The sequence below is a fragment of the Lolium perenne genome, chromosome 4 (genome assembly GCF_019359855.2).
Source record: "Lolium perenne isolate Kyuss_39 chromosome 4, Kyuss_2.0, whole genome shotgun sequence".
NCBI lineage: Eukaryota > Viridiplantae > Streptophyta > Magnoliopsida > Poales > Poaceae > Lolium > Lolium perenne.
The window spans coordinates 266,690,719-266,762,807 of record NC_067247.2 but is presented as its reverse complement, the minus strand read 5'-3'; the positions used below and the strand labels follow the sequence as shown (position 1 = coordinate 266,762,807).

General features: G+C 42.3%; 2 protein-coding genes and 1 long non-coding RNA gene across 3 annotated transcripts; 2 read left to right on the top strand and 1 right to left on the bottom strand.

Annotated features, from left to right (window-relative positions):
- The first annotated feature begins 28,799 nt into the window (after nucleotides 1-28,799).
- LOC127331571 (protein DETOXIFICATION 56) lies at nucleotides 28,800-30,637 on the top strand. Its single transcript, XM_051357743.2, has one exon. The coding sequence runs from the start codon at nucleotides 28,949-28,951 to the stop codon at nucleotides 30,491-30,493; it is 1,545 nt and encodes a 514-aa protein (XP_051213703.1). The 5' UTR covers nucleotides 28,800-28,948; the 3' UTR covers nucleotides 30,494-30,637.
- Nucleotides 30,638-45,949: 15,312 nt separating this feature from the next.
- LOC127331572 (uncharacterized) lies at nucleotides 45,950-51,604 on the bottom strand. The gene is made up of 6 exons (XR_007869888.2): nucleotides 50,594-51,604; nucleotides 49,008-49,279; nucleotides 48,830-48,937; nucleotides 47,714-47,860; nucleotides 47,387-47,541; nucleotides 45,950-46,240 (listed from the first exon to the last, which is right to left on the bottom strand). It is a non-coding gene; the product is annotated as an uncharacterized lncRNA (long non-coding RNA).
- A 16,435-nt stretch (nucleotides 51,605-68,039) lies between these two features.
- LOC127331573 (heavy metal-associated isoprenylated plant protein 3) lies at nucleotides 68,040-69,832 on the top strand. Its single transcript, XM_051357744.2, has 4 exons — nucleotides 68,040-68,415; nucleotides 68,537-68,775; nucleotides 68,859-68,949; nucleotides 69,138-69,832. Exons 1-4 carry the CDS (start codon nucleotides 68,163-68,165, stop codon nucleotides 69,608-69,610), a joined length of 1,056 nt encoding a protein of 351 aa, XP_051213704.1. The 5' UTR covers nucleotides 68,040-68,162; the 3' UTR covers nucleotides 69,611-69,832.
- The last annotated feature ends 2,257 nt before the right edge of the window (nucleotides 69,833-72,089 follow it).

The following is a 72,089-nucleotide window of genomic DNA, read 5'->3' as shown; positions in this document are numbered from 1 at the left end:
GAGAGTGTCCACTAGTGAAAGTGTAATCCCTAGGCCTTGTTCCTAAATACTGCTGCGTTACTACTGCTTGTTTACTGTTTTACTGCGTTACTACTGCTGCAATACTACCACCATCAACTACACGCCAGCAAGCTATTTTCTGGCACCGTTGCTACTGCTCATATATATTCATACCACCTGTATTTCACTATCTCTTCGCCGAACTAGTGCACCTATTAGGTGTGTTGGGGACACAAGAGACTTCTTGCTTTGTGGTTGCAGGGTTGCATGAGAGGGATATCTTTGACCTCTTCCTCCCTGAGTTCGATAAACCTTGGGTGATCCACTTAAGGGAAAACTTGCTGCTGTTCTACAAACCTCTGCTCTTGGAGGCCCAACACTGTCTACAGGAAAGGAGGGGGAACGTAGACATCAGCGCTGTTCTTGGACAGCGAGTAGATAAAAAACTGAATGTTATTCATTATGCTAGTAAAACTCTTGATGCTGCTCAAAGAAATTATGCTACTACTGAAAAGGAATTGTTAGCTGTAGTCTTTGCTTGTGATAAGTTTAGATCTTATATCGTTGATTCAAAAGTTACGATTCATACTGATCATGCTGCAATTAGATACCTTATGACAAAGAAAGATGCTAAGCCAAGGCTTATTAGATGGGTACTTCTGTTGCAAGAATTTGATTTACATATTGTAGATAGGAAAGGTGCTGATAATCCTGTTTCTGATAATTTGTCTAGATTGGAAAATATTGCTTATGATCCTGTTCCTGTTAATGATAGTTTTCCAAATGAACAATTGGCTGTAATAAAGGTGAATTCGCGAGATAGCCCTTGGTACGCTGATTATGCTAACTTTATTGTATCCAAGTACTTGCCTCCAACCTTTTCAGCTCAGCAAAGGAGGAAATTCTTTTATGACTTGAGGCATTATTTTTGGGATGACCCACACTTATATAAAGAAGGAGTGGATGGTATTATGCGAAGATGTGTTCCTGAATATCAACAACAAGAGATATTGAGTAAATGTCATGGTAGTGCTTATGGAGGACATCACGCCGGAGATAGAACTGCACAAAAGGTTCTACAATCAGGTTTTTATTGGCCAACTCTCTTCAAAGATGCAAGAAAGTTTATTTTATCCTGTGATGAATGTCAAAGGGTTGGTAATATCTCCAGACGCAATGAAATGCCTATGAATTATACTCTTGTTATTGAACCATTCGATTGTTGGGGATTCGACTTCATGGGTCCTTTCCCTTCTTCAGAAGGTAACACTCATATACTTGTCGCTGTTGATTATGTTACTAAATGGGTAGAAGCTATACCCACAAAAAGTGCTGATGGTGAGACTTCTTTAAAAATGCTTTTAGATATTATTTTTCCTAGATTTGGAGTTCCTAGATATATTATGACAGATGGAGGTTCTCATTTTATTCATGGTGGTTTTAGAAAAACTCTTGCTAAATATGGTATTAATCATAGAATTGCTTCTGCCTATCATCCTCAAACTAGTGGGCAAGTAGAATTATCAAATAGAGAGATTAAACCTATCTTGCAAAAGACTGTTAATAAAACTAGAAAGAACTGGGCTATTAAATTGAAGGACGCACTATGGGCTTATAGAACTGCTTATAAAAATCCTATGGGTATGTCGCCCTATAAAATGGTTTATGGAAAAGCTTGTCATTTACCTTTAGAATTAGAGCACAAAGCTTATTGGGCTGTTAGAGAACTAAACAAAGATCCTAAACTAGCCGGTGATAAGAGGTTGTTGCAATTAAGTTCTCTAGATGAATGGAGAAGTGAAGCTTATGAAAATGCTAAACTCTTTAAAGAGAAAGTTAAGAAATGGCATGATAGAAGAATTATCAAAAGAGAATTTAATGTTGGGGATAAAGTCCTATTGTATCGGTCTCGTCTCAGATTCTTTGCAGGGAAGTTGCTCTCAAAATGGGAAGGACCATATGTTATTGATGAGGTTTATCGATCAGGAGCAATTAAAATTAGCTCTCTTCAAGGTAATGCCACACAAGTAGTGAATGGACAAAGACTCAAGCATTATATCTCTGGAGATTCTTATAATGAAGATGTTGATATTATCCAAGTGGTAACTCCGGAAGCTTTCATCAAAGGTCAAACTGACAGTTCTGCAGAGTTCGACTTTGAATAGGTAACAGTACTGGTAGTAAAAAGTCCGCGTTTTACCTTCCGAACAATGTTTTTGCTATTTTTGGAAAATATGAAAAATTACGAGATCGAAACGGAGTGGAGGAGACGCACGAGGGCGTGCCCCCATAGGCCGGCGCGGCCAGGCCTTGGCCCGCGCCGCCCTATGAGCTGGCCGCCTCGTCGCCCCTTTCCGACTCTGGTTCGACCTGGTACTTTCCTTCTGTCGTAAAAATTACTGCTATATAATCCCCCGGACCCCTGGAGGTCCGTATATCGTTTTCTCGACGTGTTTTGTTTCGAGCTGTTTTCTGCCAGGATCTGCTTCGGATCTAGAACCGCCATGTCTTCGTCGGGAACTCCGAAGGACAGTTTCTTTGAGGACGTCGTTAACCCGTACAGGAACGAGCTGAAGATGCACCCCAAGGAATTGCTGCTTGTAGATGGAAAGTTGCAGATCAAAGATGTCCAGGGCCCTAAAGGAGAAGGAAGCTTGGAAGACAGGGTGGAGAAACTAGAACAGGAGGTCTTCAACTACAAGAAGATGGCTGAGCGTGAAGTGGACATCTTCCACAAGATTGTGTCTGAACTTATTAATGGACACAAGAAGGAGACTGCAAAGTTGTGGGATGATATCTTCTCGCTTCACGACACCACCAACAAACTCCAAGCTCAACTCTATGATATTCAGAATCAAAACTGTGAGTATGAAAACAGGTTTAAACACATTAGTTATGCTGCTAGTTTCAGGATTCCGGAGACCAAGATGTCTTTTGTTGATGGAGAACCTCTTCCTTGGAAATCTGATGATGGCAAGGATTCACCATTATCACCGAAGGAGTAATTCATCATCGGTATTGGCATCCCCTTGGTTTGTTCCAAGCTTGGGGGAGTACCGCGGTATCACATCATCACCATCTTTTACCTTTTTATTATCAAGTAGTGTCATATCATGAGTAGGGAAGTTATCATATAAGATGTGCTGCGGTATGGAAGTATCTCCCTTTAGTTGGTTATCTATGTATTCCTTGGTGTGAATTATCGATATGAAATATTAATGAGAAGTCTTATCATTTACATATTGCACATCTTATTTTAGTTTGCAATCTCTATTATGTGATTGATCTTGTTGTTAGTATTGGTATCACTTTGGGAGCATTGAGTAAATCTATTTGGTTTTGGCAAACTTAGCATTGGTCAATAGCAACAACACTTTGAGTTTTGAGTAGAAAAGAGGAAATACATGTAGATATGTTATTATCTTTCTTGTTAGTTCTTAGCTTAGTATTCTGAAGTTAAAATTGTTTGTGCTTACAAGTAAGATGCATGATTGTTTCTATCACATGTATATTTGTTTGTTTTCCTCAACTCTTATGCTTGCTAATCAACCTTGCTAGCCAAAGACCTTTACTGAGAGGGAATGCTTCTCGTGCATCCAAACTTTAACCCAAACCTAAGCCATTTGTGTCCACTATAACTACCTATTATGTGGTATTTCCTGCCACTCCAAGTAAATACTTCATGTGCTACCTTTAAACAATTCAAAACTTTATTACTCCTTATTTGTGTCAATGTTTTATAGCTCATGAGGAAGTATGTGGTGTTTATCTTTCAATCTTGTTGGGCAACTTTCACCAAATGGACTAGTGGCTTCATCCACTGATGGCGTGTATTTCACACGTTCGTTGGGCAACCCCAAGAGGAAGGTATGATGCGCACAGCAGCAAGTTTTCCCTCAGAAAGAAACCAAGGTTTATCGAACCAGGAGGAGCCAAGAAGCACGTTGAAGGTTGATGGCGGCGGGATGTAGTGCGGCGCAACACCAGAGATTCCGGCGCCAACGTGGAACCTGCACAACACAACCAAAGTACTTTGCCCCAACGAAACAGTGAGGTTGTCAATCTCACCGGCTTGCTGTAACAAAGGATTAACCGTATTGTGTGGAAGATGATTGTTTGCAGAAAACAGAGAACAAAGATTGCAAGAGATTGTATTTCAAGAAAGAGAATTGGACCGGGGTCCACAGCTCACTAGAGGTGTCTCTCCCATAAGACGAATAAAGCATGTTGGGTGAACAAATTACAATGGGCAATTGACAAATAAAGAGAGCATGACCATGCACATACATATCATGATGAGTATAGTGAGATTTAATTGGGCATTACGACAAAGTACATAGACCGTCATCCAACCGCATCTATGCCTAAAAGTCCACCTTCAAAGTTATCATCCGAACCCCTCCGCATTAAGTTGCTAACAACAGACAATTGCATTAAGTATTGCGCGTAATGTAACTAGTGACTACATCCTTGAACATAGCACTAATGTTTTATCCCTAGTGGCAACAGCACATCCATAACCTTAGTGGTTCTTGTCACTCCTCCAGATTCACAGAGGCATGAACCCACTATCGAGCATAAATACTCCCTCTTGGAGTTACTAGCATCAACTTGGCCAGAGCATCTACTAATAACGGAGAGCATGCAAGATCATAAACAACACATAAGCATAGCTTTGATAATCAACATAACAAGTATTCTCTATTCATCGGATCCCAACAAACGCAACATATAGAATTACAGATAGATGATCTTGATCATGTTAGGCAGCTCACAAGATCCGACAATGATAGCACAATGGGGAGAAGACAACCATCTAGCTACTGCTATGGACCCATAGTCCAGGGGTAGACTACTCACACATCACACCGGAGGCGACCATGGCGGCGTAGAGTCCTCCAGGAGATGATTCCCCTCTCCGGCAGGGTGCCGGAGGCGATCTCCTGGATCCCCCGAGATGGGATCGGCGGCGGCGGCGTCTCTGGAAGGTTTTCCGTATCGTGGTTCTCGGTACTGGGGTTTTCGTCACGGAGACTTTTTATAGGCGAAAGGGCAGGTCAAGAGGCGGCACGGGGGCCCCACACCACAGGCCGGCGCGGCCAAGGGGGGGGCCGCGCCGCCCTAGGGTGTGGCCCCTCCGTGGCCCCTCTTCGTCTCTCCTTCGGACTTCTGGAAGCTTCGTGAGAAAATAGGCCCCTGGGCTTTGATTTCGTCCAATTCCGAGAATATTTCCTTACTAGGATTTCTGAAACCAAAAACAGCAGAAACAAAGAATCGGCACTTCGGCATCTTGTTAAGATGTTAGTACCATAAAATGCACAAATATGACATAAAGTGTGCATAAAACATGTAGATAACATCAATAATGTGGCATGGAACATAAGAAATTATCGATACGTCGGAGACGTATCAGCATCCCCAAGCTTAGTTCTGCTCGTCCCGAGCAGGTAAAACGATAACACAGATAATTTCTGGAGTGATATGCCATCATAATCTTGATCATACTATTTGTAAAGCATATGTAGTGAATGCAGCGATCAAAACAATGTATATGACATGAGTAAACAAGTGAATCATAAAGCAAAGACTTTTCATGAATAGCACTTCAAGACAAGCATCAATAAGTCTTGCATAAGAGTTAACTCATAAAGCAATAATTCAAAGTAAAGGCATTGAAGCAACACAAAAGAAGATTAAGTTTCAGCGGTTGCTTTCAACTTGTAACATGTATATCTCATGGATATTGTCAACATAGAGTAATATAATAAGTGCAATAAGCAAGTATGTAGGAATCAATGCACAGTTCACACAAGTGTTTGCTTCTAGAGGTGGAGAGAAATAGGTGAACTGACTCAACATTGAAAGTAAAAGAATGGTCCTCATAGAGGAAAAGCATCGATTGCTATATTTGTGCTAGAGCTTTGATTTTGAAAACATGAAACAATTTTGTCAACGGTAGTAATAAAGCATATGTATCATGTAAATTATATCTTACAAGTTGCAAGCCTCATGCATAGTATACTAATAGTGCCCGCACCTTGTCCTAATTAGCTTGGACTACCGGATCATCACAATGCATTGTTTTTACCAAGTGTCACAAAGGGGTACCTCTATGCCGCCTGTACAAAGGTCTAAGGAGAAAGCTCGCATTGGATTTCTCGCTATTGATTATTCTTCAACTTAGACATCCATACCGGGACAACATAGACAACAGATAATGGACTCCTCTTTTATGCATAAGCATATAACAACAATTAATAATTTTCTCATTTGAGATTTGAGGATTGTTGTCCAAAACTGAAACTTCCACCATGGAACATGGCTTTAGTTAGCGGCCCAATGTTCTTCTCTAACATATGCATGCTTAACCCTATGGTGGTAGATCTCTCTTACTTCAGACAAGACGAACATGCATAGCAACTCACATGAAATTCAACAAAGAGTAGTTGATGGCGTCCCTAAACATGGTTATCGCACAACAAGCAACTTAATAAGAGATAAAGTGCATAATTACATATTCAATACCACAATAGTTTAAAGCTATTTGTCCCATGAGCTATATATTGCAAAGGTGAATGATGGAATTTTAAAGGTAGCACTCAAGCAATTTACTTTGGAATGGCGGAAAATACCATGTAGTAGGTAGGTATGGTGGACACAAATGGCATAGTGGTTGGCTCAAGTATTTTGGATGCATGAGAAGTATTCCCTCTCGATACAAGGTTTAGGCTAGCAAGGCTTATTTGAAACAAACACAAGGATGAACCGGTGCAGCAAAACTCACATAAAAGACATATTGAAAACATTATAAGACTCTACACCGTCTTCCTTGTTGTTCAAACTCAATACTAGAAATTATCTAGACCTTAGAGAAACCAAATATGCAAACCAAATTTTAGCATGCTCTATGTATTTCTTCATTAATGGGTGCAAAGCATATGATGCAAGAGCTTAATCATGAGCACAACAATTGCCAAGTATCACATTACCCAAGACATTTATAGCAATTACTACATGTATCATTTTCCAATTCCAACCATATAACAATTTAACGAAGGAGAAACTTCACCATGAATACTATGAGTAGAAACCAAGGACATACTTGTCCATATGCTACAGCGGAGCGTGTCTCTCTCCCATAAAGTGAATGCTAGGATCCATTTTATTCAAACAAAACAAAAACAAAAACAAACCGACGCTCCAAGAAAAAGCACATAAGATGTGATGGAATAAAAATATAGTTTCAGGGAGGAACCCGATAATGTTGTCGATGAAGAAGGGGATGCCTTGGGCATCCCCAAGCTTAGACGCTTGAGTCTTCTTGATATATGCAGGGGTGAACCACCGGGTGCATCCCCAAGCTTAGAGCTTTCACTCTCCTTGATCATGTTGCATCATACTCCTCTCTTGATCCTTGAAAACTTCCTCCACACCAAACTCGAAACAACTCATTAGAGGGTTAGTGCACATTATAAATTGACATATTCAGAGGTGACACAATCATTCTTAACACTTCTGGACATTGCATAATGCTACTGGACATTAGTGGATCAAAGAAATTCATCCAACATAGCGAAAGAGGCAATGCGAAATAAAAGGCAGAATCTGTCAAAACAGAACAGTTCGTATTGACGAATTTTAAAATGGCACCAGACTTGCTCAAATGAAAATGCTCAAATTGAATGAAAGTTGCGTACATATCTGAGGATCATGCACGTAAATTGGCTTAATTTTCTGAGTTACCTACAGGGAGGTGGACCCAGATTCGTGACAGCAAAGAAATCTGGAACTGTGCAGTAATCCAAATCTAGTACTTACTTTTCTATCAACGGCTTAACTTGGCACAACAAAACACAAAACTAAGATAAGGAGAGGTTGCTACAGTAGTAAACAACTTCCAAGACACAAAATAAAAACAAAGTACTGTAGGTAAAAACATGGGTTGTCTCCCATAAGCGCTTTTCTTTAACGCCTTTCAGCTAGGCGCAGAAAGTGTGTATCAAGTATTATCGAAGGATGGTACATTCTCAGCGGGGTGTGGAGTTTTCTCAACCAGGCATAGTATATTAGATACATAAGTTTTAGCATCCCCCTTTTCATTAGTCTTAGGCGTGCTACTCTCATCAAACAAATTTTCAGGAACTAGCCAAGCATAGTTATTTTCTAATGCATCATTCATAGCTAAGAGCTTACATGGTATTGGTGCTTTTATCTCCCCTCCATCATCAATATTATTAGTGAATCTTATTCTATCCATATCCATCTTTTCAAGGAGACTAACAAAATTAGTAGGAGAACCAAGCATATTGAATTTAGCAAACACCTTTCTAGCTTCTCTTGCTAGACCACCAAATTCTCTAAGAAGGGTTTCTAATACAAAATCTTTCTTTTCCCCTTCTTCCATATCGCCAAGTGTGAAGAACATGTGTTGGATTATAGGATTAAGATTAACAAATTTAGTTTCCAACAAGCGAACTAAATGTGCAGCAGCAATTTCATAAGTAGGCGCAAGGTCTACCAAGTGTCTATCTTCAAAATTTTCAATAGTACTAACATGATTGAAAAATTCTTCTATATTATTTCTCCCAACTATAGACCCACGTCCTACCGGTATGTTTTTTGTGGTAAAATTAAAAGGAAACATGATGAATAAAGTAAATGCAAGTAAACTAATTTTTTTGTGTTTTTGATATAGCAAACAAGATAACAAATAAAGTAAAACTAGCAACTATTTTTTTTGTATTTTGATTTAGTGCAGCAAACAAAGTAGTAAATAAAACTAAGCAAGACAAAAACAAAGTAAAGAGATTGAGAAGTGGAGACTCCCCTTGCAGCATGTCTTGATCTCACTGCAACGGCGCCAGAAAATATGCTTGATGGCGTGTATTTCACACGTTCGTTGGGCAACCCCAAGAGGAAGGTATGATGCGCACAGCAGCAAGTTTTCCCTCAGAAAGAAACCAAGGTTTATCGAACCAGGAGGAGCCAAGAAGCACGTTGAAGGTTGATGGCGGCGGGATGTAGTGCGGCGCAACACCAGAGATTCCGGCGCCAACGTGGAACCTGCACAACACAACCAAAGTACTTTGCCCCAACGAAACAGTGAGGTTGTCAATCTCACCGGCTTGCTGTAACAAAGGATTAACCGTATTGTGTGGAAGATGATTGTTTGCAGAAAAACGTAGAACAGATTGCAAGAGATTGTATTTCAAGAAAGAGAATTGGACCGGGGTCCACAGTTCACTAGAGGTGTCTCTCCCATAAGACGAACAGCATGTTGGGTGAACAAATTACAATGGGCAATTGACAAATAAAGAGAGCATGACCATGCACATACATATCATGATGAGTATAGTGAGATTTAATTGGGCATTACGACAAAGTACATAGACCGTCATCCAACTGCATCTATGCCTAAAAAGTCCACCTTCAAAGTTATCATCCGAACCCTCCAGTATTAAGTTGCTAACAACAGACAATTGCATTAAGTATTGCGCGTAATGTAACTAGTGACTACATCCTTGAACATAGCACTAATGTTTTATCCCTAGTGGCAACAGCACATCCATAACCTTAGTGGTTCTTGTCACTCCTCCAGATTCACAGAGGCATGAACCCACTATCGAGAATAAATACTCCCTCTTGGAGTTACTAGCATCAACTTGGCCAGAGCATCTACTAATAACGGAGAGCATGCAAGATCATAAACAACACATAAGCATAGCTTTGATAATCAACATAACAAGTATTCTCTATTCATCGGATCCCAACAAACGCAACATATAGAATTACAGATAGATGATCTTGATCATGTTAGGCAGCTCACAAGATCCGACAATGATAGCACAATGGGGAGAAGACAACCATCTAGCTACTGCTATGGACCCATAGTCCAGGGGTAGACTACTCACACATCACACCGGAGGCGACCATGGTGGCGTAGAGTCCTCCGGGAGATGATTCCCCTCTCCGGCAGGGTGCCGGAGGCGATCTCCTGGATCCCCCGAGATGGGATCAGCGGCGGCGGCGTCTCTGGAAGGTTTTCCGTATCGTGGTTCTCGGTACTGGGGTTTTCGTCACGGAGACTTTTTATAGGCGAAAGGGCAGGTCAAGAGGCGGCACGGGGGCCCCACACCACAGGGCCGCGCGGCCAAGGGGGGGCCGCGCCGCCCTAGGGTGTGGCCCCTCTTCGTCTCTCCTTCGGACTTCTGGAAGCTTCGTGAGAAAATAGGCCCCTGGGCTTTGATTTCGTCCAATTCCGAGAATATTTCCTTACTAGGATTTCTGAAACCAAAAACAGCAGAAAACAAAGAATCGGCACTTCGGCATCTTGTTAATAGGTTAGTTCCAGAAAATGCACAAATATGACATAAAGTGTGCATAAAACATGTAGATAACATCAATAATGTGGCATGGAACATAAGAAATTATCGATACGTCGGAGACGTATCATCCACTTATCCAATAACTTTGCAAAAAGAGCTGGCAATGGGGTTCCCAGTCCCAAATTAATTAACTTTCGTAATTTTACAAATAGACACTCCTCCATGGTATGTGATTGACTGGACGGCACCCGAGGATTCGGTTAGCCATGGCTTGAGAAAGCAAAGGTGGGGAGGAGTGTCATCTAAATAAAACTAAAATAAAAAGACACTCCTTCATGGTATGAGATCGTTGGCAGGCACCCGAGGATTCGGTTAGCCATGGTTTGTGAAAGCAAAGGTTGGAAGGAGTGTCAACCAAAAAGAAAACTTTATGGGAGCCGCTCTTTGAGAGTTTGTCTGACAAGGGGGTTAGAGTACCCGCTACCAGTCGTTGACAACAACAAACACCCCTCAAAACTTTACTTTTATGCTTTCTATATGATTTCAAAACTTGAAAAGCTCTAGCACATGATTTAATCCATGCTTCCCTCTGTGAAGGGCCTATCTTTTACTTTATGTTGAGTCAGTAAAACCTATTTCCCTCCATCTTAAGCAAGCATTTGAGTTGTTGGATCCAACCATCTATATTGTGATATATTTAGTCATGCCTTTTATTCTTCCTTGTTTAGTACAAGTTTTATCTGATGAATATAGCTTTGAAGATTATCAATGATTATGAGGAGATTATTATGATTGAGTATGCAAGTTGTGCTATATAAGCTTTAATATAAGAGCTCCGCTCGATAGATAAGTATAATCTGTTAACTGTTCTTTGACCAAGAACGAAGTTTGCCATCACCAATTATGATTTCCTATGCACCTTTATTTGTGATCTCCTTTTACTTGTCTCAAGTTGAATCATATTGGGAAGTTGTTCACTAGAATGCCTTGTGTGAATTAATATGATGCTTCTTGTCCGTATTTTATTTATCGACTCTTCACTCCATAAACATGTGGTCTTGTTTATCGAGCTCGATTTCGCTTGGGGACAAGCGAAGTCTAAGCTTGGGGGGAGTTGATACGTCCAATTTGCATCACTATTTTATATCATAATTTGCTGTTGTTCATTGATATATTTCATATTTAGAGATGATACTTATGTTATTTCATCTATTTTGCATGTTTCATGATTATTTGGGGATCGCGCACCGGAGCCAGGATTCTACTGGAAAAAGCGCCGTCAGAATGCAATATTTCGGAAGATCAACAGTTGACGGAAATTATATGAAAAACCCTATTTTTCCAGAAGACGAAGTGAGCCAGAAGGGGGAGCCGGGGGGACCCGAGGTGGGCCCACCTCATAGGCCGGCGCGGCCCAAGGCCTGGCCGCGCCGCACTGTGAGGAGGGGGCCCACAGCCCTCTCTCGCCTCCTTTTCTTCGCGTACGTCTTCGTCCCGAAAACCTAAGCCCCAGAGGGTAGTCGCGAAGAGTCACAGCCGCCTCTGCGGGGCGGAGAACACCAGAGAGAAAAGAGCTCTCCGGCGGGCAGGAATCCGCCGGGGAAATTCCCTCCCGGAGGGGGAAATCGACGCCATCGTCACCGTCATCGAGCTGGACATCATCTCCATCACCATCGTCATCATCTCCATCATCATCACCGCCATCTCCACCGCTGCACCTCGTCACCGCTGTAACAATTCGGGTTGGATCTTGATTGTTTGATAGGGGAAACTCTCCCGGTGTTGATTTCTACTTGTTATTGATGCTATTGAGTGAAACCATTGAACCAAGGTTTATGTTCATATTGTTATTCATCATCATATCACCTCTGATCATGTTCCATATGATGTCTCGTGAGTAGTTCGTTTAGTTCTTGAGGACATGGGTGAAGTCTAAATGTTAGTAGTGAAGTATGGTTGAGTAATATTCAATGTTATGATATTTAAGTTGTGGTGTTATTCTTCTAGTGGTGTCGTGTGAACGTCGACTACACGACACTTCACCTTTATGGGCCTAGGGGAATGCATCTTGTACTCGTTTGCCAATTGCGGGGTTGCCGGAGTGACAGAAACCTGAGCCCCCGTTGGTATATCGATGCAGGAGGGATAGCAGGATCTCAGAGTTTAAGGCTGTGGTTAGATTTATCTTAATTACTTTCTTGTAGTTGCGGATGCTTGCAAGGGGTATAATCACAAGTATGTATTAGTCCTAGGAAGGGCGGTACATTAGCATAGGTTCACCCACACAACACTTATCAAAACAATGAAGATTAATTAGCCGTATGTAGCGAAAGCACTAGACTAAAATCCCGTGTGTCCTCAAGAACGTTTGGTCATTATAAGTAAACAAACCGGCTTGTCCTTTGTGCTAAAAAGGATTGGGCCACTCGCTGCAATTGTTACTCTCGCACTTTACTTACTCGTACTTTATTCATCTGTTACATCAAAACCCCCTGAATACTTGTCTGTGAGCATTTACAGTGAATCCTTCATCGAAACTGCTTGTCAACACCTTCTGCTCCTCGTTGGGATCGACATTCTTACTTATCGAAGATACTACGATACACCCCTTATACTTGTGGATCATCAACGTCTCAAACGTATCTATAATTTCTTATGTTCCATGCTACTTTTATGATGATACTCACATGTTTTATACACATTATATGTCATTATTATGCATTTTCCGGCACTAACCTATTGACGAGATGCCGAAGAGCCAGCTTGTCATTTTCTGTTTTTGGTTTCAGAAATCCTAGTAAGGAAATATTCTCGGAATTGGACGAAATCAACGCCTGTGGGGCCTATTTTTCCACGAAGCTTCCAGAAGTCCGAAGAGGAAACGAAGTGGGGCCACGAGGTGGCGCCACACTAGGGCGGCGCGGCCCAGGTCCTGGCCGCGCGGCCCTGTTGTGTGGGCCCCTCGTGACGCCCCCTGACCTACCCTTCCGCCTACATATAGTCTTCGTCGCGAAACCCCCAGTACCGAGAGCCACGATACGGAAAACCTTCCAGAGACGCAGCCGCCGCCAATCCCATCTCGGGGGATTCAGGAGATCGCCTCCGGCACCCTGCCGGAGAGGGGAATCATCTCCCAGAGGACTCTTCATCGCCATGATCGCCTCCGGATCGATGTGTGAGTAGTTCACCCCTGGACTATGGGTCCATAGCAGTAGCTAGATGGTTGTCTTCTCCCCATTGTGCTATCATGTTCGATCTTGTGAGCTGCCTATCATGATCAAGATCGTTTATTTGTAATCTTACATGTTGTGTTTGTTGGGATCCGATGAATATTGAATACTATGTCAAGTTGATTATCAATCTATCATATATGTTGTTTATGTTCTTGCATGCTCTCCGTTGCTAGTAGAGGCTCTGGCCAAGTTGATACTTGTGACTCCAAGAGGGAGTATTTATGCTCGATAGTGGGTTCATGCCTCCATTAAATCTGGGACAGTGACAGAAAGTTCTAAGGTTGTGGATGTGCTGTTGCCACTAGGGATAAAACATCGATGCTTTGTCTAAGGATATTTGTGTTGATTACATTACGCACCATACTTAATGCAATTGTCTGTTGCTTGCAACTTAATACCGGAAGGGGTTCGGATGATAACCTGAAAGTGGACTTTTTAGGCATAGATGCATGCTGGATAGCGGTCTATGTACTTTGTCGTAATGCCCTGATTAAATCTCATAGTACTCATCATGATATATGTATGTGCATTGTTATGCCTTCTTTATTTGTCAATTGCCCAACTGTAATTTGTTCACTGATGCGCGTGAAACACACGTCCGTTGGGAACCCCAAGAGGAAGGTATGATGCGCACAGCAGCAAGTTTTCCCTCAGAAAGAAACCAAGGTTTATCGAACCAGGAGGAGCCAAGAAGCACGTTGAAGGTTGATGGCGGCAAGATGTAGTGCGGCGCAACACCAGAGATTCCGGCGCCAACGTGGAACCTGCACAACACAACCAAAGTACTTTGCCCCAACGAAACAGTGAGGTTGTCAATCTCACCGGCTTGCTGTAACAAAGGATTAACCGTATTGTGTGGAAGATGATTGTTTGCAGAAAACAGTAAAGAACAAGCATTGCAGTAGATTGTATGCGATGTAAAGAATAGGACCGGGGTCCACAGTTCACTAGAGGTGTCTCTCCCATAAGATAAATAGCATGTTGGGTGAACAAATTACAGTCGGGCAATTGACAAATAGAGAGGGCATAACAATGCACATACATGATATGATAAGTATTGTGAGATTTAATTGGGCATTACGACAAAGTACATAGACCGCTATCCAAAGCATGCATCTATGCCTAAAAAGTCCACCTTCAAAGTTATCATCCGAACCCCTTCCAAGATTAAGTTGCAAAACAACAGACAATTGCATTAAGTATGGTGCGTAATGTACTCAATACCTACATCCTCGGACATAGCATCAATGTTTTATCCCAAGTGGCAACGAGACATCCACAACCTTAGAACTTTCTCACACGTCCTGCATTTAATGGAGGCATGAACCCACTATCGAGCATAAATACTCCCTCTTGGAGTTAAGAGCAAAAACTTGGCCAGAGCCTCTACTAATAACGGAGAGCATGCAAGATCATAAACAACACATAGGTAATAGATTGATAATTAACATAACATAGTATTCTCTATCCATCGGATCCCGACAAACACAACATATAGCATTACAGATAGATGATCTTGATCATGTTAGGCAGCTCACAAGATCCAACAATGAAGCACATAAGGAGAAGACGACCATCTAGCTACTGCTATGGACCCATAGTCCTGGGGTGAACTACTCACTCATCACTCCGGAGGCGATCATGGCGATGAAGAGTCCTCCGGGAGATGATTCCCCTCTCCGGCAGGGTGCCGGAGGTGATCTCCAGAATCCCCCGAGATGGGATTGGCGGCGGCGGCATCTCAGTAAGGTTTTCCGTATCGTGGCTCTCGGTACTGGGGGTTTCGCGATGGAGGCTTTAAGTAGGCGGAAGGGCAACGCGGGGGGCCACACGAGGGCCCCACACACCAGGGCCGCGCGGCCTAGGGCTGGGCCGCGCCGCCCTGTTGTGGCGGCGCCTCGTGGCCCCACTTCCTTTCCCCTTCGGTCTTCTGGAAGCTTCGTGCAAAAATAGGACCCTGGGCGTTGATTTCGTCCAATTCCGAGAATATTTCTTTACTAGGATTTCTGAAACCAAAAACAGCAGAAAACAGCAACTGGCTCTTCGGCATCTCGTTAATAGGTTAGTGCCGGAAAATGCATAAATACGACATATAATGTGTATAAAACATGTAGATATCATCAATAATGTGGCATGGAACATAAGAAATTATCGATACGTCGGAGACGTATCAGCATCCCCAAGCTTAGTTCTGCTCGTCCCGGCAGTAAACGATAACAAAGATAATTTCTGGAGTGACATGCCATCATAACCTTGATCATACTATTGTAAGCATATGTAATGAATGCAGCGATCAAAACAAAGGTAATGACATGAGTAAACAAATGAATCATAAAGCAAAGACTTTTCATGAATAGTACTTCAAGACAAGCATCAATAAGTCTTGCATAAGAGTTAACTCATAAAGCAATAAATTAAAGTAAAGGTATTGAAGCAACACAAAGGAAGATTAAGTTTCAGCGGTTGCTTTCAACTTATAACATGTATATCTCATGGATATTGTCAATGTAAAGTAATATAACAAATGCAATATGCAAGTATGTAGGAATCAATGCACAGTTCACACAAGTGTTTGCTTCTTGAGGTGATAAGAGATAGGTGAACTGACTCAACATAAAAGTAAAAGATTGGTCCTTCAAAGAGGAAAGCATCGATTGCTATATTTGTGCTAGAGCTTTTATTTTGAAAACATGAAACATTTTTTGTCAACGGTAGTAATAAAGCATATGAGTTATGTAAATTATATCTTACAAGTTGCAAGCCTCATGCATAGTGTACTAATAGTGCCCGCACCTTGTCCTAATTAGCTTGGACTACCGGGATCATCGCAATACACATGTTTTAACCAAGTGTCACAAAGGGGTACCTCCATGCCGCCTGTACAAAGGTCTAAGGAGAAAGCTCGCATTTTGGATTTCTCGCTTTTGATTATTCTCAACTTAGACATCCATACCGGGCAACATGGACAACAGATAATGGACTCCTCTTTATTGCATAAGCATGTGGCAACAATTAGTGTTCTCATATGAAATTGAGGATATATGTCCAAAACTGAAACTTCCACCATGATTCATGGCTTTAGTTAGCGGCCCAATGTTCTTCTCTAACAATATGCATGCTCTAACCATTAAGTGGTAGATCTCTCTTACTTCAGACAAGACGGACATGCATAGCAACTCACATGATATTCAACAAAGAGTAGTTGATGGCGTCCCCAGAAGCATGGTTATCGCACAACAAGCAACTTAATAAGAGATAAAGTGCATAAGTACATATTCAATACCACAATAGTTTTTAAGGCTATTTTGTCCCATGAGCTATATATTGCAAAGGCGAATGATGGAAATTTAAAGGTAGCACTCAAGCAATTTACTTTGGAATGGCGGAGAAATACCATGTAGTAGGTAGGTATGGTGGACAGAAATGGCATAGTGGTTGGCTCGAGGATTTGGATGCATGAGAAGTATTCCCTCTCGATACAAAGTTTAGGCTAGCAAGGTTATTTGAAACAAACACAAGGATGAACCGGTGCAGCAAAACTCACATAAAAGACATATTGTAAACATTATAAGACTCTACACCGTCTTCCTTGTTGTTCAAAACTCAATACTAGAAATTATCTAGACTTTAGAGAGACCAAATATGCAAACCAAATTTTAGCAAGCTCTATGTATTTCTTCATTAATGGGTGCAAAGTATATGATGCAAGAGCTTAAACATGAGCACAACAATTGCCAAGTATCAAATTATTCAAGACATTTTAGAATTACTACATGTAGCATTTCCCGATTCCAACCATATAACAATTTAACGAAGAAGATTCAACCTTCGCCATGAATACTATGAGTAAAGCCTAAGGACATATTTGTCCATATGCAACAGCGGAGCGTGTCTCTCTCCCACACAATGAATGCTAGGATCCATTTTATTCAAACAAAAACAAAAACAAAAACAAACCGACGCTCCAAGCAAAGTACATAAGATGTGACTGAATAAAAATATAGTTTCAGGGGAGGAACCTGATGATGTTGTCGATGAAGAAGGGGATGCCTTGGGCATCCCCAAGCTTAGACGCTTGAGTCTTCTTAAAATATGCAGGGGTGAACCACCGGGGCATCCCCAAGCTTAGAGCTTTCACTCCTCTTGATCTTATTGCATCATTTCCCTCTCTTGATCCTTGAAAACTTCCTCCACACCAAACTCGAAACAACTCATTAGAGGGTTAGTGCACAATAAAAATTAACATGTTCAGAGGTGACATAATCATTCTTAACACTTCCGGACATTGCATAAAGCTTTGGACATTAATGGATCAAAGAAATTCATCCAACATAGCAAAAGAGGTAATGCGAAATAAAAGGCAGAATCTGTCAAAACAGAACAGTTCGTAAAGACGAATTTTAAAATGGCACCAGACTTGCTCAAATGAAAATTCTCAAATTGAATGAAAGTTGGATCACGCACGTAAATTGGCATATTTTTCTGAGCTACCTACAGAGAGGCAGGTCGAAATTCGTGACAAAGAAAGAAATCAGAATCGCTGTGATAATCCAAATCTAGTATGAACCTTACTGTCAAAGACTTTTCTTGGCACAACAAAACACAAAACTAAGATAAGGAGAGGTTGCTACAGTAGTAAACAACTTCCAAGACTCAAATATAAAACAAAAATACTGTAGTAAAAACATGGGTTGTCTCCCATAAGCGCTTTTCTTTAACGCCTTTCAGCTAGGCGCAGAAAGTGTATATCAAGTGTTGTCGAAAGATGATGCATCTTCAGCGGGGTTTGGAGTTTTCTCAACCATGCATAGTATATTGGATACATAAGTTTCAGCGGCTCCCTTTTCATTAGTCTTGGGCTTGCTACTCTCATCAAACAAATTTTCAGGAACAAGCCAAGCATAGTTATTTTCTAGCGCTTCATTCATCGCTAGGAGCTTACATGGTATTGGTGCTTTGATCTCCCCACCATCATTAATATTATTAGTGTACCTTACTCTCTCCATGTCCATCTTTTCAAGGATACTAACAAAATTGGTATAAGAACCAAGCATCTTATATTTAATAAAGACCTTTCTAGCCTCTCTTGCTATACTACCAAATTCTCTAAGAAGGGTTTCTAAAACAAAATCTTTCTTTTCCCCTTCTTCCATATCACCGAGTGTAAGAAACATGTGTTGGATTATAGGATTGAGATTAACAAATTTAGTTTCCAACATGCGAACAAAAGCAGCAGCAATTTCATAAGTAGGAGCAAGTTCTACCAAGTGTCTATCTTCAAAATCTTCAACGGTACTAACATGATTGAAAAATTCTTCTATATTATTTCTCCCAACTATAGACCCACGTCCTACCGGTATGTCTTTTACGGTAAAATTAAAAGGAAACATGTTGAAATAAGTAAAGCAAATATAAGTAACTAATTTTTTTGTGTTTTTGATATAGAGTGCAAGACAGTAAATAAAGTAAAGCTAGCAACTAATTTTTTTGTATTTTGATATAATGCAGCAAACAAAGTAGTAAATAAAATAAAGCAAGACAAAAACAAAGTAAAGAGATTGGATTGTGGAGACTCCCCTTGCAGCGTGTCTTGATCTCCCCGGCAACGGCGCCAGAAAACAGTCTTGATGCGCGTGAAACACACGTCCGTTGGGAACCCCAAGAGGAAGGTATGATGCGCACAGCAACAAGTTTTCCCTCAGAAAGAAACCAAGGTTTATCGAACCAGGAGGAGCCAAGAAGCACGTTGAAGGTTGATGGCGGCGAGATGTAGTGCGGCGCAACACCAGAGATTCCGGCGCCAACGTGAAACCTGCACAACACAACCAAAGTACTTTGCCCCAACGAAACAGTGAGGTTGTCAATCTCACCGGCTTGCTGTAACAAAGGATTAACCGTATTGTATGGAAGATGATTGTTTGCAGAAAACAGTAAAGAACAAGTATTGCAGTAGATTGTATGCGATGTAAAGAATAGGACCGGGGTCCACAGTTCACTAGAGGTGTCTCTCCCATAAGATAAATAGCATGTTGGGTGAACAAATTACAGTCGGGCAATTGACAAATAGAGAGGGCATAACAATGCACATACATGATATGATAAGTATTGTGAGATTTAATTGGGCATTACGACAAAGTACATAGACCGCTATCCAGCATGCATCTATGCTTAAAAATTCCACCTTCAGGTTATCATCCGAACCCCTTCCAGTATTAAGTTGCAAAACAACAGACAATTGCATTAAGTATGGTGCGTAATGTAATCAATAACTACATCCTCGGACATAGCATCAATGTTTTATCCCTAGTGGCAACAGCACATCCACAATCTTAGAACTTTCTGTCACTGTCCCAGATTTAATGGAGGCATGAACCCACTATCGAGCATAAATACTCCCTCTTGGAGTTAAGAGCAAAAACTTGGCCAGAGCCTCTACTAATAACGGAGAGCATGCAAGATCATAAACAACACATAGGTAATAGATTGATAATTAACATAACATAGTATTCTCTATCCATCGGATCCCGACAAACACAACATATAGCATTATAGATAGATGATCTTGATCATGTTAGGCAGCTCACAAGATCCAACAATGAAGCACATAAGGAGAAGACGACCATCTAGCTACTGCTATGGACCCATAGTCCAGGGGTGAACTACTCACTCATCACTCCGGAGGCGATCATGGCGATGAAGAGTCCTCCGGGAGATGATTCCCCTCTCCGGCAGGGTGCCGGAGGTGATCTCCAGAATCCCCCGAGATGGGATTGGCGGCGGCGGCGTCTCAGTAAGGTTTTCCGTATCGTGGCTCTCGGTACTGGGGGTTTCGCGACTGAGGCTTTAAGTAGGCGGAAGGGCAACGCGGGGGGGCACACGAGGGCCCCACACACCAGGGCCGCGCGGCCTAGGGCTGGGCCGCGCCGCCCTGTTGTGGCGGCGCCTCGTGGCCCCACTTCCTTTCCCCTTCGGTCTTCCGGAAGCTTCGTGCAAAAATAGGACCCTGGGCGTTGATTTCGTCCAATTCCGAGAATATTTCTTTACTAGGATTTCTGAAACCAAAAACAATGACAAAGAATCGGCTCTTCGGCATCTCGTTAATAGGTTAGTGCCAGAAAATGCATAAATACGACATATAATGTGTATAAAACATGTAGATATCATCAATAATGTGGCATGGAACATAAGAAATTATCGATACGTCGGAGACGTATCATTCACCCAACATCTATTTATCTTATGGGAGAGACACCACTAGTGAACTGTGGACCCCGGTCCTATTCTTTACATCTGAAATACAATCTACTACAATACTTGTTCTTTACTGTTCTTCGCAAACAATCATCTTCCACACAATACGGTTAATCCTTTGTTCACAGCAAGCCGGTGAGATTGACAACCTCACTGTTACGTTGGGGCAAAGTACTTTGGTTGTGTTGTGCAGGTTCCACGTTGGCGCCGGAATCCCAGGTGTTGTGCCGCACTACACTTCGCCGCCATCAACCTTCAACGTGCTTCTTGGCTCCTCCTGGTTCGATAAACCTTGGTTTCTTTCTGAGGGAAAACTTGCTACTGTCTGCATCACACCTTCCTCTTGGGGTTCCCAACGAACGTGTGTTAATTGCACGCATCATCTATCCAAGGCATGGTGGGGGAGGCGATATTGACTGCATGTCATGTCCTAAACCGTGTCCCCACAAAGAACAAAACCATTACCCCGTTTGAGGAATGGGAAAGGAAAAGGTTGAAACTCTCTTACCTACGAACCTGGGGCTGTATGGCGAAAGTAAATGTGCCAATACCTAAGAAGCGCAAGCTTGGACCAAAAACCGTGGATTGTGTTCTTCTGGGATATGCATTTCATAGTATTGGCTACAGATTTTTGATAGTAAAATCTGAGGTATCCGACATGCATGTTGGTACAATTATGGAGTTGAATGATGCGACTTTCTTTGAGGACATCTTTCCTATGAAAGAAACGTCTAGCTCATCAATTCAGGAGATGCCCAGTTCATCTACTCAGAAATTATTTCCTGAACCTACCATGGCTATAGAACACTTTGATAATCCTGTGGAGGATGACAATGAAGCTCCCAAAAGGAGCAAGAGACAGAGGACTGCAAAGTCCTTTGGACATGATTTCATTGTGTACCTCGTGGATGATACTCCCACTTCTATTTCAGAAGCCTATGCATCTCTGGATGCTGACTACTGGAAGGAAGCTGTCCGTAGCGAGATGGATTCCATCTTAGCTAATGGAACTTGGGAAATTACTGATCGTCCTTATGGGTGCAAACCTGTAGGATGTAAATGGGTGTTCAAGAAAAAGCTTAGGCTTGATGGTACTATTAAAAAGTACAAGGCACGTCTTGTGGCCAAGGGTTATATATACCCAGGAAGAAGGTGAAGATTTCTTTGATACATACTCACCTGTTGCCAGATTGACCACCATTCGAGTGCTACTATCCCTGGCTGCCTCACATGGTCTTCTCGTCCATCAAATGGATGTTAAGACTGCTTTCCTAAATGGAGAGCTTGAAGAGGAAATTTATATGGAGCAGCCTGATGGATTTGTAGTAGATGGTCAAGAAGGAAAGGTGTGTAAATTACTGAAGTCTTTGTATGGGCTTAAGCAAGCGCCTAGGCAGTGGCATGAGAAGTTTGAAAGAACTTTAACCGCTGAAGGCTTTGTTGTAAACGAAGCTGATAAGTGTGTATACTATCATCATGGTGGGGGCGAGGGAGTTATTCTTTGTCTCTATGTCGATGACATATTGATATTTGGGACCAACCTTACTGTGCTTAAGGAGGCCAAGGAGTTCCTATCTCGTTGTTTTGATATGAAGGACTTGGGAGTAGCTGATGTGATCTTAAACATCAAGCTGCTGAAGGATGACGATGGTGGGATTACATTGCTTCAATCCAACTATGTGGAAAAGATCCTGAGTCGCTTCGGGTATAGCGACTGCAAATCTTCTCCAACGCCTTATGATCCTAGTGTGATAATTCGTAAGAATAAAAGAATTGCTAGAGATCAATTGCAATATTCGCAGATCATTGGCTCGCTTATGTATTTAGCCAGCGCCACGAGGCCTGACATCTCCTTTGCTGTAAGTAAACTCAGCCGTTTTGTGTCTAGACCTGGAGATGTTCATTGGCATGCTCTTGAGAGAGTTTTGCGCTATTTGAAAGGCACTGCGAGTTATGGCATTCACTATACTGGGTATCCAAGGGTACTTGAGGGTTATAGTGATGCAAAGTGGATATCTGATGCTGATGAGACTAAGGCCACAAGTGGTTATTTGTTTACACTTGGAGGTGGCGCTGTTTCCTGGAAGTCTTGCAAGCAGACCATCATTACGAGGTCAACTATGGAAGCAGAACTCACAGCATTAGACACAGCCACTGTTGAAGCAGAGTGGATTCGTGAGCTCTTGATGGACTTACCTGTGGTTGAGAAACCAATACCCGCTATTCCTATGAACTGTGATAATCAAACTGTGATCTTCAAAGTAAACAGTTCTAAGGATAATATGAAGCCATCAAGGCATGTGAAGAGGAGGCTGAAAACTGTCAGGAAAATGAGAAACTCCGGAGTTATAGCGTTGGATTATATCCATACGTCTAGAAACCTGGCAGACCCCTTCACAAAGGGACTATCACGAAATGTGATAGAAAATGCATCGAGGGAGATGGGTATGAGACCCACACTATGAGCTGCCCACGGTGGTAACCAACTCTATGTGATCGTTGATCCCGTGAATTAGAACTGGGAGACAAGCTGTTGGGCAGCTGGGAGGAGAGTATATATCCCTATAGCAATTTTACCACTCCGTAAGATGCAATACTCTCCTAATCTGCATCGCAGGTTGATAATTATCTTAATGTGTTCTAAGTGGCTTATTTTAGCAGAGATATTGTCCTGCAGAACATCTTTTGAAGAACACACCTATATGAGTCTGATTGTTAAACGTCGCAATCTATGAGAGTTGGGTGCTTTCTAGTAAACTCATGAAAGGCCCTGGAGTATGACGTATAAGCTCCAAACCGCGAGGAAGCCTCGCGGCAGCCTAGTATCGGTCTAGGCTTTGTATGAAGCTAGTGCGCAGAAAAATTGTAGTTCAAGGCTTAGTCCACTATCCAAGTTGCAATCTAGTGTAATTTGAAGCTTTAAGTGGAAGTTCAACTTAACAGTCTCCACGACATACCGGTATATAAAACAACGTTCTGGAAACTTATTGATGACATGTGCTAATGAGAGTTTGTGGGGGATTGCTGAAATTTTGGGCATTTGGCCTTTGGCCCATGGCCCATTATCAAATTCTGAAACTCACATGGCCCATTCCAAAAATCAGTGGCAGCACTAGTGGGGGCTGAAGTTTAGTCCAACATTGCTAGTTGGAAGAGAGTTGGAGTGGTATATAAGGTGGGTTGTTCTAGTCCTAGTAAGTGAGTGAGAAGAGAGAGAGAGCCCTCGCGCACTCCTCCTCCTCCGCCGCCCGCCACGCCTCGCCTCGCCTCGACACGTCACGACGCGCCGCGGGTTGCGGGAATCTCGCCGAGTCGAGCTTATCTTTTTGTTGTTTGGGAAATTAATTGTGTAATCAATTTTGATTCATTAACGGACGTGTTACTTAGCCGTTTTGCCTTCCGGTTTTTCTGGATCGTGGCTGTGCTGACTCGGACGTGGGCTGTGCCCCACGACCTTCCCGAACCGCACTACATAAGACCCTGCGCAACCCTAGTCGCGAAGATTAGACGCATACGTGACTACCTGTTTCCAGTTCATTGCGCCGCCGCCTTCGTCTTCCTCATCCCGTCCGTCGGCGTGCACCGACTGCCGGGATAGTAGGCCTCCGGAACCCTGCCTCTCTTGAACCTGTACGGGTGAGGGGCAATCAGGTTTTTGGGGAGCGCTCCAGCGCGACTACTGGCATCACGACGTCGTCATCGTACGACGAGTTCCTCCATACCGACAACTTCTTCCCCAGCGACTTCTTCGACAACCTCAACATGGGCGACAACGACGCTGCTGCGAAGTATGTGATCTTGTCGTTTCTCTTTCAGTTTCTGTTAGAGTTTCTTCTTCTATTTTATGTGGTAGATGCGATCAGTTTGTCTTGTTTAGATGTAATCTGTTCATCTATCTTACTAGACTGCACGTTTAGTTTATTTGTTTACATAGTCATGATTTATCAATTACTTGTGCGGATTATTTCATATGGATATTTACTTATATATTCAACACGCCCTGCCAAAAGTCAGCTAGCAACACCTTCAGAAGTGATTTATTTCTCCTACTGGTCGATTAAACCTTGGTTTCTAACTGAGGTAAAACTTGCTAATATGCTCATCATACCTTCCTCTTGGGGTTCCCCAACGGTGTGCTCTGCACTCATCAAGCTAATTTTCTGGCCCCGTTGCTAGGGAGAAAGAGGATTTCTGCAAGGGGAGTCTCCCATCTCCAATCTCTTTACTTTGTTATTGTTTTGCTTAGTTTATTTTACTTTGTCTTGTCTGCTTCTTTATATCAAAAACACAAAAAAAATTAGTATCTATTATAGCTTTTATTTTTGTTGCTCCGTTTTAATCTTGCTAAAATGAGTACTCGTGAGAACACTAAGTTGTGTGACTTTACTAGCACGAATAACAATGATTTTATTTGTACACCATTGCTCCACCTGTTCCTGAAGCGGCTTTTATAAAATTAAACATGCTTTGTTAAACCTTGTTATGAGAGAGAGCAGTTTTCTGATGCTAGTACTAATGATGTTGCTTCTCACCTTAATAACCAGTCCGCCCCCGCGCACGAGAGGACGAGGAGTCCTCGCCGGCGCCCGCGCCGACCAGGCTTTGCCTGGTCACGCCCCCTGGCGGCGGCGAGGGGGTGGCACGGTAGTGTTTCTCCCGGCCGCCACACGGGGGCGACACGGGAGAGGGGCCGGACAAATAGTCCTTTCTAGTAGCTATTGATATGTGGACAAGATTGAAAATTTTGGACACTATACAATACTCAATTCAAGTTGATAGATCTGGCTCGGTTGTGCTAGAGCATTTGTTGCGCAGAGAGGAAACTATGGTCCCAGGATATGCTAATATCAATTTTCAGAAACTTATCATTGTCACATGTTGGTACTTGTGGTGGATCCGACGGCAACGAACTCATGGTGACGAAGTGCCACCGCCTTTTAAATGCATGATATCTATATTCACACCGAATTCGGTCTGCAGTTCACAAGAAAAAGAGACAATGTTCGGAGGTTAAATGGAGTAAGCCAGACCCGCGTCAAGTTAAACTTAATGCAGATGCCTCCTTCCATGCTGATTGCAATGCAGGTGTTGTTGCGGCAATTATCTGGGATTTCCAAGGTAGTTTCGTAGCGGCTAGATACTCCTTTATATCACATGTGGCCTCAGCGAGCCTAGCAGAAGCAATTGCAATGAGAGAGGGATTACCACTTGCTAATGATATGGGATGCAATGATCTTATAGCCGAATGTGATTCATCGGAGACAATTGAAGCATGCATGGGGGAGCAAAACTGGTGGAATGATTCTTCTATAATTTTCGCTGATATTCTCGATCTAGCAAATACAATCGACAAAGTTAGTCTCATCTACTGTCCGAGGGAAGCAAACAAGGTGGCCCATGAGTTAGCTAAGTTTAGGTATTCTAATAATCAATCTTGTAATCGGGTCAATTAATCTTTGAGCAACAAGTTCAGACACACTGAAAGGTTTTTAATGAGACGTCTTGCTAGTTTAATATATTATGGTTTAAAAAAACTATTCAATCCGCGACGCCGAGGACGCTGTCCCTTTGGGCTTTTAGCCAATTATTTGGTCGATAGTGGGGTGTGATGGTGAGCCCATTTGCATGTGCTTTATTGCTTATCATCCATAGCACACACGCACGCACAATCTTTCTCCTTCCTTTTCCTTCTTTACAAAGATAAACTAATTCAGGATTTCAGGTAGTTGCATTTCAGTGTATCGATCCAAAGATCATGCAGCAAGAAGAGCAATCTTTCAGTAACTGCCATTGAATTGGAAATTGTAACGGCTGCGGATGCATTTTTTTGTGCCTTGTAGTAGTATCTATCATCACTATTAAGTGTTGCTTTCAGCAAACACTAAATTTGGTAACTACCTTTGTCTCAGTAGCACCAAACCTACAACTATACATACTGGATCCACAATCCATCTCTTTCGAACACACGCACAAGCAGAGCTAGCACACATGATTGTCATGCAGTTGCCCTATATAGTATACGATGCTTCTGTTATCAGATTCAGATTTCAGGGGCTGCAGTTTTGGCTCCCGGGTCCAGATAGACCTATTATCTGGACCATCACTTCGTGCATCAAGATTGTTAATTCAGTCAGAATTGAATGAGCTACCTGCAGCAAAAATTGGAGAATACAGTGTTGGTCTGGCATACAGTCGTACGCAGGGCCCACCGCATGTGGTGTGACAGCAACGCGATCACGACGGTGAAGAAACCTGAAGGAGACGGAGGTCTGAGAGCAACGACGTGGACCAGCAGAACAGGACTCTGATGGATACCTAGACCACAGTAAATATTGTCGTAAACCAGCGGCGCGTGGGTTCTGGATCTGACGTGTAAAACTAATTTCGCCCCAGCAAAGGGCGAGGAGGCTGCCAGATTGCTCTCCAAGAACACCGGCTCTTGAAAGACTTGAAGAAGGTTTGGTCTCCAGCGGATCGAGCAGCCCGTAGGCAGACGGCGGGAGCTGTAACAGCGTCGATGACGGCACGGAGATCACAACTTCACTGGCGGGCAAGACGGACTTCCCCTGGATCAGTGAGCAGGTTCCTGTGAGCTTATCTTCCGCGACCTTTAACAGTCGTGTTTTCCTCCATTTTCAGTTTATCTTTGTACAAGGGGCAACAGGGGCTGCTTGCGATTGGTACATCGGCGGGAGAAGAAGGCAAGTACAGCCATGTCGGTCGGTTGAGCCAGATCAATAGGTGTTGGGCATCGTGCATGTTGTAGTCAGTGTGGGTGAACAAGAAGCTGACAGCCAAAGCCGGCTCCACACTGTCAACTCGAAACCAGAAATGGGCCGATTCCAAATTCCATCCATGGTGTAGTCAGCTGCGCTCTGAATTTGACTTGAATCGTATGGTTAGACCAAAACAAAGAGAGATTAGTTAGTTGGGGCTTGGTGTGTTGGGGTGGCAGACAAACAAATCTGTCGAGTTTCGGCAGAGCACATAGGGAAATTCGCAAGTTCAGTTCGAAACTTGTAAGGTATATATGGCCTTGTGGATACATCATACTACATGCATTAACAGTATGTCTAGTTTCTTCAGAGCACATAATTTGTGTGCTGCGATGGACTTGTTGGGTACAGAGATTAATGGCCTGGGCATGGGGTGGTTCAGTTCTTCGATCGGTACAGGAAAGCTCCTTCCATCATGTACTATTTGAGCTAGACGGTACTGCACGCATTGAATATATCTGACAAAATAGGATGCACACTGCTCAGAAAGATGATACAACACAGAATACATGTGTTTTACAAGTCAGAAATACGGTGGATGTGATTGGTCTAGAAAACAGGAGCATCTGCACCCCAGAGCCGAAACGAATTTCCGATTCAGATATATGTATAACATGCGTCCATACTCGGTAGGTGATGAGTGCATGCCATTGCTATGTTGGTGTGGGAGTGAGATCATGAAACTGTCGTTGCAGTATTGCAGCAATCCATATCATTTGAGCATCTGATGCTCTGAATCACCAGTGTAACTTTACAACAAGAACTGGCCAGTAGTTAATAGTTATAATTCTAAACTTATCTAGGATAGGATTGTTTAGAGGAATCCTTGGAATAAACTTAAGCTTGATCCCGGATCACACATCCTAGAGTTATCTCTTAAACTACTGCCCTATATCGATCAGTCCATGAATCATACCATTACTATCAGTGAAATTCAGTGATGGAGTAGTCTGCTTCCCACTAGCATTGGTGCCAACAGATCGGGGTATTCTTCCTCCACTTTGTAATCATGCAAGAGGAATCACCTAGCACTAAGCCACATCCGTGTTGATCTTACACTATCTAGTCTACATTAATTAAGTTGACCCCAAATCTTGCTATATTATCTGACATAATTTCAAACTAATGGGTCATACTGTATTTATTTTGAACGAAAATAAATTTCTGCTATTTATTTGTAAATCAGTTGTGTCCAATCTCACGTACGTGTCAATGCATGGCTGATAGATAAAACGTACGTCACCATATCTGTTGCATTGCATCGTATCACCGGCCGTTGCTACATCATTCTGCTCTGTCACGTACTTTCTTCCTTCCCAGAGCAAACCCAATTTTGCTCTGCTCGCTAAGTGATCATTTCACCATGAATCCATCCTCGTCACCACCTCATCCGCAGCAGCTGCAAGAGCAAGATCATGATCAAGATAGATGCCCGACAAAGAAGTCCGTCTGGGCGGCGGCGGCGGCGCGCGCGGTGGCCGGCGAGGCGCGGGCTCAGCGCGGCATCGCACTGCCGCTGATCGCCATGAACCTGACCTGGTTCGCCAAGCAGGCCGTGACCACCGCCTTCCTCGGCCGGCTTGGCGACCTGGAGCTGGCCGCCGGCACGCTCGGCTTCAGCTTCGCCAACGCCACGGGGTTCGCCGTGCTCACGGGCCTTTGCGGCGCCATGGACCCCATCTGCGGCCAGGCGCACGGCGCCGGGAACGTGGCGCTGCTCCGCAAGACGCTGCTCATGGCCGTCGCCATGCTCCTCGCCGTCTCCGTCCCGATCGCGATCCTCTGGCTCCACGTTGACGCCGTGCTCCTACGCGTCTTCGGCCAGCAGCTGGATATTGCGGTGGTGGCACGGAGGTACGTGGTGTGCCTCCTTCCGGACCTCGCCGTCGCCTCCGTCCTCGGCCCGCTCAAGGCGTACCTGAGCTCGCAGGAGGTGACGCTCCCCACGCTCTTCGCCTCCGCCGTAGGGCTTGCCGCCCACATACCGCTCACTGTGTGGCTGTCAAGAACCAGGGGCGTCGGGGGCGCCGCAGCCGCCGTCTGGCTCAGCGACCTCGCCACCGCCGCCGTGCTCGCCGCCTACGTCCTCTTCCTCGCGAAGAAGCACGATGGCAAGGCGGAGGCGCCACCGTGCGGGCGGTGGTGGTGGCCAGAGAAGGCGGCGGCGACGGAGTGGATGCGGCTGATCCGTCTGGCCGTGCCGTGCTGTCTGAACACGTGCCTCGAGTGGTGGTGCTACGAGATCCTGGTCCTACTGACCGGCCGCCTGCCCGACGCCCGGCGCGCGGTGGCGGTGATCGCGGTCACGCTCAACTTCGACTACCTCCTCTTCGCCGCCATGCTCTCCCTCTCTGTCAGCGCCTCCGTGCGCGTCTCCAACTCCCTCGGCGCAGGCGATGCCTCGGCCGCACGCCGCGCAGCCGTGGTCTCCATTGCCTTCTCCGTCCTCGCGGGCGCCGTCGGAGGCGCGCTGATGCTGGCCTTGCGGCAGCAGTGGGCGCGGCTGTACACGCGCGGTGCTGAGGTGCGGGATGGCGTGGCGAAGGCGATGAGGGTGATGGCGGCGCTCGAGGTGGTGAACTTCCCGCTGAACGTGTGCGGCGGCATCGTGCGGGGCACGGCGAGGCCGGCCGTGGGCATGTACGCCGTGCTCGGCGGCTTTTACCTGGTGGCGCTGCCTGTGGGCGTGGCGCTGGGATTCAGGGCCCGGCGAGGGATCGAGGGGCTATTGGCCGGATTCATCGTCGGCGCGGCGGCGAGTTTGGCGGTGCTGGTCGTGGTGATCGCGCGCATGGACTGGAAGGCCGAGGCGGACAAGGCGCGTGTGCGAGTCGCCGTTGCTACCGTCCAAGATGACCTCGGCTCGGGCAAGGAGAAGGCATCATCCGGGAATACCGGCGACGTTTGATCATAACTTCATCAATAGCTGCATACTCGACTGAATTTCGTACAGTATAAAAGATGAAACTTCGGAAATTTTGTTATGAATCGGCAAATAATTTGTGTCTGAAGAAGCTGATCAGTAATTAATTTGTCCGAGTCTGCCAATTAACTCCAGTGGTTTACTCACTCGGGTACCTGTACTAGAGGAAAAATAACATAAACCAAAAACGTTCCAGTGTACCATCACGAAGATGGGAAAATTTTGAATGCTAAAATAAGTGTAGCACTCTCATTTTCACCCCGATCACAAGTAGTCCCTTCATATCGGTTTATTAGGGCTCCAGGTATTTTATAAAAAAAGACTTGTTAGCTTGGTCAGCAAAATGAGATATACTACAGTACTTCGATTTCAATGAATAAGACTTATATTATTCTGAGAAGTCAAACCACATAAGGTTTGACCAAGAATTTTCAAAAAATTATCAACAAGCAAAATACAAAAACAATATCATTAGCTACATCATGAAATATATTTTCATATGACATCTCTTGAATATCGTATTTATTTATTGATAGATTTTTCTTGGTCAGGCATGAATTTCCAAAAAAGTAAGCTTTATTCATTAAACTTTAGGGAGCATTTCACATAATTATACCGTTGGAAACTTTTTATAAATATAAATCCAATGATATAATATTTGTGTCATATATCTCATATTTTATTGACTAAATTCATGGTCAAAGTTTTTCCCTTAAAATACGTGAATGCCTAATAATTAGTATGGAGGGAGTACACATATTATGTTCCACAAATTCACATGGATATGTCCATAAACAATACCTACATGAGTGATTTTATCCTAATTTTTCAAAACTACATTTATTGCTAAGTTATAGAAAATGTTTTGATACATTTGCAAATGTTGATGCCGTACCAAAGATAAGACTAGAAAAAGAATTCTAAGAGAATTATGCTCTGCCCTGAGAAAACAGCTATACTGTACTTGTTTCCTCGGCAGCTAGCAGCACAAGAGCGAGGTAGGTCATCGGGATTATCACGATGTGCTGTTAAGCTAAGACGGAACATGCTATGCATGAGCATGACGGTGTTTTTCTTTCTATCAGACTTACCACATGCATGACGGAATGTCTCCAACCTAATGATCTGGCCCATCAAGTAACTGCTTACCAGCCCGGTCCAACATGCTCAACCTAGGCTTAAGACCCTTAGACTGGGCCTTATCTCGATTGGGCTGATTCCGTTATGCTAATTGTTCTTCTTTTTCTGCACGCGATTTCTCCGGAATCTCTAGAAAAATACCGACCTTCGCGAAGATAATCGTACTCGTGTTTCTCTCTCGATTTGCTTGGAAAATCAATGAAATCTTGTACGCTGCTCCTTGCGGCATCAAACTTTCGCACTGCCCGAAAGAATTACATGCTAGGCTAGGCCCATTCTTTTCCACGATGGTGTTTTTTACGGGAGAACGTATATGTCGACCTGGTTGGAGTGTACGTCCAGCCACACACTCCAAGTCCGTATGTTGGGCCGGTGTAGTTTATTTTTCTTTTTTCCTTTTTCTGTTTAGTTTCAGATTGAGTCGCAGGTAGACCCAATTTGCCTCTCAATACAGGAATGTTTCTCTCACGCCTGAAGTGGCTGGGCGTAAGGACTCAAGAAAAGCTCGAGACTCGTGAGTGGCTCGAGATCGACTTATCTTTTAGTTTGAGTTGAGATCCACCCGAAAATGAAATGATCCGAGTACGAGGTTGCTGCGATGAGAGGTATTCCTTACAAGAATCTTCTTACAACTGCGTCTCACCAAAGATTTGGGAGGTAACACCACTTTGAGCTCTCTTATCTCTTTTAGATTTTGCATTGTATTTTATTTGTCTTGTTTTAAGTATTTGTTTGCTTTTTTTTGCTTGTTAGTTCTTTTTCCTAAAAATTGAAAAACGCATAAAAAGTAGTAGTAACTATCTTCTGACAATCATGGAGAGAAGAACTTATTGGCTTTTTATTGTGAATTTTTTTCCTCAAGATAATGATATGCCTATTGAGTCTTTTGACATTGATCCTACAGTAGTAAAAGCCATTTATGAACATTGCTTTTAGAGAAGATCTGATGATTTCCCTATGGAGCGTTTAAAAAGATTCAATGAAAAGTGCAAAACCCTTAATGTGAGGAACACGAATGATAATATAATCAAAGTTAAACTTTTTCCTTATTCTCTTGGTGGTAAAGCTTTAGATTGGATTTTAAAATGGCCACTTGGGAAATTTTGCTCTTGATTTAATTTTAAAGCTGCCTTTGTAGAAAGATTTGGATCTTCTGAAATAGTAAGCCATATTAGAGAAACAATTACTTCCTTTAAGCAAAATAAAAATGAATTACTAGTAAATGCTTGGGAAAGATTTAGAGGGCTTGCATATGGAATATAAAACGGATTCAAGGATTGGATGCTAACATACTTGTTCTATATTGGCTTGGGAAGCACCTCTAAAATGTATCTTGATAATCAAAGTGGCGGTAGCTCATGAATTTAACAGCCCAAAATGATTTTGTGATATTAAATGGTTTCCTCATACAAGTAAAAATTATAGGAAGTCTTGAAAAATCTAAAGTTCATGAAGATGATTTTGATGATAGACATGAAATTTTTGAGCTATACAATAGGGTAAAGAAAATTGAAGAAGTTAAAATGCTTAGTGAAGTTAGGGAACCACTCTTGGATCTTGATAAACGAAGCTTACATGAATTGATTTTTGTACTTGAGAAATTTGCTAAAGATCCCACTATTAATGTTAATCAAGTTGGTTTTGGTTCTTATATTGCTAACTATATCATTAAAGAAAAGATTCAGAGATACAATAATGAGGCTATGAACCACCTAAGCCCGGGGATGCGTGGATCCCCAAGATTTTAATATCTATTGACAAAGAAACACATCATGCCAATCTAGATTTATGATCTAGTATTTCTATCATATCAAAAGAGCTATATGAATTACTTAATCTAAAAAATATGGAAAAATGCTCTATTGATTTATTACTTGCTGATGGTTCAACCAAAAAGGCGTTAGACAAATTAAATGATGTAATGGTTGAATTGCATATGACATATGTACATGTTGATTTCATTGTTATGGACATAAGGAGAAATACCTCTAGTACTATAATCTTTGGAAGACCTTTTCTAAGAATAACAGGAGCTATCATTGATTCTAAAGAAGGGAATGTCAAGTTTCAATTCTCACACAAAAAGTGTATGGAGCACTTTCCAAGGAAGAAGGAGGTAGCATTCATGTTACCACATAATTTCCATGACACTTGAATCAAGTAAGTAAGCCTAACTATATGGCTATAAAAAATCGTTTTACGGAGGCAACCCGAGATGTTTTTATATTTAGTTTTTATTTTGCATGATAGCTGTAGAATTTTAGTTTTCTTTTATTTTACTCTCTGGTTTTAAATAAAGTATCAAGTTTTTACTCATTTGGATGTTCAAAGTTGCAAATATAATATGGAGTTGCTGACTTCGACGCTGCATTTTTTGGTGCACGATTTTTGTATTTTTTTTGGTAACTCCTAAAATCTTTATAAACTCACAGCAGCTGCAACTTTTCATATTATATATGACGTAAATTGGCTAAATTTTCTGAGGTATCTAAGTCGTGCCAAAAATTTAGTTTTGTTGCACCAAAAATTCTGGATAGATTCTGCTTACTTTGTTAGATTCATTCTTTTGAGTATCAACATGATTTTTACTTGGAAGTTTTGATAAGGTAGAACATTATGTGCTCTCTGGTTCATGAAGATATAATTTTATTCGTGAGTTAAATAGCAGAAAGCGTGATTTCTTTGGACCTCTAACATCACCCCATAGAAAATAATGGGCATAAAAGTTTGTGTTGAAATTTTTCACAGGGATGGAGGAATATCACACTAAGATGATTCAAGTATGATGAATATCATAAGCTTGGGGATGTGCATGACACCCACTGGAATCATTCAAAACTCCTGGTTTGAGCACCTCTAAACTCTATTTTTTGATAAACATAGAATTTTCGCAAAAAATTGAAGCATCCTTATTTTATATGCGTCTGGTTTTTTTAATTAGAGGACCATCATATTGAGTGTTTATAATGCATGTGAATGAGATACTGGACCAAACTCTTTATCTCTGAATGTTCAAATTAAAATCAGTTGCATTCTTATAAAAGAAAAGGAGGAATGCCTAAAAGCTAAAATTTATTTTGTGTATGGTATTTCTAGTTTCACATGCTCTATTGAGTGATGATTTGTTATGTGCCATATTAAGTGCTACTTCTTACTAGTATACACAGATATTTAATTTTAAGTATCATTGAATGATGATGAATGAATAGTCTATGAATACTATTGCATGCTTTTAGACCTCTTGCTAGCCAAAAGATTTGAATTCTTGCACAAGCATAGACTTGTTTCCAAGCTCAACTAAAATCCAATGTCTATCATACCTACCTATATAGAACCTGCTATTCCAAGTACAATGTTTGTGATTTATCTCCAACCTTTTCAAAATATCCTCTTTGTGTAATTTAAAGCTCCTAAGAAAGTAAGGTTTGGTAGGAAAATACCACTATGCATGTTGTTGGTTTGACTGATTATGAGTAATGAGCTAGACCGTAACCATGTTTTCTGGGGAAGTATTTCAACATTGCATTTTTTGGGTATCGTACCCTGCGTTGATCATCATTTATTTTGTTTTTTTATGGCTATCTCTTGTGGAATGAATGGAGGTTATTTTAAGCCAGTAGGCATACACTGTTAGAGAAGAGCAATGGGCCGTTAACCGAAGCCATGCCTAATCATGGTGGAAGTTTCACCAACGAGCATCCTCAATAGTAAGAGTGACAAAAGTAAGAGAAAACGTGTTGTGAAAAAAAAAGTGGAAAAGGAAAACAAAAGAAAAGAAAAGAAACGGTATGAGTAAAAAGTGAGAGAGAGTTAGAGAGGATGCAAGACGTCTGTTGTTCATGTTGTTCAAGAAAATGAGGCAACACTTACTTATAAGAGGTCAAACTCATGGCATAGTGATGGGATTCGTAGCATAGAAGACAAAAAAATTCCTACCGCAAGAACGAATAACAAGCCAAGATCCATTCTAGAAGATGGTAGCAACGAGAATATCATGAGACTAACCCTCGAAGATTTAGAAAGTCTACGAGATTAGATCTCGTTGTTGCTGTAGTCAATCACTTGCCGCTTTCGAAAGCGCGTAGAAGATCTTGACGGTGCCACAGACGGGCAGCACCTCCGTACTCGGTCACACGTACGGTGTTGATGATGACGTCCTTCTCCCCGTTCCAGCGGGCAGCGGATGTAGTAGATCCTCCTCGGAATCCCAACAGCACGACGGCGTGGTGGCGGTGGTGGTGGAGAACTCCGGCAGGGCTTCGCCTAAGCGCTATGGGAGTAGTATGAGGAGGGGAGAGGCTAGGGTTTGGGAGAGGGGGGCTGCTTGGGCGCCGGCCATGGGGAGCCCTAGGTGGTGCGTCCAACTTGTGTAGGCTGCCCCTCCCTCTCCTTCTCATTATATAGGTGGAACCCCAAGGGTTTGCCCAAATTCTTCGAATAAGACCCCAATTCAAAAACTGCCATATGGAGTTATGGACGAAACCTAGAGGGACAGGGACTCTCCCCTTCCCCCTTTTCTTTGGCCGGCCAAGGAGGTGGAGTCCACCATGGACTCCACCCTCCCACTTGGTTGGCTGGTTAGGGTTGGTGGAGTCCAACCGCGACTCCACCTTCCATGGTGATTTCTCCCGGAAGATTCTAGAACATTCTAGCGCCTTCCATAAATGCACCGGATCATTTCCAAACTTGGAAAGTGACTTCCTATATATGAATCTTATTCTCCGGACCATTCCGGATCTCCTCGTGATGTCCTGGATCCCATCCGAGACTCCGAACAAAATTCGAACTCCATTCCATATTCCATATCTACTTAAAACGACATCAAACCTTAAGTGTGTCACCCTACGGTTCGTGAACTATGCAGACATGGTTGAGATTTCTCTCCGACCAATAACCAATAGCGGGATCTGGAGATCCATAATGGCTCCCACATATTCAAAGATAACTTAGTGATCGATTGAACCATTTACATACGATAACGATTCCTTTTGTCACGCGATACTTTACTTGTCCGAGGTTCGATCATCGGTATCACCATACCTTGTTCAACCTCATCTCCGACAAGTACTCTTTACTTGTACCGTGTCATATCATCTCTTGTGAACTATTCACATGCTTGCAAGCTAATCAGACGATATTCCACCGAGAGGGCCCAGAGTATATCTATCCATCATCGGGATGGACAAATCCCACTCTTGATCCATATGCCTCAACTCATACTTTCCGAATACTTAATCCCACCTTTATAACCACCCATTTACGCAGTGGTGTTTGATGTAATCAAAGTACCCTTCCAGTATAAGTGATTTACATGATCTCATGGTCGAAGGACTAGGTAACTATGTATCGAAAGCTTATAGCAAACTGAACTTAATGACGTGATCTTATGCTATGCTTATTTGGGTGTGTGTCCATTATATCATTCACCTAATGACATAACCTTGTTATTAATAACATCCAATGTTCATGATCACGAAACCATGATCATCTATTAATCACAAAGCTAGTTATACAAGAGACTTACTAGGGACTCCTTGTTGTTTACATAACACACATGTATCAATGTTTCGGTTAATACAATTATAGCATGGTATGCAAACATTTATCATAAACACAAAGATATATTATAATAACCACTTTATTATTGCCTCTTGGGCATATCTCCAACAGTCTCCCACTTGCACTAGAGTCAATAATCTAGTTTACATTTGTAAAGATATAACACCTTGGCCTTCTGGTGCTTATCATGTTTTGCTTACGGGAGAGGTTTCAGTCAACGGATCTGACATGCTCAGAAACGTATGTATTTTGCAATTCATTTGCGTCTTCACGCATCACTCATTTTCCAAATGAGTCGGCATTTATCGTATATGTTCGGTCTTCTGGTGGAACCTTAATTCCGCGGTCTGAAATATGTCATTAATATTGTCACGCACAATATAGCTTCAATGTTCTGACACTATCGGAACTACACCAAGTTCTCAAAGAACTTTTTGACTTAACATCCTCAGTCATTGTCAAAACAATGACATACTCTGCCTTCTTTTGTAGAATCCGTCACAATATTTAGAACTCTTCTAAATTTAATCTAGCATTGTGCTACCTTTTAAATAACACTTAGTCTAATTGAGATTTGAAATTTATTTTTATATGTGACCAAACTAATATCAGTGCAACACCTTACAACGATTTGTTTGTCATTACCCCATACAGAAACTATATATATCCTTGGTTCTTCTAAAGTACTCAAGGATATTCTTAATGTAGTCCAATGATCATCACATGAATCATTCTGGTACATGCTCATAACACTTTAGAGCATAGGACATCTGATTGTGTACATTTTATTCGTGATCTAAAATCACTCATGTGTTTTTACTCATTGGGTGTCAGATACACTCTAGTCTTGTTTAAACCTTCACATGAAAAGAACACCTTCTTAACAATTTCTATATTGAACTACTTCAATATCCATTCTATGTACTTTGACTTAAACTTATTATGTGTTTCAATCTATCTTCATAGATCTTGACACTAAATATGTTTCAGTCAATATCCTTTCATTGATGTTAATTCTCAATGAAACTTTTTTAATCAAGTATATAATTACATCATTTATAACCAACTATATGTCATCTACATAAAGTGTTATAAATATGTCTCAGCGCTCCCACTTAATTTCTTGCAAATGCAAGCATCTTCATCGTTTCTGATGAAATCAAAAACTCTTTGACTATTTCATCTGGTGAAGATTCCAACTCAACAATACTCACTTCATCCAATTGAAGTTTGTATACTTATCTAGTATTTCACGGACTAGCAAAACTCTTTGGTTTGTATCTAGTATACATCCTTCATACATACTTCTGGTAAGGAATGTATTTCTGTCATCCTACTATCATATCTCATAAAAGAAATATGTAGCGATTACTAGAATAATCCACATAGACTATAAGCATCGCTACGGAAGATCTAATCTTATCGTAGTCAACTCTTTGAACTTTGTCGTAAACAACTTTTCGACAAGTCGAGCTTATTCAAGGATATTCCATCCAAGTCCATCAATTTTATAGATCCATTTACTTTCAAAAAGTATTCATCTATCTTGGATTTCATGGCGTATAGCCATTTTAACGGAGTCAGGGCCCATCATAACTTCTTTGTTTGTAGTTGGTTTATCATTGTTCAAAATCAATCCTTTGTTCACAAATCATTTATTTGATCACAAAGTAAACCATACCTACAAGGTTCAATATGTACTTCGATCTCCATGGCTAAAACACTTTGTAGTCATGGGAGCCATGATCGTCGTGGCCGCTTTCGGAACCAATTCCGATGCTGCACTACTCTGATCATTATGCTCAGGTTCATAAACCTTATCAAGTTCTATTGTCCTCCCACTCAAATACTTTGCTAGAAACAATTTCTTGGAAATAAGAAACATTGACAAACACTTTTGTCTTTGTCTCCATAGTGGGAAGAATTCCCAATCAAATCTCTGGGATAACCAACAAAGACATTCATTCGATTTTGGTTGTAAACTTATTTACATATGCTATGCAAACCAAAATTTAAGAAAAGACTATTAAGGTTCATACCCATGCCATAACTCGTATGGTGTAGTTTCAACGGATCATGATAATGCTCTATTCAGTGTAAAAGCGGTAGTCACTAAAGCATAATCCACAAAATATAATGGCGTCATATTATTTTATCTCATCATTAATCCAACAAGGTTTGGATACATCTCTCGGATACTACATCATCACTATGATACTCCAAGAAATGTGAGTTGTAGAACAATTTCATAACTCTCTTAGATGTTCGCTAAAACTCGTAATTCAAATATTTCCACCATGATCCAATCATAGATATTTGACTTTTCTATTATGATGATTTCCACTTCATGCTGAAATTTATTTGAATCCATTCAAATGTTTCAAACTTCTTACTTATCGAATATATCCACATATATATACTCAATTCATTGTTGGAAGTTTTCATGAAGTAGAAGAATCTCCTGCACACAACTATGCCCAGTGAACCACATACATCATCATGCATGTTTCCACTAAGTTAGTTGCCCGTTCAACTCTTGGCCTATGAACGGTATTTCAGTCATTCTCTTTAGAAGAGATTTGCAAGCGCCAAATGATTCAAAAATCAAATGACTCCAAAAATCCATTTGCTTGGAGTTCCTTCATGCGTTCCTTTCTAACATGACCTAAATGGCGGTTCCACAAATAAGTGGAATTCAAATCATTTGCCTTATGGCATTTTAGCGTCAGTGTTATGTATGTGTGTTGCACCATTAAGATTTACAATAACTTATCCATCATACATGGAGTAATGTCATAATTTGAACAACTCATTGTTTTCATTTAACCAGAGCAAAATAACAATTTATTAAGTTCTTTATTATAAATTCTAAGGGATAGGTAGAATGCCAACGACAAACATAATAACACTTTATTATGTTCCAGACGTGCATTACTACCATATTCTTTATCAGTCACTTAGGCCATCGTATTCTTGTATTGCGTTGTATTGTATGACATCTCATACCAACCAATCTGGTACAAATACCCAAGAATTTCATTATGTGACCACACAAGGAATACATCCATAACATGTATATCATCTATATACACCTGAGCTAGACTTTCTAGTCTTTTCTTTCTTTCTGCCAAAATATCTTTTGTAGTTTCTCTTTTAGCTTACCTCATCCTCAGAAAAAACACTTCAACATCGATAACTTATAGGTTTGTTGGTCAAATACCAATAACCTTGAGGTTCTTACTTTGAAGTTGATCAACAAGTGTTCCGGATTTCACTATTAGTAACCTTTTAATATGATGAACAATTTCACTCATAATTTTTATCCATCAAATCATGACGATTTTCTGAGACCATGTCTGTACATGCTAGGCTCATAAAGTTTAACATCAGTATTCGCATGTGCAAATCTGGCTTGCACCTGTTGTATGCACACGTAGAATCTATAACACCCGATCATCACGTGATGCTTCGAAACGACGAGTCTTAGCAACGGTGCATACTAAGGACGATCACTTCATGGATATGCGAATATCGTTAGTGCCCCAATAGTTGGAGGATTGGGACGTCTGGCGTCTTCAACCTTCGTACATTCCCATAAAACTTATGAGTTTATATAGTCTCACCAAATTATATTATATCACCTTGCAATAAGGTCTTAGATATCACATATATCCCATACCTTGCTTATTTCTGAAAACAAAATTTCCAGCTCCTTACATTTCAAACGGATTTGAACTTCAAGTTTCACGGAGACAAGATGACTTTAGGTACTAATTGAAACCATAGCTCTTTGAATCAACAATGTGAGGTTTACTAAAAGTTTGCAATAGGACTTAATCATTTCTTGATTCTTTAACAATACGGTACCAATCCGTAAAGTTTCTTGTCAGATTTAACAGTATTTCTATCTCAATTACAAGACTAGCGCATGGTAGATAACAGATGCCAATTCTAAAAATTTAATTCAAAATACTATTCAGACCATGTTCATGATAATTAGTTCATGTTTTAATCTAATTACTAATGAACTCCCACTTAATACAACATCCCTCATAGTTGTTTAGTGGTACACGATCCATATCCACTACACCAAAACCAATCATCACGTGAGATGATGTAGCTTCAATGGTGAACATCAACATGTTGATCATATCATCCATATGACTCGTGTTCAACCTTTCGGTTTCCTGTGTTCCGAGGGCATGTCTGTGCATGCTAGGCTCGTCAAGCAAACCCAAGTATTTCCGCGTGTGCAACATGGCTTACACCCGTTGTATGTGAACGTAGAATCTATCACATCCGATCATCACGAGATGCTTCAAAACGACGAACTGTAGCAACGGTGCATACGAGGGGAGAACACTTTATTATCTTGATATTAATGTGAGGGATCATCTTATAATGCTACCGTCGCGATCTAAGCAAGATAAGATGCATAAAGGATTAACATCACATGCAATTCATATGTGATATGATATGGCCCTTTAGTCTTTGCGCCTTTGATCTTCATCTCCAAAGCACGGACATGATCTCCATCATCAATGGGCATGATCTCCATCATCGTCGGCGTAGCGTCAAGGTCAATGGCGCCGTCTTCATGGTTGTTCACCACATGTAGCAACTATTACAACTACTTTGAAATAATACTATTACATGAAATATAAAGACAACCATAAGGCTCATGCCGGTTGCCACAATACAATAATGATCATCTCATACATATTCATCATCACATCATGGTCATATCACATCACCAAACCCTGCAAAAACAAGTTAGACGCCTCTAATTTGGTTTGCATATTTTATGTGGTTTAGGGTTTTCGAGTAAGATCCAATCTACCTACGAACATGAACCACAACGGTGATACTAGTGTTGTCAATAGAAAGAGTAGATTGAATCTTCACTATGGTGAGAGAGACAGACACCCGCAAAGCCACTTATGCAATACAAGTTGCATGTCGAACGTGGAGCAAGTCTCATGAACGCGGTCATGTAAAGTTAGTCCGGGCCGCTTCATCCCACCATCCGGCAAGATGCAAAGTACACGAACTAAAGACAACAAAAGCATCAATGCCCACAAAAACATTGTGATCTACTCGTGCAACCAATCTATGCATAGACACGGCTCTGATACCACTGATGGGATTCGTAGCATAGAAAACAAAAAATTTCCTACCGCAAGAACGAATAACAAGTCAAGATCCAATTTAGAAGATGGTAGCAACGAGAAGATCATGAGACTAACCCTCGAAGATTTCCAAAGCCTACGAGATTAGATCTCGTTGTTGCTGTAGTCGATCACTTGCCGCTTTCGAAAGCGCGTAGAAGATCTTGACGGTGCCACAGTCGGGCAGCACCTCCGTACTCGGTCACACGTACGGTGTTGATGACGACATCCTTCTCCCCGTTCCAGCGGGCAGCGGATGTAGTAGATCCTCCTCGGAATCCCGACAGCATGACGGCGTGGTGGCGGTGGTGGTGGAGAACTCCGGCAGGGCTTCGCCTAAGCGCTATGGGAGTAGTATGAGGAGGGGAGAGGCTAGGGTTTGGGAGAGGGGGGCTGCTTGGGCACCGGCCATGGGGAGCCCTAGGTGGTGCAGTCAACTTGTGTAGGCTGCCCCCTCCCTCTCCTCCTCATTATATAGGTGGAACCCCAAGGGTTTGCCCAAAGTCTTCGAATAAGACCCCAATTCAAAAACTGCCATATGGACGAAACCTAGAGAGACAGGGACTCTCCCCTTCCCCCTTTTCTTTGGCCGGCCAAGGAGGTGGAGTACACCATGGACTCCACCCTCCCACTTGGTTGGCTGGTTAGGGTTGGTGGAGTCCAACCGGGACTCCACCTTCCATGGTGATTTCTTCCGGAAGATTCTAGAACATTCTAGCGCCTTCCATAAATGCACCGGATCATTTCCAAACTTGGAAAGTGACTTCCTATATATGAATCTTATTCTCCGGACCATTCCGGATCTCATCGTGATGTCCTGGATCCCATCCGAGACTCCGAACAAAATTCGAACTCCATTCCATATTCCATATCTACTTAAAACGACATCAAACCTTAAGTGTGTCACCCTACGGTTCGTGAACTATGCAGACATGGTTGAGACTTCTCTCCGACCAATAACCAATAGCGGGATGTGGAGGTCCATAATGGCTCCCACATATTCAACGATAACTTAGTGATCGATTGAACCATTTACATACGATAACGATTCCTTTTGTCACGCGATACTTTACTTGTCCGAGGTTCGATCATCGGTATCACCATACCTTGTTCAACCTCATCTCCGACAAGTACTCTTTACTCGTACCATGTCATATCATCTCTTGTGAACTATTCACATGCTTGCAAGCTAATCAGACGACATTCCACCGAGAGGGCCCAGAGTATATCTATCCGTCATCGGGATGGACAAATCCCACTCTTGATCCATATGCCTCAACTCATACTTTCTGAATACTTAATCCCACCTTTATAACCACCCATTTACGCAGTGGCGTTTGATGTAATCAAAGTACCCTTCCAGTATAAGTGATTTACATGATCTCATGGTCGAAGGACTAGGTAACTATGTATCGAAAGCTTATAGAAAATTGAACTTAATGACGTGATCTTATGCTATTCTTGTTTGGGTGTGTGTCCATTATATCATTCACCTAATGACATAACCTTGTTATTAATAACATCCAATGTTCATGATCACGAAACCATGATCATCTATTAATCACCAAGCTAGTTATACAAGAGACTTACTAGGGACTCCTTGTTGTTTACATAACACACATGTATCAATGTTTCGGTTAATACAATTATAGCATGGTATGCAAACATTTATCATAAACATAAAGATATATTATAATAACCACTTTATTATTGCCTCTTGGGCATATCTCCAACACATAGATATATTCAGACATGAGATACTTGCTACCCCATCCTTATTATTAGTGTTGACATGAATTGCATAGCTCAAAACCATGTTTTATGTTCTCTAATTTTTTTTGAGGTTTAACTCATACATTCCCTACTTACTTTTTTGTGTTCAAGAGTCAAAAAGAAATATCCCTGAAAAGAGAGCACAAAGAGTCTTCCAACAATTCTATAGAATTCTCCTAAGCATGCTTTATGATTCATATTACTTATGATTAATGTTTCTTACAATGCTATTTACTATTATGCATGCTTTGTAGAATGTAACACTTATCACTTGATGAGTTCATATTACTTATTGTCATTTTTATCGACTAAACCTTGTGATACTTTGCATGTTTATTTAGAAGCTATATATTATAAACTCTAAAGTTCATGTTAGTTTTATCACCTTCATGGTTGGGACGAGCATAGGTTAAGCTTGAGGATGTTGATGCATGTAAAATGCATACATGAACTTTATCCTTTATCATATTGAATTCCCACATATTTGCAACATATATGATCATAATACCATGTTTTACATTGATTTATGGGAATTTACCAATGATGCCCTCTATTTAGTTTATAAATCTGCAGAAGAGGAAAATCATGTTTTGTTTATTTTTCACTTTTAGAGACCTATACGGAGTCAAATTGACCTGAGATTTTTGGACCGTCACTTTTTCATCAGGAGAAGCACCCTGGGTCCTGGAACCACACCAGGAGAGGCCTGAGGCCCGAAAGAGCATAGGTGGCGCACCCATCAAGGTTGAACACGCCATGCAGCCTCTTTTAGCCGTCGATAATTGAAACCGCGTGATTTTTTCGTCCACCGATGTATTTTTACCTAAAAATCACTATATATATGGCCCCAAAGAGTTCTCAGGAGGAGAGCGCCGCACAAACATAGAAACACGAAAATAGATGCTGCAGCAGAGAAGATTAGAGGGGGAAACTCTGTCGGGATCACCATCGGAGGGATCTCCACCTTCTCCAACGTCTTCATCATCATCACCATGATCAAGGGAGAGTAGGCGACCTCTAGACTACGGGTTTGTGGAAGTATCTTGATCTATTTCTCTCATGTTCTTCATAGTTCTTAGTGCCATATGAGCTGCCTCACATGATTATAGCCATATTTGTAATACATATGTGGTGGATCTTTATTCTATGATATTGTGCTATGAGATCTGATCATATTATGTGTAAGATGTATTGATACATGCATATTATGTACCCGTTCTTAACTATTTGTTCTGATCCAACATCTAGGCAATAATGGAGTAGCATGGTTTTAGTGATTAGATAGTGAGAATAAATTTATGATCTATTATGGCTTTGACTTTTCTTTTGCTACCTCACTAGGGATAAAGTGAATGCATATGCTATGTTCGTCATGTGACAATAGTGATGATCTTGTTTGTTCAAGGTAGCATATTTGATATTCAAACATCATGTCAAAGTACTTATTGATATGCTCTGTTCATTATTAATACAAAATTGCAAGGCTGTTTTCCTTTTATTGTGGAGTATAAAAGAGATGTGTTGCATCATCTCTATGTTAGGAAGTGATGCCTACATGAATGTATCTTACTCATATTATTATTACTAGCAAACTACTGGCACGGCGGCACGCCGCGCCCAACATGTGCCTGTGAGTTAAAGAATAATAAGTGGTATTTTTAGAGTGGACGCATACTTTTGATTGAATGCTCGTTCATCGCAGCATTATTTATGTCCAAGTTGTCAGATAAATCATCTATCAAGCAACAATGTAGATGAATTCGCAAAAAGAAAAGGCAACAATGTTGATGCATGTGGTACATGTATGGGATCTCGTCACAACTTTTATTACACCATCAAAGATAAAAACTGACTATGCAATCCCTGGAAGCCATCGTATGCACATTACACTTGGTATCTGGGACGTAAAAACATAGAACACAATTTTTGGAAAACCTTATTATTTCTACTTGGAGGGCAATCAGTATTTACCAAAGTCACCTCTTGTTTGTCAGAGAAAAGGAGGCTAATTTCCATGCCTTTGCCAACCGTGTTGGGGATAACCTACTCCTTGGTGGCACGCCTGATATGTGCTTCTTCTTTGATCTTCAGCCTGAACTCGTCCATTATAAGCAAGGAAGCAACCCAGACTTAGTAAGAACATGTTTTTTAAAACTACTTCAGAGGTCATAAAGCTGAATATATTTGTAGATGAAAAAATAGAGAACTTCCAAACATTGAATTGCAAGAAATCAATAATAGATCCCTAGATATAAGTAACAAAAAAGACAACTTCCTATGCCAAAGCTCATATATCTGGCACCTTTTAGAAGCGGGCAACTTACATTGTAGCCTCAAGAAAAGTTTATTTAGTAGACTATTATAAGGACACATGCGTAAAAAAAGAAAGTAATACATCAGAGGTAACATCCGGCTTGGAAATGATAACATGTTACCTAGGAAAAAAATATGTTCAATGTATTGACTAAGACACATCTAGATGGCGACATGAGATACTTAGTATGCATGGTTCTATTAAACTGAACTGTGTTCTATGTTGATAACGTGAAATAAGTAGTTGACTTCAGAAACTCGTCTAAACAGCTCGGAAGCATCTTTCTAACATTATCTGTCTTAAAAAAAGAGAAAAGAACAACCAGGGGTAAAAGAACATTCAAATAACTTATCAACTCTGATTAATATAAAAAGACGAAAAACATGGTTGAGGAGGTTTCCATGCTAGCTAGTATAAAGTGTATGCAAAATATAATTCAGAAGAGTGTGTAAATTCACGAATTGGTTTGCATGAAAATTATTACTTTGTGAGGTTGCAAGGTAAGATAATTTATATATTGCAAGAAATATAAGTTTAAGGGTGGTGGCAAAAAAAATATTTTTTATGCGAAAGGAAAGTTCAGATATAGGAGCATCCATTGATCTTTAATACAAAATGCAAGAAAAGTGTAATTCGAAAGATTAGGCATACTTATGAATTAGTACAGACGAAAATTATTCACTGCTGTGGGATCACAAGGTTAAACAAATCATACAAAACAGGAAACATGAGTATAAGTGTAATGCTATGAAAACAATTATGATATGGAAGAAGATAACCAGATATAGAAGAATCGGTTTATCTTCGTCCACGAACGCAACGTTCTAAAATAACCGGGGACAAAAAAAGAGGGAAAACAACATGGGAGATGGCATGCATAATGCAAGGTAGTTCAATACAATGTTTCAGATCATAAAACAGTACCTCATCGACAATAAACTCTAGCTCATATAAGTTCTGCTTTGTTTTTCTGATGCCTACACTTTCATATTCGAGCAGCACACACAAGAACCTTCCAGTTGAATCTTGGGATGATAAATCTTTTAGCGTCAAGACTTGCATATTTAGCACTTTTTGGTCTGTATTAAAGCGAAAATTCTGAGTAGAGAATTGTAGGCGGCATACCAAAGAGTGAAGATCTAATTACAAAATAATGGAAATAATTTCTTAGGGTGATTTTGTTCAACTTCGTTATGGGAGATTTTGCTCAGCACATCAGAAAGGAAATTAAGAAGATGAAAGAGCTTGTACCAGTTTTTGCTCATTGTAATGAGAACACCAAAACGCTCCATACATCTCAGAACCACATAACAGTGTGTAGGTGTCTTGCAAGTGAAACGGAAAATGGGGTTGATTCAGTTGTAATCTCTGTTTCATATTGTTCTAATACAAAATCATCTGTGATGTATAAAAAGAAAAGAAAAATACATAAGTTAGTTATAATGCTTTTAATTAAAAGCAACAGAATATGCAGGCTACAAACTGAAGTTGACTACCTAGCATGAAACTTGCCTCACCCCTTCAATTGAATAGTAATGCATATTTTTATAACTTTTAAGAAAACCCCTTGCCTGTTTAATTCGTAGGTTTGGCGAACTTAACATTGCATTAATGCTTGTGACTCCCATCCAAAAATCTCATTGGTGTTCTAGTTTTTTTTCACCTGAAAGTTCTGTAGATTCCTACATTGGGATCAATCATATTACTTAAACTTCTGAATTTGTGTGGCAAAAAGTGTATACCTAACCGGTAATTAATCTAAGCAGTAGGTTTTTTTGGGAATCATACATATGTCCTTATTTTGGATTGATTATATGGAAAATCAAAATTCGCACCATTCATTTTCTTTAAAAAGTGTATACCTAACCGGTAATTAATCTAAGCAGTAGATTTGTTCAGGAATCTTACATATGTCCATATTTTGGATTGATTATATGGAAAATCAAAATTCGCACCATTCACTTTCTTAAAATACATCTACTATAAAAGTATACTCTATAAATGCATCAATAAGCAAGGCTTTTGAGCTTTCTGAAAAATTTAGCTGTCCACAAAATATAGAGGCCTCCCAAGCCTTCAGAAAGTCTAAGTTTGTATTTACTGTAATGCCTTGAGGTAGCTCCAAGTGTGCAAGCAGAAGTCAATATTAATACTTATGGGTGTGTAATGATTATGAGAAAGATACCCATATTAGCATATTATATATGTATAAGCACATGAGAAAAATCTGCACATTTAAGACAACTGAAATGAAGTTACAAGTGCTTCTTTTTACGTGGTTGCTAATTTCAAGGTTCTACTACTAATTACTGGAATGCAAAAAGTGTATGTTGCGCATAAGGGAGACGATATCATATTTTATCTAACCTATGAGAAGAACCCGGTCAGGAAATTTAGGCCTATCAGTAATCATCCACATAGCCGAATGATTTCAAGCCTTGATGTGAAATCAAAGTAACACAATTGGCTAAATGTCTGCATATACAGAATAATTTGTTGTTAGTTTACCTCAAACAATAGTACCGAGAAGATCGCAGTAAGTTACCTGTAAGACATGAAGTGCTCCGAAAAGTGTTTGAGCCTACGGAAATTTGCAAGGCGACGGAGGTGGCTGATTCGATTGAAAATTGTTTTAAAGTGCTCAACACCACCTTGGCGGCGCACCGTCCCGCAAGCTCGAGCCCCTCCACACTGTCACCTTTGACCGCCAACATCCTTGGTCGCAGCGGCACTACACCACCGCAACAACCTGTCGACCCCTTCTGTGCCTGCACCAGCCGCCTTGGCTAGGATACGGAGCGGGCGTGTCCACGCTAACTGGTCCGGCAGGAAATAAGAAACATTACAGAGTAAAGATAAGTGATGATTTGGTCGATAAAATCTGAATCTATCACCACACAAAAAGCAAGACGAAAACTCTGTGATTCAGATATGTTTTTTTCCAAATTGATTCATGTATGCTAGAAAATCTAGGCATCTCAAGATCTGGAAATTAAATCCAAATCTTGCGCAGCCTTTGTGGAGGCACCATACTGCTTCGTGAATTGTTAAGGATAAATTATATTTGAAATCCGCAGGTCTGTAACGAATTCTTTCTGATTGAAGCGAGGGTTTTAGCATGGCACCATGTAAACTTTTCTTTGCTGCTAATAAGAGAACTTCAACAAATTTATAACTGACTGGTATCGAGTATTCAGTATAATCTTTAATAGATCTCAAAAAAAGAGTGGGAGGCAGAAAGATAAAAACGTCACAAATTATAACTCAAGTGGTATGAGTGGATGAATCTTTCTTGTGTGGAGATCATAAAATTTAACCCATCAGCATTAACTGTAATATCCAACACTGATGAAGTTAGCACTATCTTCAGCCTGAATTAACAATGCACACTATTATTTAAATAATAAGGGATGGTAAGATGTTTTGCTGCAAAGGTACATGATACACGTAGATTGAATGGTAAAATAAAGGTCGATTTTCGTCCCGGTGCAACATTGATTGAGTACAGAGAACCTCGAGTCGGATTTTCACTTCAGCAAATGGAACAACATTTCACAGCCAAAGAAGGAAGGTAAGGGTGCCTGTGCTACAAAGAAGCGAACACCCGTAAGCATTACTAATTCAAAGTGGGCAGCTACATGTATTTCCCGTCGTGAGCATACAGTGTGTGCTTTTAGAAAATGAAGTGTGGTTCAAATATCCACTGCTGCAAAGGATATGTGCAGCTCGAGCTTGTGTTTCAACTACTTACTGAACTCTTTAATTCCAGCACTTGGCAGACACTTTGTAACGGCTTATGGATGTAACTCTGTGCTACACACTACTGGCGTTTTGCATCTTTGGCCGGGATGAATACTTGTACTACCTTAAAAAACAAACCCGCTGCTCAATTCCATTGATCAAGTAAATATGTTGAACATTTCAGTGAATGAAGACAGTAATGCATCAGTAGCATTGTTGTTAGCTCTCAACGTAAATGGAAAGGCCAATAAAGAATATTTCGTAACTGAAGCTAGCTGCTGACTGCTGATCAAGCTATCGCCGAATCTTGGAAAGGGTAAAGACGACAGAAGTTCAATACGGACTGAAACAGGGAAGGGAAATAAAGAGACAAAGCGGATAAATTGGTACCTGAGGATGGGGGTCGTCGTACTGGATGGAGGCTTGCCTGAGAATTTCGACAAAGTGGGGCCGCCTCTGCTCCATTTCCTCCATGGATTTGGCGTCTGATCGACGCACTTGGGGTTCCGCTTCGATTTCCAGGCAGGTAGCGGAAGTATACGTCGGCGCTGCCAGCCTGCCACGGGGCGACCCCCATCCGGTCCGCGTCAAGCACGGTCCAGGCGCGCGGCATCTGCTCCTCTGGATTCACCAGGAGGTGGTCGTCTCAGCGAACAGCTCTAAGGAAGCAGGATCCTCTATACTCCACAGCCACCAGAAGACGACGACAGGCGACCGCCGCGGCGAGGTGGAGGGCAAGGAAAACCGACGGGAGGCGTGAAAAGGCACACGCACGTCTAGAATCCGCAGCAGGTTCTCCCCGCCGCTGTGCCACCCACAATACTCTTCTCGCTGGAGGCAAACGCGGGGACCAAGCTCAGCCACTCGACCTCGTCCCCTCCAAGGACTCCACCCCTCCGCATGTTGCCCCCAATCGCACCCCGTCGCCGGCAATGACACATTCCGCGTCGCCGCCTCTGTGCCTCATAAGAGCAAGTTGCTGAGTCAAGGAACCCAGACCTCCACAGTACCCTTACCCGGTGACCATAGGAGGCGGTACGGGCACAGGATCTAGATATGAATCGGCTAGAAAGGAGCTCGGGCAGCGAGAAGACGAAGGAGATGGAGAACGATGAAATTGATCTGAATAAATCTAGAGGATTCTTGATTTCCCTCGATCTGGTCAAAACGGATGAAAAGAGGAAGAGAAAATCTAAAGAATCTATGGGTGGGCCGAGCACAGCGGTGCCGGGAAAACGGAAGAGAGCAGGCAGTGGCGTCGGACGTGGAGGATGGCGGGTGGAGGGACACCGGAGAAACCAGAGGAAGACGATGGGGCCGTGACTCGCCAGAGATTCGCCGCGTAGTCCTGTGAAGGAGGAAGAAAAGAACGGGCAAAGAAAGAGAGACCGCGGGGGGAAGTCGAGGGACGCAGACGATCTCTCCAGAAAAAGTCAAAGCGGCGGTTCAATAAAAATGCTACATCCACCCGTAACAAAAGGGAGCACAACAATAAATTTACAAAAGGAGAAAGTGCAAAAGGACACCCAAATTGCACACAAGAAATGCACAGCGGTAACAAACACAAAATCACATACGTGTCAACCTATTGGTAATCTAAAAAAAAATCAAAATTGTGAGAAAAAAGATGTTGGTTACCCTATAATATATAGTATTATTAATGACAGTTCTCACGCGGAGGAGCATATTTGGCAAGTGCTACTAATTGGTGGAATATGGGTACATGTTGGTCCGGTATGAGAAATGAAAATAATGGTCAAGAACACCCTTTACTGGGCTTTATTATTTGCTTAAGAGTTTTGTTTTATCCTTCTAGAGAAAGGCTCTCCATAATCCCACTACTACGGAAAACTATATAGAAGAGACTTATCGTATAACAGATATTAAAATATTGTTTACTAAGCTCTACTTACATATCATGTACGGAGTAGTACAATATTTGCCAGCATTGAAGTGGTAAAATTCTCTACCTAAACATATGGCATGACATGCAGATCAGTTTGGCAGTAGATATCGGCAATCTTCTGTTGGTCTCACGATTACAGAGGCACATGTAATTGCATGGCTCATCCATATCCCTATCACCACTCTAGTTTTGACAGGTCCAACTTTGTAAACCCTAATGATGAAACATAATTGCATCAGAACTAAAACTTAATTATCAGTAACCCATTAGAATACATTCTAACTACAGAAGTCATAAAGTGAAACATATTGCGAAAACACTCTTAAGCTGACCCACTTGGACATCCTTCAAAAGTTCAGCAACCTTAGTTAGTACACTAATCAATGCCACAGTGAGGTTAATATGGTGTGCACCTCGAGTTCTTACTTGATGGGTATAGGCTCCTATTTAGGTCGAAACAACTCCATCTTTACCTTTCTTTTATCGTTGGTTGTACTGCAAACAAATAGACAGGTTGTGAGTTGAAAATGTAGGTTCAGCTACCATTGTTCTTATGAATTAAATGTAAGCATCTACCTTTGTTTGGTGGTGTACTTCTGGGCTTTCCTTTTCTTGCGTTTTGTTGTGAAGCCTACTTCCTGTCATAAAAAATGAGAGAGTTCCATGTAAGATCGCTGCTGAGAGATGAAATAATTTATTGCTTGTTGCATTTGCTCACCCCTTCTAAATCTGAATCAATGGCTTGTATGATCTCTTTAGTTGGTGTTGTCTCTGAAATTTTGTTGTTGTCTGATGGGGTTGCCATGCTTTCTGGTAGAGCAAGCCGTGTAGATTTTGGAATACTTGCGGGCAGTTTAGGTGTGCTACTGGATGCTACCTCTGGATCTATAGTGCTGATCAATTGAGTCCTGGAGACGTGGAATAATATGTTCACAACATCGATGGCTTCTGCCTGAACTTTGGCTGCAACAATGTATTTTCTCCCAACTATACTGCTTATAGCAAGCAGCATATAGTTTGTTCTGCCTCTCCCGCCTGCAACAGCCAAGTCTGCGAAATGGCATGTAAGTGTTTTGTTGTGGTCGACGACAAACATGAATCGTCCTATCAATTCTTCATTTCTCTTCATTAGGTTGGATATCTCTTGCGTTGGTGGCAAGCTTGTACCTGTAAACATTGAAAATGTTTGTTTCAGTTTGCATATGGAACTATAAAGCTGGCTCTACCGTTGCTATTCAGTCCGTGGGACTGAGTAGTTGCTTATCTCTCTTCCATGGGCATCAATATATACTGAGATTTCAGTGTTGTATATGCATGTTAAGTAGCTTGTTCACAAAAGGAACAAAAGGGAAGATAAACCACAAACTCATCTAGACGAAACGCTGCTAGTGAGATTTCAATGTTTTATATGCTTCTTCGTACTCCTTAATCGAAGTAAATATTCTGCTATGCATGACACATGGGAAATAAAAACATTGTGTCCACTTTGTAAAAACAAAACAAAAACATTCAAACTATAAAAATATGGCGACTTCCATTCTGATGTCCATGGCTGGCTGCTAGTGAGATTTCAATGTTTTATATGCTTCTTCGTACTCCTTATTTCCTTAATGGAAGTAAATATTCTGCTATGCATGACACATGGGAAATAAAACATGGTGTCCACTTTGTAAAGACAAAACAAAACATTCAAACTATAACAATATGGCGATTTCCAGTCTGATGTCCATGGCTGGCACCGGCATGGTGCTCTAATGCGAAGACGGTTGAGGCCAGACATGGAAATCAATCATCTGTAGAGCGACACAAATGGGGGAAAAAACACTCTGACTTATGTAAAAACGAAAATGCATCTCCTACAAATATGGGCACTGTTACTCAAACCATTTATTGAGACAAAACGACCGGAAAAAAAATACTGACCTAAATAAGCACATAATTGTTAGCAGCTGCAGAGATTGGATATCTCTGCTGCCGCTAAACTAAATGGTCCTGGAGCAGCAAGTCAAAGGCATGCCATAGGACAGAGGGAAAGATCCTGCTATGCACAATAGAAAGAAAATGCTCCCCTCCGGTCCTTATTAAATGTCGCTGATTTGTACTTAATCCGACACTTAATATTGATCGGATGGAGTAGCATTTTTACTGGAATAGAGTTAAGAACCAAGATGTAAAAATATAAACTGCAAACAAACACATTTAGGTTACTATTTTCCATGCTACTTTCTACCTTTGATCATCCCAAAGAATCAGCATGCCTAAAGGTCGCAGAGAGTGTCCATTCTATGTTGAACTGCCACACCACAATATACATTGAGGCAGAGTACTTGAGACAAAGAACATACCTACCCCGTCTGCAATCACTTCACTGCCATCAATAACTAAATGGTGGGCATTTTTCAGGCAAAAGTTGGAGTAAAGTATTTAACATTCTAGAGTTTAAATATCCTAGAATGCAATAGGAAACCAGACTGATACAATTCCTCGTGAAGTAGGCAACTACTTACTGTCGCCACCAAGTTTCTCTTGCATGCTCATGTAGAGAGGACCAACTCTACGGCGGATGCACTACATGGTCTGGCCATACCATGTTGTCAGCAACATTTACTCTCCCAAACTGGCACGGTAAATTTGGCATTAGTTGGCAATGTGGTAGGAACTTCTTTCTTGACTAATTATCCTTAAGATGGGCCAACTGATGTGGATTGGCTGGCCTGAGAGGATCATCCGAGAGAATCAACCTGGTAGCGAGGAAACATATATTAGTATGTTGCAAGCAGCTAGAAGTGAGCAGTAATTTTGAGAGTATTGTAAGAAGTAGTACAAATTTAAATTGCAGCAGTAGTTTGAGTGCATCAATTGCATATAGTGTGCAGTTTACCCAGAATATTGCAAGCAACTGGAATAGGAATTCCATCAATAAATTTCAGTGTTTGACTACTGAAATATTAGCCAAATTGGTTAATCCTCTTCGTAATATATTTACGAAGTCAAATCTACTGTAACTTTAATTGCAAAAGATTGGTAGGCTGAGCTTTAAGGTGAGGAGGCTCCTCAATACATACGTGGGTACACATAAGTACATGAATACAGAATATGGACAACTGGACTAAAACAATTGATTGCCTTCACCTACCATTTTCCTGGAAGAATATACACTACAAAAAACTGAAATTTGGTAAAGTATGAGAAACCTTGAGAAAGTCTTGAATGAGCCTGTTGCCACCAGTGCCACCATGATGTGTAGCAACCACCAAGTGTCGTGACTTTGTCCATGTGGATTACCCTAACAGACTCGGCTACGCCAAACCTCCTCATGACCATGACCATGGAGCCAGGCGATAGAGGCCCACAACAAAGAGCAGGAGGCCGTAGATGTAGAACATAGGCAACACGGCTAGGTAGACATTGTCACAAGAAGGTCAGGCCTCGAAGGTACGAAGAGCTCAACCATGGCTATATGGTTGTGGTGCATGAGCACAACACTCTTGCTGGTCCCCAAGGAGGGCCATATCCGTTGAGGGGATTGTTGATCACATCAGCATAGAGAGGCGAAAAAAAGGAGCGGCTTCGCCACCCTGGCTTGATCCGTGCATGAACTGAGAACCGTCCACCACAAACATTGGGAAGAAAAATCAAGGCATGGTGGTTGCCGAAGAGAGAGTCTGTAGTGCGCCATAATCTTGTAATTTTCTTTGAGGGTCCTTACTAATCTATGAAATTTGCAATATGAACCCTTACACCTGAAAAAGAGCAGGCGAGTTCAGAACCGGAATTTCGTTTACGTAAACCACATGTACCTCTATTCTTGTAATGTAGCTATAATGTAAATACAACGCTACGAAATAAGCTACACAACTAAACATGATAACATGTGAAAGCGAAACCAGGATAAGGAAAAGGATGTTCAATTACAATTGCTTCCACCATTTAGAGCTTCAGGCCTAAAGCAACACTCATTAGGCAGGGAAATTAACAATTGCTATTTAAAATAACCATAATATAGGCATCCGATCATTTTTGTACCAACAGAAAATAGTGCATAATCAATAGTGCAGCAAATGGACCCAATTTGGCTGATTCACATTTTCGTAAGGAACATCAACCGAGCATCTCCAATTTGCAAATGGAAAGTTGGAATAGACATCAAGATCTATTGTAGCTAGCTAGCTAATATCCCTATATATGACATCAAGATCTATTGCAGCTAGCTAATATCCCTACATTTGACATCAAGATCTATTGCAAGCTAGCTAGCTTATATACAGAGCATAGAAGGTGTACTACAAGTCTACAACCCTTCGAAAATAGCATTATTGTTACTGACCAATACAACCAAATTTATGAGTTAACTGTAGCAGTATACCTAAAGATTCGGACGTTTACTATCGTAGTCCCTTCATAGTTTCTAGAAAGGAGGACCGAGCCATTTCTAATACTTACGGTAAGCTTCTACTTATCCTGCAGACTGATGGCAATGCAAACTATATAATTAGCTCCAGCATCTGATTGCAGAATCTCAGAACGCACACACCAAATGAGAAATCTGATAATTCTCTGATTGAGTTCTTGTAGGAATAAAAACAAACACTTCTTAGGCACCAATCACAAAGCAGAGAACCTAATCGTCAGGAAATTCCCATCAGCACATACCTCCTTCCCGCTTCCGGTCCGGCAGGGGCTTCCACGACAGCCTAGGGGAGAGAGAGAGAGAGAGAGAGAGAGAGAGAGAGAGAGAGAGAGAGAGAGAGAGAGAGAGAGAGAGAGGAGGGCTCTCGTGCCAGTGAGCGCCACCCCCACGCCAGTACGTCTGCTCCGCCCGACGACCGCGCACTTGCTCCACTTGAGAGAGAGGGGTGACCACGGGGATGACGCACAGATCGAGAGCCTTGATGATACTGGCATGGCGACAACCACGGCAGCAGAGCTCATATAGGGAAGGGTAAGGCGGTCGGTGGGTGGGTAGAGGAGGCCCTCGATCTTGGAAAGGGAGGTACCGCGCAACCGCCTGGCTCCCGCGGAGACCGCCGCTCGACGCGCCCGCGCCGACTGCACCCCACCAGTAGGTTGCCCCAGCCAAGCTTCGGCCGACCTCGACAACGGCCGACGTTCCCCGCCGCGCATCTATATTGGCGCCGAAGCAGCGCGACGACATGGTCGAGGCGGGGCTCGAGGAGGTGGTCTCCGGGGTCGATGTAGTGGAGCTGGAGCTCTGGGAGGTCGAGGAGGAGGTGCAGGCGATGTAGATGAAGTCGTGCTCGATGGGGAAGAGCAGCCGGAGGTGCTGTGGCGTCGGAGGAACGACCAAACCCATGGTGGGGCTAGGGTTTCGCGGGTCCAAGCGTAGAAGCGCGGCAGAGCAACGTGGTTGCGGGAAACGGGACATGAGGAGGCAAAGGAGCCGCGGCGCTGTGCGTTGGCAGTTTGGCACCGAACGTGGCCCGGAGCAGGGCACCGGCCCGCCGCCCGGAGATGAAAGAGATGAGATGGGAGAGGTGGGGAAGGGGGGCAAAATGGCTTGCCGCAGCGGTGGAAATTTGGATTTTTCACTGTGGAATCTGGGCGCCGCTTTGACCACATACATCAGTACTACAGCTACACACAAAATCCCACAACACAAACACTACGAAGGAAGGCAAAGAAAATCGTATACGTGCTGGCATAAGATAGACTTCCAGTTTCACTGTAAAGTCTTATGGAACACTCAAAACGCACACAGAAGAACCAAATCAATTAGTAAAACACGTGTCTCACCCTCATTAATTCTTAAAGAGCCTCAAAATTAGGAGAAAAAAGATGTTTGTTAAGGTTTAATATAGTAGTTATGCATCCTCATATCTCATTGATGACTTACTATTTGTCCACTGCAACTTAAAAGAGAGAATAGTCAAGTAAATCCATGAACCGCGGTTCACTTTTTACCATAAGAAACACCTTTATATTGTTTTTATCTTATTTTCTATTTGTTGCACTATTTTAATCTAAAAATACAAAAAATATTTACAATTCTTATTTGCATCCAAAACACCAAAAACAATCAACCTCTTTACAGTTTTTTACTTCGTTATTTTATTTTAGCTAGTTTTACTCGCTTTATTTTTTTTACTTGTATTTATTTACTTACGCAAAACCTTGTGCTTGACAACCATACGGTGGAGTTGAGGACACAAAACTTTTATTTTACTTGCAGGATTGCTAGAAGAAGGAAGAACAGAATACTCTTTGTCCAGTTCCCCGAGAGTTCGATATAAACCCTCGAGTCACCCTTGTGGGGAAGATACTCTGATGATACAACACTCTGCACTAGTAGTCTCAACGTATCAAGATCTTTTTGGCGTTGCTAGTAACCATCATCACACGGTCGGGGTGTTATTACTGGTTCATCTTCCCGTATTCGCCTTTTTTCTTATTTCTTTTCATTTTCTTCTCATTTTTATTTATTCATTTTTCTTTTCCATTTCTTTATTTTCCTTTGTTTTTTCTTTCCTTTCTCTTTCTTTTTAATTTTTCTTTTCTTTTTTATATTGCTTTTCAAAGGTTAAAGAATCACTGTTTTGGAAGATTATGTTTTTACGTATGAAAGTTTTTCAAGACATTTTCTTTAAAAAAATTGGATTAAAAAATCTGATCACCGATTGAATAATGGTCACAAGTTTGGAAAAAAGTAATATATTACATTCATGGATTAAGACATATTCACGCGGTTTAAAAAATGTTCACAAGGTATATAACATGTCACAACTTTTTTGAGTCGGTCAACATTTTCTGGGTGCCGTGAAAGTGTTATTTTAGTCCCATGAACATTTTTCAAATCCATGGCCATTCTGAACCCCCAAACTTTTTTCAATCTGCAAAGTTTTGAGTATAGATGTTCACGAGATTCAAATAATTGTTCAAGGTTCAAAAAACAAAGTTCATGGATTCAAAATTATTATGATGAGTGATGACATCGAGTAGTCGGGACAAGCTTCCACCCCTAAGAGAGCTTTATTTAACAGATATCCAGCTGAATGTAGTGGGTCTAGATTCCGCGATAAGTTCCAAGAAATGGTGTATTCAAAGTTCGTGTAATTGCAAGAAAGACTAAATCCTTGAAATAAAACCAGGTAGTGAAAGTAAGAAATAGTTGGTACTTTGTATCATTTTTTCTTTTATGCTTAGTTACTATTTTTTACTATTATTTCATAATAGACCTTGATCGAAAAAACGGAGATTATTATTCTTGATGAAGAAGCCGCTTCAGCAACACCTGTAGCTACCCAATACCTTGAAAACAGATAAGCAATTAACGGTCACAGAACCACTAGGGGATAGTCCGTGAGACATGATCAGAATCCAGATTCATATCCCTCAACCACTAGAGGAAAACCTTTCAACGAAAAAGGTTGGTTGGGAGCGGGAGGAAGTCATAACAAAAAATACTAGAGTTGTACATGAGACACGGAAGCTAAGGCTAGTCACAATGGGAAGTATCATACACTAGTATCATGCACATGATACTAGTTCATGATACTACCCCCACAATGCATAGTATCATAAGATAGTATCATAATATCATCATATTTAATGTTTTGTAGAATCTCAATGCAAATTAGTGTACAAGATGTGTTTGACATTAAGTTTTCTAGTTTTACGTGCTATGATACGGTATCATATTATGATACCACTCTCATCTCTCACCTTATTAATTGGTGTGCCACATCAGATTTTTGCCAACATGGCATGCATGATACTACTTATGATACTCCCATTGTGGCTAGTCTAAGCGGGCTAACAAAAAAGCTTAATAAGATGAGTAGGGAAGAAAAAGTATAATATTCGTTGACCCTTTCCTGCTTGAACATTTGTCCTCTAGCAAAAAAAATTATGTCTTCTACTGTATGTAGCAGCAGTCTCGCTCTGCCACAAAGGGAGGAACTGGCAAAATCTAAATAGAAAAGAGACCAATTAAACCATAGATGTCCACTTCATACTTATAGTATTCTATTTCGGCTTGCTTGGGAGTCAAGTAAGGGCATGGCCTTGTTAACTTATGTTAATTTAGCTAGTGATAACTCTAGTGGGACTTCGTATATGTCTCCACCACACAGAGAAGAGGTATGTCTACCTCCAATAATAAGAAGAATGGAACCATATGCTCCTATCTTGGGAGCATTTAGGGGGAGGGGGATTTGGTCTGGTAACCAATACCTTATTGTGGATGTCTAGGCATTGGCAATACTTAATAATATATAAGTCTAGTCTCATAAATATAACAAAAAAGAATGTTATCTTCACAAGTAAACCGGAATAAACCCGGCCCCTCTTTTTGCGCCTAGAGAAATTCATTGTTTTGTATAAAAGTTCATTTATTTGGGAAAAACGGGGAAATGTTCATGGTACGATAAATGCTCATGCTCTATTTTTATTAAGATGATAAAATATAAGTATATTCACGGTGGTTCGGAAAATGTTCGTTAGCCTGAAAATAATTTTGCTCTTGGATTTCAAAAATATTCGTGGGTTCAAAAATATTCATGCATATTTTTCAGATTAATATACTGATTTATAAGGTTAAATATTAAGTATTTATTTATACAAAGTTACAAAATAATTGTACTAACTATACATGTTTAATTTTTTCCAACAAATACAACACCAAGGGAAAAAGAACGCACAATAAAACCGAAAATCAACAAACTAAAGTATCAAATTTGCTACTGATTCTCATGTGTAAACGGTGAAACATTACCGACACGACAAAATAGCTGGACTTCGTATTGAGCGCCCCATAAAGGTACCTCTTCATGCGGTGCGAGAGACCCACTGCCGCAAAGAGGAGTTTATAGTTGGACCCGATAAATCTTATATGCCGACCAGGTGAGTGCTTACCGCGCGCCACACATAGCCGCACGGGTCTTGCCATGGGCATTCACCTTTTTCGTTTTTGTTTTGTTGTCTTTTTCTTTCCTTATTTTATTTTATGTTGATTGTAAAAAAAACTATTAATTTGTTTAGATTCAAAAATATTTAGAATAGAAAATTTCCTAGATTTGAAGAAAAAGAATAAAAAATTGTTTACATTTAAAAATTATTCAGATTTCAAAAATATTCACATGTTAAAAAAATTCAATTTTGAAAATTGTTTGGATATTTTTCAAATACCAAAAAAACTAACAGAAAAACAAAAAAACTAGACAAAAAAACAAAAAGTGCTAGAAATGACAAAGGCAGGTAGAAACCCGAGCACCATATATGGGCCTAGCCCAGCCACAGTAAGAACATGATCACTGATAAGGTATAAATCCATATACCCCCCCCCCCCCCCCCATTTCTCTATCAGCTTGAGATTATAAGTGAATTGGCATGCAAAAAAATGGTATTAGAAGGTCTTGACTTCATGATTGAAGTAGCGCAATCAAAAATAAAAAGGGGATTTCTATTTCCGTGCTCTTGGGTCCTTAGTTGTGCTCAGTTTTTCCCATCTCCTTAGTTTTTCCTCAGTTTTGTCCAAGCCCTTGTCTGAAACCCTTACAAGTGCTGGAACGGCCGTTAGCCCGACGGGTCAACAACTTTGACCATTATCTGCTGACCAGTGGGGCCACGTAGAGCCCGCAAAAACACGTCAGACCATTCATCTTTGTTTGACCGTAAGAATCGCCGTATCCCTGACCAAAATGCGGACGAGTAGGGCTTCGGTATATCGAATGACAAGTGGGGCCATGACGCTGATACAAGGGGCAATACACGGGTAGAATTAGATCTTCGTAATAAAAATAGCTGTGTGCATCTATTGATGCAGAGGCTGGGGTTTTCTCCCCATATCGAAAAAAACGGGTAGAATTAGATTTTGAAACGGAGCTCTACAACGATGGCACGGAGGAGGTGGCCTGCGGCGTGTCGAGATGAGATCGACGTCCACAAAGAACTGCATGAGGTGAGACCAGACGCATTAGATAGATATGAACTAGACGCGTTTAACCATGCAAAGAAGTGAAGAAAATGGTCGAGGACATCGACGACGACCTCACCACTTTGACTGACGGTGTCGGACACAAACGCGAGCAATGTAGAGAAAACTAGTGTCTCTCCTTTCTGGCGTGTATAGATGGGTGCTAGGGGAGTGTGGTGACGAAGAGAAAGACCTCGCGATGGTCTGTGGCGTCCAACATAGCGGGGCGGCGTGGCTGTGTCCACAGCGACGTGCATGTTCGGCATTGGCATCAGCATGTACGTTCGTCATTGGCCTCGGCGGTATCTCTGGTGTGTCAGTGATCGAATGAGGGGACGGTATTGAGGGTGCATCCCGACGGTGACCTAGCAGTGGCGGCGAGCATAGCCGTTCTGACCATGCCGATATCGGCATCGGCATCGTTTGGAGGTTGTGGTGCTCGAATCATGGTGGTACATGCATAATATATAGAAAAGGGCCCTATAGAAAATAGCTAGATCTCTAAATCGATGCATATGACGCTACATATATATTCTTGGTCATAATCCCCTTATCTAAAGGGGACGGATGCATGGCTTCACGTCGTCGTCGCTTCCATCGTCAGTATCTTCATCATCCGTGTAGTAGTACTTCCTGCACATTGTTCCGTCGAACACCTTCACTGCGAGCACATCATCGCCTTCATATTGGAATTGTATGAAGCAGCCGAAATCCACACCGTGCGCGATGGCGAAATTCTCCCAGCCCTTGTCGAGGTACATCCGGCCTTGTCCGTCAAATAGGACCTCCACGGCCCAGAGACGAGGACCGCAGTCAGCAGTTCACAGATACACCTTAGCGGGCTCCTGGCCATCAAGATAGTCCGCAAAATTTTTTGGGAGTGCCTGCAAAGAGATCGAGCATCGATCGTTTGAAATTAGGCCCTTGAAATTAAATGTTTTTAGAACATGCACATAATTAATCACATGCATCATATATGTGGGAACACGTACGTGCCTTCTTGGCCAAAGGGTCTTCATTGATGACGATGGAAGAACTCCTCTATGATCAATGGCAGTGTTGATGATGGTGGTGGCAATGATGACGATCCACCACCCCGGCCGCCCCTTCCCCTTCCCCTTCCGGTCGGCGTGCGAGATGTGGAAGCCATGGCAATGGATCAAGTGTATGTGAATGAAGAAGAGAGAGGCAGAACCTATTGACATGAGGGATGGACGTTGTGGGGGTTTATAAGGGAGAGATGACCGTTGTGGGGTTTACACCATAAATTAAGGTAGAGATGACTGTTGTGGGGTTTACACGATAAATTAAGGAGGAGATGACCGTTGTGGGGGTTTATATCTCAACAAGCCCAAAAAGTAATGCCTAAAAGAAATGGAAATTCGTGATAGTTTATCATTTTACCGTGAAAAGTAATGCCTAAATAGATCATGGAAAATAATGCATAAATAGAGGGAATATAGTACGTGGCAAACTCGTCATTGCACATAAATTGAGGGTGGCACTGTCCACCAACAGAGAGAGAAAGGGGTGGCCACGAAGAGAGAGAGAGGGGTGGCCACAAAGAGACGGAGAGGGGTATACTGCTCGTTAGATCAGTGGATCAATGGTTGGTGGAGTCGATCCGTGTGACAACGGCTCAACCAATTAGGATAAGTTTCGGCTTCTGTGAGCATTTGTGACAGTACTTGAGGGCAAAACTGAGTAGTACTAAGAAACCAAGGGCACGTAAATAGTAAATAGACTAATGGATTCAAACAAAAGAATTACAAAATAAAAAATGTGTGTTTTGTACAATATAATTCATATTAGGCTACATCAAATTATTTGCAATTTAAATATACATGAGTGTGACAATTAAGGCCTCATTTAGACAAACTATGTTTTGGGGGAGATGTTTTGCAAAGGGGTTTGAGTGGAAAACCATGTATCTTCATAGCTACTAGTGATTCTGAGAAGTGGCAATTTGTGGTAAAACTTGATTTATCTATGTTTGTTAAGGTTTCCTAGGGGGCAGGTTGCGTTTGAAGACTCCATGAGTAGGTGCCACTATGTTTTTTATTCTTTTTGGATTTTTTTTTGCGCATGAAATGACTCAATTAGCTATGTTAATCTCATTTGTTGACTCTCTGTTGACCAGCTACTTGAGGGCAAAATTGAGTATATTGCACTTGCCAGTCTAATTACTCGAGGGAAAAACTGAGTACAGATAAAATTCATGTACAAAGGCCGAGGTTATAACTGAGTACACCAAACGTCCCAGGGTTAGACTCGTGTCACGGTGCACGCTGCAGCCGTGCATAGCGAACGCGTGTTGCGGTACACGCCACCTTCATCTTTATAGAGCCCCTCTTTCTCTCCCTCGACGCTCGTCCACTCTCTAATTTTCACTGCAACCGCCTCTTCTGTCCCATCAACTTCTCCACAACCGAAGAAAAAACCCCGAAGAAAACCGCCGATGATGGAGAAGAATGAGATGCCCATTGTCGGCGCATCAGCCGCCGCTGGCCCCGTCCAGGCCACCGTCGCTACTTCCAACGTAGCCGTCGGCGCATCGGCCGTTGCCCCCGTCCAGGCCCCCATCGCTGCTTCCAACGTAGCCGTCAATGCATCAGCCGCCGGCGCATCGGCCGCCGCCCCCGTCACTTGGGATCCGTACGCACCAGTGTCGTACGTCGCGTCGGAGAACCCCTACGACACCGGCATCGTCGATGATGAGCCAGAGGTAACTCTTTGTTCCCTTGTTCTTATCCCATTTCAATCCTTTTGTGTTAGATCTTGCGTTATTAGGATTCGTCTGTTTCTAGTTCAATCCTTTTGTGTTAGATCTTGAGTTATTAGTGTTTGTGATTTGCTTTTGTTTAAGATTCAGTTAACTTATGTGAGTAATCTATCCCATCTGGTTAATTTGTGCCGATGATGATGAATATTTGGGCACAAATTGATTCAGAGTTTGGTCAGTGAATAATTGGTGTGTACAAATTTGTTGTGTATGATCTTTGGTTCACTGACTCAAATCCTGGATATAAGTGTGTCCAATGTAACTGAGACTACCTTTTTTTCGTGGACATATTATCATGCATGATATTTTTGTTCACTCTCTGTTCCATCATCGTTGCAATTGACTCCGTATTTTTTGCACGATCTTTGGTGCTACGTGACAGGTGCAGAGCAACGATGTCGATAGCGACGACGAGTCCTTCCACACCAAGACTCGTCACGTCCTCAGGAGGCTGCAGTCCGGCCATTACGATGGCCCCTTTGCTCGAGGCATTTACACGTGCCCCTTCTGCAACAGGAAGCTCCGTGCCACCGACTTCAACTGCCTGGTGAACCATGCTGAATCCATTGGCAGATGCGGCGCTAGAGTTGGAACGACCGTGAACGTGCATGCGTTCATGGCCAAACACAAAGCACTTGGGATTCACCTGCGCAACCTCCAAGCGAGTCACATGCGCTACCTGGAGGCGTTGAACGTGCCTACTGCACTCTCTGTATGTGATTGCTCTATCTGTAGAGCAGCTTAAATTCATGTAAAATGTAGCTAATGTTGGATCTATCGGTAGTACTGTTGGATCTGTCGTGAATATATCTATGCTATGTTGGCTGCTGTATGCAGCTTATCCTATATTTTCTCTGGATTTGTGCCCTAGATTTCCTACCTGATTGGGTAAAAACAAATTCATAAAGAAATGAATGGCGTTAAAAAACAGAAGGAGAAGGTGCTCTAGATTTGCTACCAATTTGGGCAATCAAGAATGAATGAGATCGAGCGAGAGAGAGAAAAAGGTGCATTGAAAACTGCTAATTTGGGCGAAAGAGACAGAACCACTCGTGCCCACGTTCCGGACCCACACGGCTGCACACGCTACGGCCCCCGCTCCGCTCGTACAACCAAACGCGGTCTCGTCCTGTCCCACGCGATCCCTTTCTACCAGCCCCCGCGATGCGGCTCCACACGACGCGGCCCCACACGTCAGCATGGAACGATCAACTAAACGGAAATCCTTCCGTCCGAGCTCCTTCTGCGGGTTTCAGACAAGGGTTTGGGGAAAACTGAGGAAAAATTAAGGAGCTGGGAAAAACTGAGTACAACTAAGGACCCGAGGGCACGAAAATACAAATCCCCTAAAAAACTGGTCCCACGGGACTATGGGAGCCTGGCTGATAAGGGGAAGAGGTAACCAAACACCCGCTAATAAATTTGGTTACTCATCGCTTGAGTCGGGTGGTGAAATACACCGACCTGGTCGGTGTGGTGCACCCACCGCACAACCTCCCCAGCCTATGAGCCGTCCCAGTAATGTTTTTTTTTTGGTTTTTCCCTTCTTTCTTTTATGTAATTTTTTCCTTTTTTCTTTTTGCGTTTTTAAATTGGAATATTTTTCTAATCTAATTTGTTTTTAAAAACTAAAATTAAAAAAAAATCAAATTTAAACATTTTTGTGAAAATTTTGAGTATTTTTAATCTAAATATTTTTTTAAATTTGAACAATTTTCAATCTAGAACAGTTTTTGAGGTTCAATATTTTTTGAAGCTGAACATTTTTTTAAAATTTTTGCTTTTTTTTTCTAGATTTCAACATTTTTTAGATTGAATTTTTTAAAATTTTAAACATTTTTTGAGAGTGAACATTTTTTTGAGATTCAAACCCTTCAAATCCTTAACATTTTAAAAAATTCAAATCTTTTTAAATATGATTTTTTTTCAAAATCTCATCAATTTTAAATTTTAAAAATTTCTAAAAACCTTAATATTTTTCGTATTTGAAAAAAAAAGAAACAAAAAAGGAAAAAAGAAACAGAAAAACAAAAAAAATGAAAAAATGAAAAACAAAAAACAAAAATAGAAGCAAACTACGAAGTGGGCCGACCAGGCCGGCCCATACTGCAGGCGGCGGTGTGCGGCGCGCGATAAACGCTGACCTGGTCGTTGTACAGGAATCATCAGGGGATCACATCGAGTTCTTGTACATCCCTGTGGGCTCACACTTGCCCATCGTTATGGGTTTGGCCCTCCATTATCAAGTTAGACGGGAGCATAACTACAAATACGCAAGGCGCTGTAACTGGGACGGCATCGAGAGAGATCACAAAACGAACCCGATTCTCTCTCTCGTTCTTGCTTGTCTCAATTTCCCATCATTTCTTCTCTTTTCTTTCCCAATACTTGTTGAAATCCTTGTATTCGAATATTTTTTAGGTGAAACCCCGAAGCTCTGCGATTCAATTATAAAGCAGTATACGCATAGAGGATATCTTGCGAGGTTAGAAAGGAGGAAAAAATGGCATGGAGCCGGCCAACAACTGGCACGAAACCAACCAACATTATATGTATCTGAATCATAGAGGTACCGAGAATCAACATGTGGTTGGATGGTAAGGAAAACAGTGGCACCCCTAACCCATCAGAGTTCATACCTCAGGTTCGACACTTTGGTGTCTCATAAAGACGGAATTTTTTTCTTCGGTGTGAGGCGATGTTCCCATCGACAACGATGTGAATGTGGTGATTTCGTCAATCTAAAGATCCGTCAGATCAATTCTTCGACTCAGTCTTTTGAAGTTGCTCAAAGTGATAGTATATATGTGTGTTCATAGGGGTTAGTGTATGTACGTATTTAATCTATGTATTGGGTTTCACAGGGTAGCACTAGCACTGGTGCTGCAACACTTTGTTAACCAGAGTTATGCTCACGCATGGTTATCCGAGAGGGATTTGCTCAACTAGCTGAGAACTAACTTCGTGCTTAGTTAAATTTTATGTCGTTGGATTTGCTTCATGAATCATGCTAGTTATCAAGTTGTAACTGAGAAATAGTTACACCCTATCCCAGATGTTGGTTGTGTAACAAAAGAAGGAAGGAAAGATTCGGCGCCCGGTGACAGTGACTCGCATGGAACGTACACAGGAGAAGCGGTCAGGTGGGTGATTAGCACAGGACCAGGTCCTTCCCACTAGCTGAGCTCCTATTTATACGCCTCGGTCGCCGCCAGCCCAACCTCCTCTCCTTGTTCCTCCTCTGTTCTGCTCTGCTCTGCTCTCCCCACACAGACGGAACCAATACACCTCCATTCAATTCTCGAGCAAGTGAGTGGGTGAGTGAGTCAGCCAGTCAGTCATGGGGGAGGGCAACGATGGCGCCGACGCCAAGGAAGAGGAGGAGAAGAAAGGAACCGGCGGCGGTGACGAGGGAGAAGACGACGATGAGGGGAATGGGAAGGCAAACAAGAGCAAGCAGCAGCAGAAGAAGAAAGACGAAGATGGCGGCGACGGGAAGAAGAAGGCGGCGACGGGCGCGGTGGTGCTGCGGGTGGACCTGCACTGCGACGGCTGCGCACGCAAGGTCGTGAAGGCCATCAGAGCAGCCCAAGGTATCATCATCTCTCTTTATTCTTTAACAATACAATCCTCTCTCCGTCGCACGCGCGCACATCAGATCAGCGTGCCAATGTGTGCACGCCCATGGACGACATTGTTGGGTTAATGCTGTAGGAGTGGAGTGCGTGGCGGCGGACGTGGCGGGCGGCACGGTGACGGTGACCGGCAAGGGCGCCGACCCCTGGGACCTCAAGGACCGCATCGAGTCAAGGACGCACAGGCCCGTCGCCTTCGTCAACCCCCCGGCCCCCAAGAAGAAACCCAATGGCGGCGCTGCCGACGGCAAGAAGCTGCCGGACGACGACACGGCGAAGAGCAAGACCGGCGACGACAAGGCGAAGAAGAACAAGGAGGTAATTAGATTAGCACATCCGTGATTACTCGATCGGCTCACCCGTTGTCGAGGTTTCATGTGAATTTCTTTTGTTTGTTGCAGCCCCCGCCGGAATCGACGGTGGTGGTGAAGATCGGGCTCCACTGCAACGGTTGCATTGACCGGATCAAGCGGACCGCCCACAAGATCAAAGGTAACTTTTTGAGCATGCAACTAACGACTACTCTCTGTTTTCTCTCTCTAGCATGCCATGCATGCATGCAGCAGTACATTCATGGAGTAGTCATGCGCTGCCATGGCTGTTGGAAACTGATTGAAAAGGAGATGACGTTTTTTACACCTGGGCCAGGTGGATTGATACATCATATGCGTGAGTTGCAGGTGTGAAGCAGGTGACGGTGGACACGGCCAAGGAGCACGTGACGGTGAAGGGCACCATGGACGCCAAGGCCCTACCTGACGTGCTCAGACGCAAGCTCAAGAGGGACGTCGCCCTCGTGGCGCCCGCGCCGCCGGCCAAGCCCAAGGACGGGTCAGGCGGCGGCGACAAAGGTAAAAAGAAGCAGCAGCAGGAAGGCGGCGAGAGCGCTGCGGACAAAGTGGCCGGAGAGCAGCAGCAGGGGGGAGGAGGAGGAGGCGGCGGCAAGAAGAAGAACAAGAGCAACAAGCAGGAGGACGGCGGGGAGGAGGATGCCGGCGGTGCGGCAGCGGCGGCGGCGGCGCAACAGGCGTTCCCGATGGCCGTGTTGTACGGCAGCGGCGGAGAAGGGTCGTCGGCGTCGTACCGGGTGGAGATGCTGCACGCGCCGCAGCTATTCAGCGACGAGAACCCAAACGCATGCGCCGTCATGTGAGCCCACCCCGGAGAGATGCTCCATGTGTTACACTGCTAGCACTCGTAGGACTACGTAGCTAGACGATATATACGTAGAAATGTAATGGTGGATGGGTCATGATGTACGCATTGTTGCTCTGCCGATGCGTGCTTGCTTGTCGGCCGTTCTTGGAGTTTGATCTGTTGTTGTTGGTTGGTGCCACGCCACTATGATTCATTTCGATCGACGATCGGCATTCAATGACATGGCATCCATTAGACTGCTCATAGTGGGAGTAACTTAGGTGGTAACATCACACATTTCAAGGTGTTTTGGTGACATGGCATAGCAATAAATGAAGAAAGAGAGGGAGGTGGTAACTAGCTATGTTACCATAACATCACACACCCCAAGATAAAATGAGTCTACAAACTAATAAATGAGATCTTGCATGATACTATCTCTAAGTTACTTCCACTATGAAGATAGTAACATGGACTAGTAACTTATGCATGACACCACCTTATGTTACTCCCCACTATGAGCAGCCTTAGTCGATCCATGGCCTGCTGCCTGCTGCCTGCAGAGACTGCGGCCGGCCGGTGCTGCAATGCCAGCAGCCATTAGCCTCGATACATGTGCCCGCCGGCCAGCCGGCGTTAATAGGTGGAAATTGGCAGGTGATCAACTGTTCAAGCTGATGTTATGTACAGTACATCGTTTAAGTTTTTTCGGCGATTGCATTGCAAACCTGCTGCGATGCAACTGATGTGATGTATTCGTACGTGTTGTGTGTTCAATTAGGCGATTTGCACAAAAATAACCCAAAAGTAAAAGAAAAGCACAGACTGACCCCAATCAAACCCTTTTGTGTGGCGCCCCTCTAATCGGCGCCACATATGCCAGTGTGGCGCCCCTCCTGCCGGCGCCACCCTCCCAGCCGACGTGGCGCCCTCGACGCTGAGCTGGTCTGCCGATCCGACGTGGCAGCATGTGTGGCGCCCCTCCCAACGGCGCCACACATGCCAACTTATATCATGTTTTCGGTCGAAAACATCCAGGGGCTCCGGAACGTCTGGGACTTAGCTGTTTTGCGAGGCTCTATGTGTGGCGCCGATGTCACGTGCGCCACACTAGCCTGTGTGGCGCCGATGCCACGGGCGCCACACATCCACTTAAGTGTGGCGCCCGCACCCGCGCCCAGCCCGACCCTCTCTTTCTCTTCTTTCTCTCCTTTCTTTCTCTCCTCCAACCGCCGCCGCCGGCCGCCTCTCCGCAGCCCCCCACCAAATCCTCCACGGATTGGACAGATCTGGCCGGCCAAATCCATCCCCATACAATCCTCAAGGTATTTCCCTTCGTTCCCCTTCGATTCATCCAAGATTTGCTCCGGTTTAATTCGATTTAGCCGTTTTGCCTAGATTGGAAATGTTGGTTCTGTTTGAACCATAGATTTGTATGCATGTGTTTGAACTATAGATTTGAACCATAGATTTGTTGGAACCATAGATTGTATGCATGTGTTTGAACCATAGATGTTAAATTTTGCTAGATTGTATGCATTGTATCCAAAGATATGTTAGTGGATGTGTTGAAATGGGTATGTAAGTGTTAAATGTGTATGTGTAGGAACCCTAGATATGTTAGTGGATTTGGATATGAACCCTAGATTTGGATATGTTGGTGGATTTGGATATGAACCCTAGATTTGTTGGAACCCTAGATATGAAATTTTACATGTATGTGTTCAAATTCTATGTATGTATGTCTTGAAATGTCTAATATTTGCCTAGCAAATGCATTCAAATGTGTTACATATGCCTAGTATTCTTGATGGAATAACTCATATTTGTTAGGAATGCCTAGATATGAATGTATGTGTGATGGCTTATTTGGATATATTCTCATGTATGTGTTGCTCATATTTGGTATGAATGGCTCATAATATGTTGTATTTGTGTAAACATGTAGTATGGTGTGGCTCCTGGATGAAGAGTACGACATGGATCACCGGGCTGTTCATATGACGGAGAGGACAATGGATCTTCACCCTTTGAAGATTCGTTACCATGGCACTGTGGATATACCGTATGACGAGAGGTACACGGAGTTCATCCAGCCTACCGGTCTTATGTCGTTCATATCCCTTGTAAGCCGTGGGGGGCCGAACATGAACCCCTTGGCAATCACCGCCCTTGTTGACCGGTGGAGGCCGGAGACTCACACCTTCCACTTGAGGGCCGGCGAGATGGCCCCTACTCTCCAGGATGTTTCCATGATCCTTGGACTACCTATTCAGGACGAGCCACTGTGTATGAACACAGCTTCTGATGGGTGGCGCCAGCAGATGGAGGCGCTTATTGGCAGGGCTCCTCCGCTGCCAGAACAACCAAATAAGAGAGCTCCCGCCGGCGCGTCTTTCTCTTGGATCAGGACTAACTTTGGAGAATGCCCGGAAGGGGCCAACGAGGACACTCGGAGGACGTACGCCCGCGTGTACTTATGGTACATGATTTCG

Coding starts and splice junctions, on each gene's coding strand:
- LOC127331571 (XM_051357743.2), top strand. CDS start 28,949: ATGAATCCATCCTCGTCACCACCTCATCCGCAGCAGCTGCAAGAGCAA.
- LOC127331573 (XM_051357744.2), top strand. CDS start 68,163: ATGGGGGAGGGCAACGATGGCGCCGACGCCAAGGAAGAGGAGGAGAAG. Junction 68,416..68,536: donor GGCCATCAGAGCAGCCCAAG/GTATCATCATCT, acceptor TTAATGCTGTAG/GAGTGGAGTGCGTGGCGGCG. Junction 68,950..69,137: donor GACCGCCCACAAGATCAAAG/GTAACTTTTTGA, acceptor CGTGAGTTGCAG/GTGTGAAGCAGGTGACGGTG.